We start from the raw sequence: 72,089 nt of genomic DNA, 5'->3' as shown, positions 1-72,089 counted from the left end.
CACTGATAATGGCACTCAACTTACGTCCAACAAAATGCGTCTGTTTTTGTCTGGTAATGGTGTGACCCATCATCGCACTTCTCTTTATAATCCTCAAGGGAATGGTGCTTGTGAGAGAGCTAACAGAGTTGTCAAAGGGATCATACAAATGATGTGCACTTCTGGTGGTTTTGAAAATGAGGATTTTCAGGAGATGGTGTGGGCGTATCGAACCACTGCTCATAAACAAGGCGGAAAGTCTCCATTTGAGCTCATGCGTGGAAGATTGCCTGAAACTAAACTTGCACCCTCTTGGATAAAAGATTGTGTTGTCAATAGTGGTCATTCAGAGCCTTATGTTTGTTCTTCTTACTCAATTTCCCCTGGTGATCTTGTTAAAGTCAAACCAGGGAGAGTGACATAAGGGTTTTCTAAATTCAAAGGTCCCTATTTAGTTAAACGTGTTTTTCCTCATTATGTTGTCTTGGATAATGGTGAAAAGTGGAACTTTCGTAGAGTAGCGGTATATTGCAAGTCATCTTGTTCTAGTGATCACATTACCGAGATTAGTGATTCTAATCTCGCTAACTGTGGGTACATGTTGTCTACCTCAGAGGAGGTCACTTCAGCTCCAGTTGTAAGGAGTCGAAGGGAGGAAGATGGTGGTGATGCTTGTGAGAATACAGATGTAGAGGATCAAGATCATTCACTTCCACCTAATCTCTTTTCTGTTTAAGGTGAAGTTTCTGTTAATATGCCAGTATCAGGTGAAGCCAGAAGCTTGAGATCTCGCAGACCTCCTATCTACTTGAATGACTATTTATGTTAATGTTTCACAATGTTATTATCAATTGTTGTTTTTTGTTCTTCATTCCAAGGGGAGAAGATATGTTGTAAACTTGTTCTTCTTCAATATGATCCTCATGTACAGCCCTTCCTTTGTGTCCTTTCCTTCATGCCTTCTAGAATACTAGAAGAGTTCTGTATGTTTACCTCTGAAGCTAGCAGATTCCAGGCTGGTCAGTTGGTGTCTGGTCAGCTGGTGAGGAGCATGTCTCATCTACGCTCTGTCAATAAATCTTTACCTGATCGTGAAGAGGCTCCAGCATTGTTCTTACAAAGATCTACTTCATATAACATGCGGGAAGGGTCATCATTTTCCAAATATATTTGTAACTGCTCATTTGAAATTACAGTGCAAGGTGGACATTGAAGCATTTAAGCATTATTTACTGTGTCATGTTGTATCTGAGTTGTTAACTCCCTACTACATCCTTATATAAGCCTTGTGATTGCCCAACTTTGCTATCCCAGCTTCAAAAGCCGAAGCGTATGTGGGGCCCTATATAATGTTTTGTAATCAAAGTATTCTATCACAAATGTGATGGAGTACACTGCCTGCCATACTCTCCGTCTGCCCGCGCTATTCAGAGTCAAGTGGGCCATCATCTCTCCATCTGTGGTGACCCCTTTGGCTCTGTCGATCGAAACCTTATTCTGATACCTGCCGGTGTGCTGGTCACCAGATTAAAGGTGTCACACCACCTGCCCTGGGACTGATGACCTGATGTCTTTTTTTCTGTCCATCACTGCCAGAAAATCTAACTTTAATGAACAGAAACATTAAAATAATGACCACCACACCCAGGAAAAATCTCTCTGGGTGTTGGGGTCATTAGATATTTTTTTTTCAAAAGCAAACTTCCACTCTAGGAGTTGTTCATTTAAAAAAAAAAAGTTTAGTGCCATCAAAACCGACAGTGGCCATCCATTAACCGTTTGATACCTTCAGAAGAACCGCCATGATGGTGGTTCCTTTGATGGAACCGAGATCACTGCTGGGCTGGAAATGACCTCTAACTTTGATGGGCTGCAGTCCATCAGGATGGTAGACGTAATGTCCTGGAGCTTCTTGACAGATGGCAGGCCACACACCAAACCCTAAATCAAGCCCTTTGTTATCCAATTGTAATGCAATAGTATTGGTGTCTATGGAACACCGTGCAAAACAAAAGTAACCACACAGCACACTGCCCACTATCCTCTCACTCCAGGGGATCCCAATAAAACAACTCACACTCTTGACTGCTCAAAGACCAAAACTATGGGCTTGGTCAATGCTTGTTTTGGTTTTATAACTAGTATTCCGCACTATTCGTATTTAATTGCCAGAAGAGAATTGCTCACAGCGAGACTTCCCCAGATCACCAGGATATTTCATCATCTCGATGATGTCTTTTGTTTTCATCAGTAGAAGCCTAGAATGCTGCACTGACAAACGGGGTAGAATAACGAGAGAAGCAGCAGCGATGGGAAGGCTTCATAGCAACCATGACTCCGTTTCCTAAGTAGCAGGGCACGGGGGACTGCCAGGCTCTAATTAACGCCATTCATTAGTAATTTGTTGCACAGTAAATACCAAAGCACATCTGGGATTCTTGTCACTCTGGCCCACAAGGCTCTGTGCCTAGTCAGCAAACTTCTAGCTCAGACCAGTCATTTTTTCTCGTTATCGTGCAGAGGTATTTTGATTTTCTTTTTTAGAGAAAATGATCCTAAAAAGCAAAATAGCAAAACTTTCAGTAAGGAATGCATTTTATAATAAATCAGCAATAATATCTGACAGTGACTTCTTTTAGTAAACCCATTTAGCCCTAGACTCGAGGTAGGCAACCCAGCAGGGAGAACCGAGCCACAGTCGAGCCAAGGCCCACAGCATGGCCATCATTTGACATGTACCTCGTGCAACAAATGCCCTGTGAAGACGCGATAAAGTTTCCCTTTAGTACGACTCCCGCCCTGAGAAGGATGTTGTTAGTGAACCAAGAGGCAAGTCATTTGTTGTGTGCCCACTCTAGTCCGGCTATATTAAGCCATATAAAAGAGATATGTTTCTACAGCGCACGTCCTGCCTGTTCCAAGGTGATCCCACATGTGTCGATCAAGCCGCAGTGGCCTTCGCAGATAAGTGCGGTGGGAATCAGTCAAATTAAATAAATAAATAACTCCTATTCCATCGTCTGTCAACATCCCCCTGCCCCGCCCCACCACACTTACCTTCACTGGCTGTTGCTGAGATCAAGGACGATCAAGTAAGCCAGGTTTACGGGATAAGCTTTGTGTAATTCAGCCACTGCAATGGGATCTTTCCCTCCGTGGGTTGATCTTACTTGAACCAGCCATGTCAGTGCCAGCTCCCAAGAAAGCGCTGTAGAAGCCGCCCAAGAAGGACGGGAAGAAGCACAAGAGGAGCAGGAAGAAGAGCGTTGCCATCTACATTTACAAAGTGATGAAGCAAGCGCACCACATTAACCCTTATACTATTTTATGAGTTAAAACTGTGACTGGACAAAACAAATAAATCTCCTGGAGCTGCATTAACCACCAGAGTTATCTGAATCTGAAAATGACTGGGCACACAAATATCCCTGCAGCAACTGTGCTCTAAATGGGCATACACCATCAGTTACTCAGTACCCGCGATTCTGTATTTTAGAAGGGATAGTACCAGCACTTCCAAGTACTGTTACAATGCTTTTAATGGGAGAGTACCAGCACTTCTCAGCAGCAAACAGGTACTCTGGGATATGCAAGTACCTCCACGTCTATATTTCCATTTCATGCTCTGTCCAGTGGGTGTCTGAACCCTGTAAGATATTTGAAATGTATTCACTTTGTGACCAGTAAGCATCTTAAAACAGATTTACTTTCACATTTGTCCTAGTTGCTAATTTTTTTGTGGCAGATTAAAAAACCCAAAAAGAAAACATGTAGAAGTCAGACTCTGCTTTTCATGATTCAACCCCTTGTCACCCCACCCCCTTTCCAACTATCACACCTTGACCCCCAATTTATGGGTTCCCGGAGTAGATTTTTTCCAATTCCAGCACTGATGATGCTGTGAAAGTAGTCGGAGACGTAATGGTAGGGATTTTTCAAATCGTACAGTCAGTCACACAACGTACTGTTTGAAAACTCACTATATAATGTTCTATCTGAGAACTTTCACAGCATTGCACTGCGCTTTCACTCTCAGCCTGTCTAAAACCTCTCCAACCACAGGGGTTATCAAAAATGCAAAAACACCATGTCACATGGCTGATCGCAGCCTCCTTTGCTCACGTGGGGATAGGCAAGGTGGGGTCTTGGCATTGGTTCATGAAGTCGAGATTTGGGGGACGATACAATCCTGATGTAAACAGTCTAAAAGCACAAGTATATTTCACCTACAGACTGTTTATTCAGGTTATCAGCACACTAAATTTAGAGCAACCTCACCCTAAATACCAGAGCTATCCTCAACTTACTGCGTCGCTTTTGAACCCACTCCCATTGTTATGTTTAGGCATGGGTGTGAAAAAAAAACAGAGGGTTTCCCGAAACAGGCCCTTTAAGCTAAAATGCCTTTCATTGTCACAGAGAAAGGTATAGGTACAATTAGTTGGTTTCGCAGCATTTTCCATGTGTCTCCATGGGTGCAACTCGTCCTCATCATTAAGACCTCAGAACCATCAAAAATCTATCAAGGAGATGGGACAACTCTCCTCAGAGCAGTCGGTTCACCTGAGACCCCGCTGTTATTTGCAATAGCTGGAGTACATAACCATGAGGAACACCCATCTTCCCTGACTAACTCCATAGCTCCAAATAGGTACAGCGGAAGACACCAGCATGATCCGCAGTGTTATGTAGGAAAGCCAAAGCATGTCAAAAATATAAAAAATAAACAAGGTACAAATGAAGAGCCTTAAAAAATTGTCAACCAAGAGGCGCAAATCTCGTTTAACATTTTCATCGTGAATTGACTAATAAAAATAAAGTGTCAAACATTATGCATTACTCCTAGCTACCCCTGAATGTACTGCTGTACAACGAAGTTATATTAAGACTGTGGTGTGAGTCAATGTGGTTCAGGAACACAGCTGTAGCGCCTCTGTACAACGTCCTACCCCAAAGGCCCAGTCGTTTGCTTGTTTACATTTTCCATTTTGTTTCACCAAACACCCCAGGTATTGTGAATATGATTGTGCTGCTTGTTGTGTAATGCGCGAGGGTGGAGCAGGTGAGTATTTTAATGGCAGCTGTTGCTGTGAACGCCATAGGTATCTCGAGGGACTCATCCCGGCTGTAAGAAGGAGGTTTCACCCAGTCTCTCGCCTCTGTCTAACATCTGATGATTGGAGAAACCAGGCCGCCAGTAAACAAATTCCCTATGGAGGCTTGCATCATGTCTTCCATTCTATTTTTAAACTCGCCAACAGGCCAGACAAATGTTACATTTTTCCCTCTTTTGCTGGAACATAAACTGCAAAAAGAAATACTCGGAATGTTGACTGTAAAAAACAAAGACCATATAAAAATGTCTCTGGCCTGAAAAAAATGTTGACCGCCATCAATCACTTTCTCCCAGATCTTCAAGAATAGAATTAGAATAGTACAGTTACGCAGTGCAACCTGGTGCGATTGTTTAAATGTGGATATTTCTAACAGTTGACATTTTATTAGAAGATATTTTTGAATGACATTTATTTTTTCAATATACATTTCTAATGTTTTTTTTATTATAGCACGTGATACATGCTTTCTGGGGTCAAATGTTAGCAAGAGGTTACTGAGGTCCTATTGTAACAACTGTATACATTTAACTTTGGTGCCCTGTACTATTGGAGCCCAAAAAGGCTCCTCTCTTCAGCACTTAACTCTCAAGTTTAACCAGGCAGAGGAGACCAAAGCTTACTTAAGAAAGTGATGTGGGTCAGACACACAGAACACCGTTAACACAGTAATATCAATGAGGTGGTTGTTTTATCACTTTGGGAACGGTCCATTTGATCTCATTCTCATTGTGCCCTGCTTCAGAGAAATTTTCAAAATGTTCAACGAGAGGGGCATTAGCAGTTTTACATCGGACTCTGCTCCTGTGTTGTCCGATCCGCAGTTTCACTGTCTGTCATCTGTCCAATATATATCTTGGAGCAAGGGCATTCAATCAAATAAATAACATTACAGGTGTTGCAATTTGAAAAGGAGTTCAGTTTGATAGATACATTATTAAATGTGAACTCTTTGCCTTGCATGGTTGTCTCACACAGTGCAATTTCCGCATTTTGCATGTCCGATTAATGGTTCCAGATCCCAAAGTGCATCTATGGTAGTGGCAGGTTTGCTAGGTGGTAATGCTGCCCGTACCAAGTGGTTCTTAAGGTTGCAGCTTTTGCGGAATGCAAAAAGTGGCCGCTCTATCTTGAGATTGCCAGCATTCATGACAGGCCAGTGTTTCAAGATGGATTTGCGAATGGAATTTGAAACAGGTGATAAGGTTGTGACACACACTATGCGATTTGTGTTAGTTTTTTCTTTGGGGGAGAGCAAGACCTTCCTTGAGCAATACCAAGTGCGTTTCTGTGCATTGCCCACCAATCTTTTGGTATATCCGCGTGCCCTGAGCTTGCCAGATAGGGTAGATGCCTCGCAAAAATAGTCCTCCTTTGAGAAACAATTCCGCCTGATGCACAAAAATTGTAAGGCAATGAGTACCTGAGTGCCCGGGGGTGGTTACTCTCATACCTCAGTAAAGTGTTGCGCTCAGTTGTTTTTCTATACAGTCTAGTCAACAATTGGCCATTAGAATGGTAGATAGTGACGTCAAGGAATGGGATCTGTGATCTGTTATGTGTGATGGTGAAGCTGAGACCTGAGCAATTATTGTTAAGCCAATGTAGGAATTGAGAGAGTGCTTCCTCATTGTGATGCCATAGCAGAAAAATATCATCTATATAACATTGCCACATAGTGATACCACTGAGGAATGGGTTGGTGGTTGAGAGAATGAAGGACATCTCTAGTGGTCCATGAACAATATTGCTAAGTTGGGGCAAAAACAACCCCCATTGATGTACCCTTCACTTGCTGGTAATACTCATTATCAAACTGGAAAAAATTCCTAGTGAGACACAGTTCCAGAAGTTGGATTGTGAACCATGTTGGGACAGGGTGTGGGCTTGGCATGTGTCAAAGATCCCTTGGAGTACATTTAGTGCTGAGACATGTGGAATATTTGTGTAAAGGGATTCCACATCCATTGTGCATAGTATATCATTGGCGGGGTCAAAAGGGTAATGTTCTACCAAATTTATCATGGCCATGCTGTCCCTGACATAGCAATGTGTCATGATTACAAAGTTCTTGATGAAGTGGTCAATGTATTGGCCAAGTGGTTCTAAGATTGAACCACAGCCGAAGACTATTGGCATACCCGAGGATTAGTCAGATCTTTATGGACTTTGGGCAGTGTGTAAATAACTGGCATCCTGGGTGATTTGACATTCAGAAAGAGAAATTCTTTCTGGCTAAGTAACCCATCAGATTTAGCATCTGTTGTGAGCTGTAGAATTATTGTCTGCAGTTCTCTGGTGGGATTCGTTGGTAGTCTGCAATAGTGATCTGTATTCGCCAGCTGGCGTAAGATTTCAGCCTTATATGAGTCCTTCTCTTGCAAGACAATGCCTCTGCCTTTACCAGCAGATTTTATTACAAGTGATTCATTGTCTTTAAGTGTGTCAATCGCCTTCTTTTCTAAAAACGAGATGTTGTAAGGAATTGACTGTTTTCAAGATTCAAAGGTGAATAGGTCGTTCAATATACATTTTTCAAAGGTGGCAATTTCACCTGGAATCATATTGGTGGTAGGAGAGAAGGAGGATGGTGGCCTGAAGGGAGTGTTGGAGATAATGTCTGGTGAGGGGTTCAGTAAAAAATATACATGGAGACGCAATCGTCTGAAGAACCTCAATAATTCTGTGTGTAATTCAAGGAAATTGGGTTGAGAGGTGGGGACTGAGGAAAGGCCAGGGATAATTCCGCGTCTGTGAGAGTATGCTGTAATAAACTAAAAATGGGCATTTGTTCTTGGATGCTGTGGCTGGGAGCTACCACTGTTTATGTTTAAAAAATGATACCCAAGGTCATTAATTACCTTGTGGGTTCCCTTGTTATTTTTGACATTGTTACTGTATTAATGGGCAAACTGCAGCAGCCTGTGTTTGACCACATGGTCACAAGTTCAAATTCTGGTGGGTCTACTAAGCCTTTCATCCTTCTGAGGTCGATAAAAATGAGTACCATTGAGTTGGGTAACAAAAAAAATCTGTTATTCAGTGCCAAGATGCCCGTCAAGGTGAATGTCTGTTTTACAAATGCACGTTATGTTATAGACCTCGCACTCAGACACCAAAATACAGAAATCATTCACACATGCTCCACATGGTATGGAAGTAAAGGACCCTGTTTAAAGGGGAGGCCAGTACGTTTTTACCCCAGAAGAGTGCAGGTAAAAAAGACATGTTCCTTCTCTGTCGGTGGTGCTGCCACATCCACCAGTGTCGTAACGTCATACCGGAGAGGGCAATAGCCACTCTGTGAAAGAGGGGTGCATTTAGGGTGTCCCATTGTCACAGAACGCAGTTCTGGGGTCTCAAGTCAGTAAAGAGGGATAACCCTCAGTGAGCTTGTATGATTCTCGGCATACGGGCGAGGGGCATGGAGTGAGAAACTCCAGGGAAGCAACATGGGGCAGTGCAACACGACGCTTGGGATCCATGCAGGGGACGATATGTAACAAATAATGCAGGAAGATGAAAAAATAGAATTTGATGGCAGGTAGGTAAGCTCGTCCTGGTTCTATTCAATCAATACTTTGCCCGTCCCTGGCCTTTAAATTAATGTAATATTCTTACCTCTTTCTTGGTAGTATGTTCAACGTTTCTGCAGTCCCAGACATTCACGCTAGCCTGCCAGTCTTTTAAGTTATGAAATTCTAGGATTACCCTGCTTGAATGAAATCCTTTATGTGTCTTTCTGAAAATAATGTTACAGGATGAATCTAGGTGTTTTGTGATCTCGAAGAGGAACACGGTCATGATAAATGAATCTAGCAATGTCGATTTGAAAAATGTGCATGTCAGTACCGCTGTACCTTTGCACTAAGGGAGTTTTCGCTACCAGCTGCAACATTTCGATTTAAAAATACACATGCTCCTAATCTTTTGCTTGGTCAGATTGGATTATCACATAGGATCCGAAGTGTAAAAGTATTCTGCAGTTACAAAAGCTACAAACTGCAATAACTCAGGAGTTGTCACAGCAAAATATCTTTGTGCAATATCATTTTGTGACCCTTTCTTTCGCACCCATCCAAATAGGATGGGTGTGAAAGAGTCACCCCGTCCAATTTGTGACTGGCAATGGTATGTGTCACTGGTTTGTAACTGCAATCACAGTCGCAAACCAGTGATCAGTTACAAACCTTCGATCCGTCACCATTCAGCTGCGGTTCAGAGTGCAAATGTGTGTCAACAATGCCACAAAGAGAACTAACACGACAATTAGCGAGGTCCCCACGGAGTAGGAGCCAAAGTATTCCGGATGGCAGCGGAGCTTCCTGCTGGAGCCCGTGCACCCGTTCTCCGCCCTTGATGGTCCACCAAGGATTCAATTCACCGGTAACAAGCGCGGATTGAAGAATTTATTTGTTACTGGTAGAGGTTGTGGAATCCTTGTTTGGTTCGCTGAACATTGGTTCGAGACACATTCTGTGCTCTGTCTTTCATTTTGTCCCGAAGAGGCCTAAAAGCCAAAGGCCGAAACCGGTCGACACCTCCTTCATGAAGTCTCCTGAAGTCTTGGATTATAAAATGTATTAAATACACTGTATGTTGTCCTAATACCAACGATTCTTATTCTGTATATACATACTATCAGTCAGAGTGATTGTGCAGGAATTTTATGCACAGCCCTCAATAATTATATATTTGGAAGATAGAAGTGTTTTTATGGGGATTTTTTGAATGACTCCATTTGTAATATTTGTACTGCTTTGCAATGTTTTTGTATATAGGATTTAAATGTTTTGATGCAGCACACCATACAGTAGTACGCTTCCGGTATGGATAAAATGTGAATATATGGATGTACTCAATAAAAGAAGGACCTCTGAATGTTCGAGTTGTATCAATGATTAATTTATGTAATCATTAGGGGCCAGAAGTAGGAGTCCTAATACCAGTCGGTAACGGCCGAATTCGGCCGTTACCGACCGGTATTAGGGTTTTCAGTTGTAGGGGGCCTATATTTTACCGATTCTGTAAATTTACCGAATCAGTAAATTTATAGAATCGGTAAAATACCGAATCGGTATATTTACCGATTTGGTAAATCCACATGTAGGTGGCACTCCTAAGAGTGCCACAGGCCCTTAAGAATCTGTATTTTACCACCCAATCCTATTGGGTGGTAAAATACCGAATTCAGGTGTGCATGCGCATCTGTGCATGCACACCTGTGCAATGTGACACCCAGACATGCCCTTAGGGCATGTCTGTGTGCCTCATGGCACACAAGTTCGGAATTGGGGTGCTAGAGGGTGTCAAAGTGACACCCCCTGCACCTTTGCAGGATTCGGTATTTACCGATTCGGTATTGCCCATTGATTCCTATGGGCTTCATGGTCCATAGGAATCAATGGGCAATACCGATTCGGTATTTACCGATTCGGTAAATACCGAATCCTACCGATTCGGTAATTCTTAAATTCAAATTACATACATCTCTCCCCTTCCTATTTACCGACTCTTAAATACAGAATCGGTAAAATTCGGTATTTAAGAATCGGTAAATATGAATTACCTACATCTAGCCCTAGATTTATTATTGATTGTATCTTTTCCTGCTTCTCGGTAAAATGTTTTCAGTAACACAACAATTAACGCAGGTGTCACCAAACTCAGCCACAGCTCAATATGGACAGTCACGTCAGTAAAAATAACCCTGCTAGAGCAAACATAAGCACACTCAGCTACAGGTCAGTACATTGAGGTTTTTTCGTAAGAACCTCTAACTAGTATCCAGACATTCGTTCACAGGCCAGGGGCTGGGGAGAGCCAGTAGCTAGGGAAAGAGCGTCAGCCCTAGAACTAAACAGCACTGCAAGAGTCATTGCACCTAGGTGTAACAGGAGCGAACCACAACATTTGGCTATTAACCTACTGCATTTCCTCTTTATTATCTCTACGTAACTTTGTTGTTACGTTTGACTTTAGTCTCACTGTCTCCTCTCATACTTTTGCAGTTTCTTGACCCTGGACTGGGATGAGGAGGATTCGGGGTAATGAATATTACCAGTAAGCAATAGTATATTCCCTCTTGTTTTCCTGCTTTCCGCTTTAGCTTCTTATTCACCTATTTTTAATGCTACTCTTCAAGTAGAGGCCTGTGAAGCGTGAATTAGGGACCGGAGCATTAAAACTTCTGAGAGGCTGGCTGGCCCTGGTGGAACAAAGAAGGGAGTGCCCAACCACCGACCAGGGTGGAGGACAGGAGAGAGCCTTTGAAAAGAGGAACACCAAAAGTAACCGCCAATAGCTGAGTGCGGCGACATTCAAAGGATCCTATTAGTGCATAGTGGGTGAATTTAATCAAAAGAGTCTGACTGCAAGAACAACCAAGATGGGGAGGTTGTCCCTTAACTGTGGGCCTTGGGATGCCCAATGGTAAGGCCATCGAGGGTGGACAAAAAGTTGGAGTAGGGGGTGGCCGCAGTGCAGACATGGCACTTGCAGTCCATGATGGAAGCCAGAAGAAGGATAGTTAAAAGGTTGACAGGTTAAGCAGACACTGCAAACAGTCACTCCTCAATGCGTGGTAACTGAGTAACTGCAAACTTTAAGGATCATGAAACATTTTCTGATACCGTTTATTGTTAAAGATTACTTTTATTTTACTGATACTCCATTGTGAGTAGGGGATTTTAATGGAAGTTAATGAACTGCGGCATGCTAACTACAGTATCCAACCCAACTCCAATAAGTGTATTAATTATGTTGTAAGTATGTCGGGGCTGTTGTGGTTTGTGTGCCTGGATGACTCTCTTTTTCCAGCTGCCACATACTACTTACACCTCGCCCTCTCTTGACACATTATGTTGATGGCATTCCAGTTTCAGACTTCAGTGCCACTCCTCTCTTAATGAACTCCGAACACTCTAGATTCTGCTGATCACACCCAGTGGTGCTGGAACAATTTTCAGAGTGGGGTGCTGCATTCAATGTTACACATCTGAAGTCACAGGGAGTAAATCAAAGCATCACACAAAGAGCTAGTGTAGTAAATGATCCTGGTCAGTTCAGCAGGAAAGTGGTAATGAAAGGAAATGAAATGAAATGAAAAGGAATTTATAAAGCGCATGGATGCCCTCGAGCGTCCCAGCGCTAAAACGAAACACAGGACCGCCACCAAATGTAACTGAAGAGAAAGCCTACAGGGGGAAAAGGTGAGTCTTCAATGCTTTGCGGAATCTCGCTAGGTTAGGTTCTTTCCGCAGGGCCAGCGGTAGAGCATTCCATAATTGGCCTGCATTAATGGAGAACCGGCGGCCGCCGGACCTCACCTTTTTTGCTCTGGGTATCACCACATCCGAGCGAAGGGCTCGCGTTGGTTTATAAGGGCGAACCAGGAGGAATTGGAGGGCCCGATCCTTGCAAAGCTTTAAACACAATGCAGAGGGTTTTGAATTTTATGCGAGCTCGGATTGGAAGCCAATGCAAGGCCTTAAGTGCAGGCTTGGCTGAGGTTCTTTTGGAAGTACCAGTGAGCATTTGTGCTGCCGCATTCTGAGCTCTTTGGAGCACATTCAAAGTGGATTCTGGTGAAGCAAGGAATAGGGCATTGCTATAATCCAGCCTTGATAAAACTAATCCTTGCACCAGTAGTTTCCGGGAATTTTCAGGGAGTAGCGGGAGGATCTTCCGCACCGACCGGAGCAGTCCGGTAAGGATGTTGTAGCATTGTGTGGTTGCACACTGTCATTTACAGCCAGCTCTTTTCCATTGAAATGGTCACTAAACGTGCTAAAATGCAGGATCAATGATAAAACAAACAAAAAATAGCACACAAACGATAATGCGTGGAAAGCAGGTTTCAGCTAATATTTGTCATTTGGGCATCACCTAGTAAAGTGTCTTGATTTGGTTTGTTTCTATTAAAGTCGTTGTTTACATTACACCATAGGATTACAAAAAAAACCCACATTATTTGGGTTTTTGTAACTGCTAATATATTTTGAAATATTTTTACAGTTCATTTTATAGTATTTAAATTTCAAAGTGTTGTGAAAAATGACATTCTACGATATTTACTTCCACTCTGCCTGTATCTCGGCAAGATTGTCATGTGCTTCACAAAATCCTCTCAACTTTCAGTCAGAAAAAGAAAAGTAAATAGCGATCTCCTTGTTAAAAGAATACAAAGCAATTTATCAGAAGACTAGCCTGACATTTGTACCTCTGTCTTGAACGCATAACATATGTGACAAGATAACAACAAACTTTAAAACCATCTTTATTGCTCAACCTTCTTCAAAACGCCAGCATGGTAATTTTGGGGATGCTGCAGCACCCCCTTTTTCTCCACAAACCTTCCTTGTGCCCTACACTAAAAAAACTGTCCCCTCTCTGCTGCTCTCCACTCAGCTCCATGGATACTAATTATTTTTCTTTCTGGGTTTGCAGTTTTGGAATTTCACTAAACTTTTTACAACAAAAACCCCATGTAAGTGCACACAGAGGTGCAGTCAGCGCCACAGAGATGCTAAGGAACATTCTGCTGCACGCCAGTATACCCACTTGTGCCATTACACCATATAGTACATCACCATATTCAACTGCAGGACAGTAATGCTCTGGATGGGCATTGGCGCACGTAGGCACGTGCCAGTGCACTGAGTTGTGTCAATAGTACAATTCATTAACAATACAACGCACAATTAAATCAGAGCAGTATTCTCTGTTTGCAAAGATAAGAGCACTGTGCTATATGAATAAAAAGTTGAATAAGCACTGCAGCACCCAGTTACAGGTCAGTGCATTGATGCAGCAGAATCAACCTGGAGAATCATCACAGTGTACAGTTGAAGGTCCATGCACTGAGGGGTGTTGCATAAAAACATCATTTCTTCTCTTATAGTCATTTCTATCAGTTGTATTTAAATAGCTTTTGAAGTTACCCCTGGAATTTTACAGTATATAAAAACATCAGAACATTCAGGTACCCGTCAATGCACTGTGGCGTTTCAGTAAAGCCCTGGATAAAACCCATCTCAGGGCTACAGGCCAATGTACTGGTCTATCAGTGTGCAGTGATTGTAATTATAATTAAATTGTATTTGTATAGTGCTTCCTAACCCTTACGAGGTGCTGAAGTGCTTTCGGAGAGTAGCATGCTACTCTGGAACCCAAGGTGGATGAGTAGAGGGAAATATACATTGTTATTGTGAGTGGTGGACATGTGCGCCTGTTAGTTGGATAAATAGAATCTAGGAGGGATAAACGAAGGAAGAGTTTGGAAAGGGCTATTTGAGGGTCCATAGTAGTATGGGAGGTTTGGAATGAGTCAGAGAGTGGAGGTAGGGGAAGAGTTTGAAGGAGGTTTAGGATGACTCGTAGTGGTTTGGGGAGAGTTGTAAAGGTTTTTTTCCTCCACAGTAGGTGGAAAATATATAAATATATAGATACATTCCCACACCTTAAATGTATACATACTTAGAGATCTTAACATCTTACGCATCTGCAAACTAATCTAGAAGTACAGGTACATGCATGGATAAATATTTACAAACTCGAATTCTATTTTTTTGCTGTCGATGAATAATGTTTACATGTTTTTGGTTTTCCCCCAATATTTCAATAGTGAAGCACTGATAGATACATTTCCTATAATCATATTTACACATAGTGACATGTCTGAGTTGCCATACAAAAATAAACCCATAAGTGTACACTCATCACCTTATATTTTATTGATATATTAAGCTACTCATATATGTATATAAAGATGGTACATATCTATATATATATATAGATATCATTTTATTTGATTATTTAATAATTTTTCGTTACTCCAGTATGTATAAAAAAATATATGTTTAGATACATACCAACATTATCATATATTAGCAAAATGTATACATAGTTAGCCACCTTCACACAAACATTATACTTATGCAATGTCATGTACTATTGAAGATAGTTGACATTATACATACCCATATGTGCATGTGTATATTGTTATTTACAAACTGAGGATTTCCAATTTTAATTGAAATGTAAGAAAAAAAGAAATATATATGTAAAGTTTAAGTACTTTCATATGTTCACTATCGAAGGAAATGTAATTTAGAAAACACATCTTTAAGCATCTGTGGGCGTATTCATACATACATAAAAAACCCATCCACATGATGTTCCTTTAATATCATGAGATGTGTCGGGTCCGCTACAAGGAAGCGCCCAGCTGCACGGCCCTGGGCTGCCTCAGGCATCACCGCGCTCAGCTACGGCAGTAACCACATGATGAAGTACAGTGGTGGTACCACAGGGGCCTGCTACCCCTGCAGGCTTCATAAATCACAGCACAGAGTGCGCTGAATTTAGAACCCTCTGCATTTCACGGCGTTTGATGCAAATGAGATGTTTTACTCACTTTTCAGTTTCTTGTGAAGTCGAGTAACAGGCAAGGACGACGACCCCCATGAATGTCACAATCTGCAGCGCTGTGTGGGGCACAGGCATCTTCTGCTGTCAAAACCTGATGAGGAGGGAAACAGGGCGTCTTTTAAACTGGAGGGCAGTTTCAACGCGGATGAGGGTTAAGGTGCATTTGATTTTCAGTTATTCAAAATAAATAAAATAAACAGGTGAAGCGGTGTGGTCGCCTCATTTACAGGTGCTGTGTTCATTTTGTTTTGCATGCTTGTCAATTCTGCTCACCAGCCGGCTTAAAACTGGGCAGTTGTCTATGGATTCATGCAGAGAGATGAGCACTATAGGAAACCTTTTCCCAAACATTACAATGAGATGGGAACAGTACATCAGTGCACAATGAAATAGACAAACAAATACACAGTTAGAGTTGAAGTTACAAGTACATAGACACAAATACATTTTAAAATGCATTTAATAAAAAGGGCAACAAAAATAGGCAGAAAAGTATCAAATACTCACCGATGAACCTAGAGGAACTGACAACAGAGTAGTCCGTCCCCGGGGGATGCTGCGCGCTGAGATCTCTGATGAAGCCTCAGCATCTTTTATACCTGCCAAGAAATCAGAAGACAATGACACGAGCCTTTCACTGCTATGACTAAGACACTTAGTGGCCAGCCAGGGCCAGCGTATTCTATAGGATTCCTGTGTCTGATGACAAACCTGGCAGCAAGGAGGCTCTTAAAATAGGATTGGTACTGTGTATAAAAAGCTTTAAACCTACTGTAGATCAGACTTCTATTAAAAGTCAATTGGCAGCAATTAAAAAGGAAATGACTGGGCTAGTTGCTAATTGGGATTTACATCGCTGCTACTGTGAATATTAGCAAGCACTCTTTTTATACTGCCGCAAATGCTAATACTATTGATCACATGCATAATGCTCAATTAAGTGGGTTGGCGATACATAATAAGTGCTCTTGCTAATCATCTCTCTCATAGGTGAAACTCAAGTTGTACCTTGCTTTTAATCAGATCATCTCTCAAGCAGCACAGTGCTGCAGTCTTGTTAAATATATGCATACCTCTGATGTATATATTGAAGGCCTCCCATTCTGAGGCTTTGAAATCCATCGTCATGCTTAAAGGTGACTGGGATCTCACCCTGAAGGTAGAAGAATGCTATGCCCATAATCGCACTCTTCTTTTGAATCTGCTTCACAAGTTTAATTTGAAACTCACCATCCATTTAAAGTTGAGCAATATGGGCGACTGGTCTGTAGGAATATGTGGGGTAGCATGCATTCCCAAAAACGCCATGCCCAGTGTTGAGAGGCAAGATTATAGTCAATCCTGAAAGTGCTGTGATGTGCAGTCAGGTTGCATAACTATTCATTTGCCGAGGATTGTTATGTCCTCAGATATTGAGCATTTCGAACTGTTCTAGTTTAGACGTCATCTTAGCTGTGGCAGTTGATGGCTGATTAGTAATAGGGGGGGCGATCTGTTGCACAAGACAGAGTCGAAGAAAACCTGTTTTCCAGATCATCAGCACCATGAGTGCCGAAAGGAGGTTATAACGACAGGTTAGTAGGAAAGCTTGAAGACTGGTGTCACAGTGCCTCTTCATAGTGAAACCAAGGGAAAGAGAGGTGGGAAGACATGGGAAGATATAATATGAGAATACACCAGCTCACAGGCGACTATGCGACTACGTGTAATGACAACTAGAATATGCCAGAACATTGATACAAGGGAAAATTCACATTTTATAGATGGGTTATATAATGTTCTTGAATTGCATGTTTGTTGTTCCTAACAAGTAAAACGAGATAATGTGACAATTGTTCAGTCTATTAAGTAGCGCATTGTATGTTAATATTTGTTTAATTAATTTCGCAGTTACCCCTGACGAAGGGCCCCTGGAGGCCCGAAATGCATTGGGTTTTTAATAAACTGCTTATGATGAAACACACCTTCAGTACGTATTTTTGAATGAAGAGGCTCGGATGGCCCATCAAGGATATGAGAAACTTAAGAAAATTGGCATTTCCTTGCCCGTGGATGAATTATGACTACTGTTGGTAGAAGAATTGAATTAATGGTATATAAAGGATTTAAATGGAAGATAAAAAGTAAAAAGGTTGCATTAGAACTAGCGACAGTGCCATGGTTTGGGGCACCGACACAGTGCCCCTTCACAGTGACGAAAGGAGGTTATGACCACATCTAGGAAACCAGAATTGTGATACTTAGTGTAATAATTATTGATTGAAGATAGCTGTCCAAAATGTACTTCTTGCAGTTACATATCTGCTAAGATTATCATTAATCTCCTGGAGGTTATGAGGTCTACTAGTCTACTAGGGTCCCAATGTCTGCTCAGAACTGAGTGTTGCATGTAAGTCAAACCAATGTATGTGCTGCACGTGTGCTTGCTGCATCATGTTGTCCTCTTCCATTCGATGACTCATTGCTAAGACCTGCCTGAATTTCTGAGTATTATGCAATCTGCACAAAGAGCTATAAAAGACAAACAATTATAGTCCCAGCCAGCACTGAGTTGGACAGGCGGAGCCTATCTTTAAATACTCTTCACGAAGTCCATGCTAGGTTGTTCAGTGTTTCATTTAGTCATATTTAATAACTAAACAAAACACTGAAACCATCCGTTTTCAAGAAATGTTTTGTTTTCGCAACTAAAACATGGCAACTTTAAATCTTTTTTTATTGTTGTACAACACCCAATGCATTTCAGACAAACTGTCCATTGTCAGGGTACACTTTTCTTTTAATTCTGTAATGCAAAACATAACTCATCTGTTGTGAGGAACCCCCTGATATATGTTAACCATGAGAATATATGCCCCTTTACCGAGTAGTGTGAATAAAAGAATAATGACAATGTGTTGACTGTACCTCTGTTCCTTTATCTAAGTGGGTTCACAATATTATGTTGGTTCACCAACAAATAAATGCCTTTTTCGACTACGTTCATGTGTTGGGTGATCCAATATCCTTTACAAGTGCAGACCAAGTCCATGAAATATGTGAAGGAAACTAAAAAAAAACATAGAAACTGTGTAAATATTATGTTAACGATAAGTAACCACAATATCATGCAGATCTCAGAACCAGTTATATGTGCGTATAATATGATAGATATAAGCTCACCATGTGTGGTATCACCACACGCAGATCTAGTAATGCTGTATTGTCCACCTATTCCATTTGTGAATTGTATTTTTAAAAGAAATATAAAAGTGCCCGCCTTCATTTTCTTGTGTTCGTATAGCAGATGCACCTTCTCGCAAATTGAAAACCCAAGTTATATTGTCACTGATGGCGTTATACGGGATGTATGTAAAATAACTGTGTCGAAGCGAACCCAAGATATGAACATGGCACCCATGTTTGAGAGAAACTCTGATATGCTGTGTGTAAAGTCATCAAGTGATCGTCATAGGGACCACAGTCAATGTGTTTCTGACCCAAGTGATGATAAACAAATTACCACATAGAAAGTAGTATGTCCAACCTTGTAGTTTTAGACAAAAACAATAATCGGAACTAAGTAAACACAACATATGTATGGAGAATAAAAACGTAATGACTAATGAATGTCAGCCATCTTTAAGCTGAAGAATCAGGCCACAGAAATCTGCAGAAACTTGCATAAGTTACTCTTAGTGAGTAATTTTCAGGACTTAATTAAAATCAATCAAACTGATCTATGGTGGTATTAATACTTCCATCATGTGTTGCATCAAGAAACCAAAGTTACACTGTAAAATGTATGCAACTCCATAGTGATTTTACTCACCCATTGTGTTGAAATTGTTAACCATCTGAAAAAAGATGCCATTTCTGTACAGTCATTGAGTCCTTTCGGTTGAATCGTATCCAATTTCCTTACACAATAGAGGTTTTTTTGGGAGCAATCTTCTTCTTGTGTCCCATTCTGGATTGTTGTCAAATTGTTCAATGAACTGGAATTTGGGTTGTGAAATATGCTTGCACTTATTGAAGTGTAAAGCTATTGTGGACTTCTCTGGTGACAAATATTACCTTTTATAATAGAACCTGTATGTTCTGTGACCTGCTGTTTAATCTTTCTCTCAGTCATCTCGATGTGCAATATTCCACATGCGCACTTCAATGAATATATGCAACTATTTGTGTTGCAATCACTGTATTATTTGAGTTTGATGTTAATGCCTTTGTGTGGGTGAACTAGCACTGGACTGCACAGCGTATGAAATTGTAACAGGGAAATGTGACAGGTTTTTTTGTTGGATCTTCATACTGTTGTTTTTGTGGGTGACTAGTTCTTTGAGATGCCTGTTTATATGCAAACAATGGTGATTCCTTGTACAAAGGGCCAAAGTAAGGTTCAACTTGTAGAACTTTCCATGTGTTTCTTATGATGTGCCTGATTGTTGCACTGCTCATGAGTGAGATGAAATGAAATTCATTCTAGTGTGTGGAAATTTATTATGTTTCTGCAACAATTTCTCTTTAGAAAGATGTTGTTTCCTCTCAATTGAAGGGTTTTAGTGTAACTTCTATGTTAATCTGTTTATCTGATCCTGTACTGCAACTCACAATTCATGAGGATTGGATATTATTATTTAAATGTCGGTGGGTTGTGAATAGGATAAATGTTGTTAGAGAAGTTCTAAATGAAAATTTGAGTACTGAAAAAAAAATCTGTAGATTTTCTGTGAATATTTGTCAACATTTTCCAATCTTGTAAAATTTCCAGTACATCAAGGTATGAAACTTGATCTTGGCTGATACAATGATAAAGGTGATATCGTCACACTTTTGAGATTCAATGTTTGCTCCAAAATGAGGAAATGTCATCAATGTTCCTTGTGTACATTAGGAGACCTTCTTTCCACTTTTCATCTTTTGTTCATCTTCGAACAGAGCCACGAAAGCATTTGCATTGGCTTATTTATATAGGATTGCATGTGAATAAAAGTGATAATCATTTGTTCCTTTTACCATTTGTTATGAGAACAGAAGAAGAAAACATTTGTTCCTTTAACCATTTGTTATGAGAACAGAAGAAGAAAGCATTCATTATTTTGGGGTTGCCCCCTGCACTGTGAAAACATGGAGCAGCTGAAAAGTAGCCGTTCCGTTTTTCACCTGAAGGCACTGCCCCCAGGGCAGCAAGTTTGTGGCTGCCCTGGGGTCAGTGCGGTCATCATAATAGGGTGCATTTTCATTGTTTATGCCAGGCGCAGCTTTTTAATGGTGTACCCAGCACAAACAATGAAATTGAGCTTAATGTGTAATGTGGCCCCAGATGGGAAAAAGTTCAAGCTCTTACCTCTGATATACAATATGAGCAATCATGTGTGCTCCACGATTGATACAAGCCTAGAATAGAGTCTATTAATCTTATGCACCAACAAATTAACACATTGATTGATGTTTGGCATGTTGACATTTAATAACACCAGCCGTGGACTTCTGAGCAGAGCTTTGGGTACCGGCATTTATTCTTTTGCAGATTATGCACAGTGAGCAGCTGTTTTACACTTTCCTATTTTGCTATCTCTGGTGCAGGACAAAAAATGATCGGGCCACATAGCGACACTGCAAAAAGAGGATCCAATCCTTCAGACATTGTTTTAGAGTTTCTCGTTTCTAAGGCTTAGATTAGTTTTTTGCACAGCTATCACGGGGGAAGCCTATATGCCAATAATACAATTTATAAGATGCTGTAATGGTCCAGTGTGCATTCATCAACTGCAGGTATGATCCTGTGTGTTTGGAAGAGGTGGACTATTTTTTAAAGTTTATATAATTAGCAGAAAGAGTTGCGACTATTGCTCTAATTTGAGAAACCATTGCTCTCACTTGGAAAACCACCAACTATTCACTACGCCGGGAAAGTTTCTTCAAAAAGAGGGGTGGTGAGTTCAAATCACAGTATATATTTAGCGCCAAAGAAGAGAAGGCTCAGTATTAGTGGCATTAACATCGAAATTAATCGCTAATATTAATTTCATCGGGGAGTGAGTGGCTCAGATACAGTCAACTGCTAATCCGGACCAACAGTTGCCATTCACTTAGGCCATTTATGTTACAAACCATTGGCAGACGGAAATTATTTGCCAGACAGTCCAAGGTGAAAGATGTCTGTAGTCAGGAAGGCTCTGAATGAGAATTTAGGAAGGCCCAATTTTCCATGGCATGAAAATGAGCAGAGAGATGGGGAACTACTCTAAACGATTTTTGACCATATGAATGACATAATCGTCTCCCCAGGGAGGGACATACAAAGTGCTTGTCGACATTTTTGTGCTTAAAACTCAGCGACAGGGAATGTGCAGCTAACTCGATTCAATTGAACTACAAATCAAGACCGAAATATAATTTAGGAATATTAACATAAAGGAATGCAATAAATAAGAGGTAGACAAAAATGCGAAACTTCAAAAAGAACGGGGTACATTTAGAACTGTTTTGCCCAATTCAAAAAGATAAGAGTCATAATGTATCATCATAGTTCAACAACTGAAAAACAAGCACCCCGAGGCACAGTATTTACAAAGCTGGTCTCCCATATTGGTATTTCTCTTTTGGAAACAAGAAGCTCACAAGGCATAGGAGGTCATTGATGCTCAATGGCAGCCTTGCATCTGGAGGATAATGCATGGGCCTGTTCTGTATATACAGACGAACCATGGTGTGTTACAGAACTATGATGTGTTCATGGGAACCTTACAGACCACACTATGAAATACATTAGGCTAAATAATCTCATTTAATTCAATGTGTTTATATTACATATGGATCCAAAGATGTACAGACAAATATTATATAATTCAAAGATGCAGTTACCCTTTTTAGATGGACAGAGAAAATTCAGTTCACTGTATTGTAAGAAGGCTTTTGTGAGGATCTTACAGATGTCTTAATGCAGGAACTGAGGCTTCCAGATACTATTGCCAAACTGAAAACATGAGTGTTACAGGTTATTGAGTGACAGGGAGTCTGACTGCACAACCAATAACTGAGAATTTCATGTGTGGTCATGGCAAGAGTGATAGATGGATGCAATCACGCAAAAACAGCAAATTCGCCCCAGGATTCACACCACTTACTGTGGATGTAAAAAGAAATTCCTCAACTATAATTGTGATTATTCAGAGATGCTTTCTTAAAGGATATTCAGATTATTATTAAGTGTAATGCATACCAATAAAACTGAGCATACAAACAATTAAACACACTCAATAAAGTGGATACAATGTAAATAATTTTAAGCATTAATGTAATCACCATCTACAAAACTTTAAATAATACTCATGTGTATTATGTATGTTAAAAACTAAAAATGTTAGATTGTCACGGTTTCCCACAGAGTTCCTAGCCTTCTTAACATGCATTTTTCTGAAAGTTGATAACAATAATTGGTGTTGCATCTTTTCCAGAGGTTTGCAGAATAACAGCGCATGATTTAGCATTTGAAATCCCTGTTGAAACAGGGGAGGCCCTTTCTGAGTAGGGCATCTTGGACCTAGCACCTGTTACTACCAATATTGAGAGCTGCACAATCCTCATAAGTAACATCCATCACCTAATTTCACAGGATTGCACATCTAGTACAGGGGTCTACAATCCTTACTGTAAGAAGAGCTACTCGAGTTCGATGAAAAGCATCCAAAGCTACTATTATTTGTGTTTTAATAGTGACCACTCCAGGCCAAATTTATGGTACAGGCCACTCCGTGCAAGATTACCAGCAGTGATCTCCTCAGTTCATCAGTCAGGGTTGCTAGCAGAGAATGTCTCTACATAGGTAATGCATAGCAGCCATAGCTAAAACGCCCCTTGCACCAAGGCACTATTAGTAATGCTGAATGATTATCACTCAAATATCAGCTTTAAATATATTTTGGAAATCCGATTTTCTTCAAGCCTCAACTTCGGAAAACATACACATTTTCATCTCTAATGCACACTTTTCAATTTTGGGATACATATGTTAATTCCAAATAAAATCTTTTAATTTAGTGCACACAGGAGAGCTACTGGTAGCTCCGGTGCCTCGTTGGAGAAACCTGATCTAGTAAATACTGTTGAGGAGTCCCTTGAGAAACCTATGGTATTTTAAAATGATATATTTCCGATTTTGCATACTAATCACAATCCACCATATAGCCACCCTTCTTTATTATATTTTTTGCCAGCTTTCTATTCTTCGTGTGTCCCTAAGTGAATCTCCACCTTCCTCCCCAACTCCAACTGTCCTACAATGAATTCCCTGTTGTTGTTTCAGGATCCCCATTGGTCTTCCATCAGGTTACCCTTCTAGTATACTGCAGCATGCCTTGAGTCACTATATGATCAGATGCCATTCATCAAACCTAATCTTAGTGCATTTGTTTTCAAATAGCTGACATTGCCAGTTCAATAATTCAAATTCCTCCATGGCTATATCTCACAGCCATATAACGAGATGCTTAATATCGTTATTCATAGGTATGATACACCTTTTCAATTGACTTCCTTCTCATTTTCACTTTATACAAAGCTCTAGCAACCCTGTTTGCTCAAGCCATAATACCATTCACATGAGACAAACTACTAACTCCCAAGTGACAACTAATTACCGACCACTTCTAGCTTACAACCATGTAGACTCCATATATAATTTTGGTGCATTTCTTTCTCTTAAATATCATTCCTTTTGCTTCACATTATTCATTTTCAACTTATTTTCACCATGGTATGAGTGCAATCTGTTCAGCGATCTCTGAAATCGTATTGAAGTCAAATCAAATAACAGTGTTATCACCTTAAAAATATTTTCCGATCTCCTGTTCTAATCAAGAAAGAACACTTCTTATGTCAGTGATGATGTTTGGGGTATCGGCTATAAAAAGGCAGCGATTACTCATCCTTGTCTCAATCTCTACTACGTTAGTATTTTATTAGACAACACACCATTCTCTCTCCCACTTTGATTTTAGTTCAGGAATCTTGGCAGAGACCAATGAATAATGTTTGTAAGTTAAATTGAAGTTTTTTACATTTGACATATTTTTCAGCCAATAAATGAAGCATACAAATGCCAGTGACTGAATAATGCTTTCTGAAAACCAATCTGCTCTTTTAGAAGAATGTGAAATTCCCCAACCAAAGCTTCTGTGAAGGACAATAAATATTTCACAAAGATTTTATCTGAAATATTCATCAAACTAGACCCTATAATTGCTGGAATAATCCCTATTACCCTATTTATAAATTGTTAGAATATTAATGCAATTAAATGTACATTAATATTCAAAGACTGAAAAATATGAATGGAGATGTATACAACTTTGGCTTAATTAACCTATTCTAGCCAATAAGCCTTGAGAAAGCAGAATAATTCTGCAAAACATGTGTTGGCTGCTAGTAGGTACTATTGATCGAGTATAAGCGACCAATATTGATACAAAATATAAGAGATCAATGTTTATAAGCATGCACAAGTGACCTGATAATATAGGATAATGATGTTGGATATGCAACTTGGATAGATAGAGTGGAAGACTCTACAAACAATCTTCTTGATCTAAAATTAAGGATTTGGGATGCACAGGGGTCTGTAAAAAAAGTATTTATGTATATCTGATGCAAAAAAGGAGAAATACTTTTATTCAATCAGTGACTTTTTAAACAATGAAACTATATATAGACGACAATTAACAAGAGTTGAGAAACAGAGTCAAGATAAAATTCAATTGGAGCCCCTTAGTGAAGTCAGCTCAGAGGCAGATACGGATGTGGAAGAGGGAGCAGTAGGAGGCTCATTAGGCGATGTCCCATCCGTAATCGACAAGCTTGTTTTTTTATGCCAAGACAGGCGGTTCAATGTGTGCCCATGGGACCACTAAATCCTTCAAAAACCATCAAGAGGTTGAGTAAGAGGAGAAAAAGTCAACATAGCTTCGGAGAGAAAAAAATCATCAATAGAGAAACAAACGAAGTGGAGGGGCAAGTAGAGAGGAGAACCAACACTAACATAAATATAACAGAAATACAGCTACCGGAACAAAAAGAAAATAATCTTTTCCTTGGACTGTCTTTCTGCCAAGAACAGTACATGATCTATGCCCAAACAAGAATCGATTTGTTTAAGATCATAAAATCCATGAAACGTAAAACGTTTTTTCTAGCACAACCCAAACAAAGGAAAGAAAAGAACATCAATATAAAACAGCACAACGTATTTCAAGTGGTTGATGTACAATTTAAGAAGGTACAGCAAGAACTAGAAAATGAGAACATTGGTATACAGGAACCAGTAACATAATTGGATATTGTAACACATCATGGACTGGATGTAAACAGTAGTGCCCTGAATGAATTAAAAGCAAATTATAAATTTACACAGATTAATCCAAAGGACTCCATTGATATTTTTAATGATCTAGTTATCCAAGAAGTGAAAGATCTATACATCAACACTGAAAAGAAGATGAAGCATAGCAATATGATGCATTAATGAAAAAACTAGGCAATGAAACAAATTGTGTTATCAAGAACTCTGATAAAGCAGGGAATTTAGTCATGTGGCCTATGAATAAATATATGAATGAAGCATACTTACAGCTGAATAATGATATTTGTTATTTAAGGGTTACACACAACACTTTGAGATTGGCTAAAATACAATTCAATGACGAATTGATGATTTGGAGGGCTCAAGGCTTATTAAGTCATGATGAGTACCCGTTTTTACCTATAGACAAGCCTAAAATTCCTGTGTTTTATCTAATACCCAAAGTACACAAAAATAGAATGAAACCTTCTGGGTGCCCTATAATTTCAGCTTTAGGGAGCGTATTTGAAAATATGTCCAGATATGTGGATCATTTTCTAAGAGATGTTGTTACCATCTTACCCTCGAATTTAAAAGATACATGAGATGTTTTAAAGAAAGTGTTTGACATCCCATGTGAGGAAGATTATGTGCTTATAACTATAAATGTTATTGTAATAAACAATTGGTCCTCGACGAAAATTCACCATGTAAAACAATTACTATATTTGGTTGAATACATTTTCAGTCAGCTCTAGAATAAATCTGTACAGTTGGTTAGATAGGTATACTAGCCCACATTGTCAAAATATTACACAAAAAGCACCAACAACCTTGAGATTTCAAAAGAATCCAATCGGATTATCTTATTTATTATACAATTCAAAAGAAGAAAGAATTTAGCAAATCTTTATACAAATATTTACATTAACAGTAAACAAAAGTTATTTCTAAGGTAAAAGAGAGGCCTGCACAGAGAAAGGTCAAAGTGTGTGCTCAAGTGATTGATCAAAGAGATCAGAGAAACAAAGTGCAGATTACTTATGTACAAAAATGAGCCTGCCCTGGAGAACGCTTGCAAAAAAATTAATTCTTTTTTACTAGCTTGTACTTTTTTGGACACAACCTCCGTTATCCTTAGTTTGCACAGTTGGCAATGGGATTTGGGAGGGAGGGAGACGGGGGAGAGGGGGCAGAGACTGGTAGGTGCAGGCTCCCACAGGAAAATGTCGACGTTTCGACCCAACCATAAACCGGGTGTTAATGTAAATATTTGTATAAAGATTTGCTAAATTCTTTCTTCTTTTGAATTGTATATTAAATAAGATAATCCGATTGGATTCTTTTGAAATCTCAAGGTTGTTGGTGCTTTTTATGTAATATTTTGACAATGTGGGCTAGTATACCCATCTAACCAACTGTACAGATTTATTCTAGAGCTGACTGAAAATGTATTCAACCAAATACAGTAATTGTTTTACATGGTGAATTTTCGTCGAGGACCAATTGTTTATTATAATATCAGATACCCAGGTCCTTTGACTACATTGGGTCAACCCCTTTTTTATAACAATATAACTATAGATGTGTCATTATTATACACGAGCATACAAAATGAAGATAGCTTAAAGGCAGAAGAGCACTTTATGAGATCTAGACCTCTCAATTTGTGGAAACATATGAAAATGATACTTACTATGATTAAGAGATATTTAGAAAACCACTTGCAGTTATACCAACAAATGCACGAGGAGGACTGCTTTGGTATAAATGTTGCAGCTCAGCCCTACACGGAATTTACTCCATGAGGGAATAAGAGGGCTTTGTTTTATCATATATAGAAACATGGCATTGATGCATTGTGTACCACAAGGGAGGACTGTTTTACAGTTGAAAAGCATTAAGGAAATTGAAGTCCTTCAAATGTTTCATGGACAATGTACCTTTAAAAACATTTGCATGTGAGTCCTTCTTCACTGTTTGAAGCTGTTTGAAGCTGCAAGATATTTTAAAACCAAGCGTAACTGCTCTTCTCCTTTTGCATATGATTAAGACCCGGCTGGGTCGAAACGCGTCATGCAAGGCTGTTGGGTTACCTGCCGTATTTAAAATCTACTTTCAACCACTCTCGATTGGAGGGATTGTTTCTCGCACTGTGGAAAGTGTGTGAGTTTTCTGGTGCTCTATCAAGCGGTGATGTCGCTATCAAGCCCAGGCCTGCTTGGCTGGACGTCCTTGTCAAGGTTCAGCTGGAACACACACACATATATCAAGGTACACCTAGTACCGAAACGCGTAATGGCCGACGGAACAGCAGCTGCTGAATAAACAACTATTTTTTGCACCAACTTGGGTCTGTGCTCTACGTTTCTGTCTGTTTTGGAGGGAGCAAGCAACCTGCTCGTGGAAGTGGAGTGGCAAGAATATATATATATATATATATATATATATATATATATATATATATATATATATATATATATATATATATATATATATATATATATATATATATATATATATATATATATATGATAAAAAGGCATATTCCCAACTCAATGACAGAAATTGCTATGAACGCATTAACATCCAGGAATTAAATACCATCAAAAAAGAATACCACCAACAATTGTCAAGATGGAAATCATCTAAATTGCTCAGTGAGCCAGAATACAAATATCTAAAGAATGACAACCCAGTAACTCCGATAATGTACTTTATCCCCAAAGTACACAAGAACCTGACACATCCACCTGGCAGACCTATCATCTCTGCCAGGAACAGCTTATTGGAGCACACATCAGTATATATTGATTACTTTCTCCAAGGATATGTACAACACCTTGATTATTATGTACAGGACACAGGGGATTTTTTACAAAAAATTAAACACACTGACTGGGTAGAAGGAGACTGGCTCATGGCACTGGATGTCACGTCTCTTTATACCAGCATTGCACACACGGATGGGCTAACGGCGGTAAATTATTACCTATCCAGATGTGGGCCATAATGCTATGCTGTTGTGGATGCAGAAATTTTGTTTGAGCAATAACATTTTCATGTACAACAAACAACTGTATCGCCAATTACAAGGGGTGGCAGGCTGAACTTCAAAGCCGGATGGCGGATCGTCTGTTGTGTGATCTCAGAAAGCTTCAGGGCAATTGGTGGATTTTATTGGTACACTGCAGCCTGGCCGTGCTGAGAGGCACCATCTCCTGCTGGGAGCAAAACACGATTTCCAGCGGGGTGAGGCCGGATTTTCCAACTCTGTGAGGGTCTTTGGCACAGCGTTCCTTTCTAAATTGCCTGTTCGAGCACAAAACAACCTACTTAAGGTATTAATGAATGAAGCATGATTCAACAAATGAAGAATGGAGCTTACTTAAAGTTAACAGTGAATGCGCATTAAGGACTTCAAGTCCCATAAGCATCAGATGGACTGTGCACTAAGCAAACGCCCACTGAGGGGCTTGAATTAAATAAAAGGAACCGGATATGCAAATAATGCGTGTATTCGTTTTTCATTGGTGCAGCCCAAGATGAAGGGGCATGGAAGCCCTGAAACGCGTCGGCACAACTAAAGATTTGTGGAGTGTGAAAGCAGGCTGAACTTCAAAGCCGGATGGCGAATCGTCTGTTGTGTGATCTCAGAAAGCTTCAGGGCAATTGGTGGATTTTATATATATATATATATATATATATATATATATATATATATATATATATATATTGCCGCTCCAAGGATACCAGGTAGCGAGTCACTCTATAGTCTATAGACGGGTTCCGTCACGCGTTGGTGCGTCGCGTAATATTAAAGCTTCAACGTTTCTCCCATTTGCCAGGAAAAAGAGACAGCACTCGCGGGATGTTTGACAAAGCAGTGTTCTTTATTTCACTGACAGACATGTTTCGGTAATTCCCTTCTTCTGTGTCTACGTGTAACGTGCAGCGCGGCGCCATTTGTAACTCTTAGATTATGGAAACCAACATAGGACTTTGAGCGACCCACAAAATTGAGAGCGCCATCTTGGAACGTTATCCGATTCATTCTTTGTATATTACTTTTGTTTACACAGATATATGGCTTACATTCAACAACATATATATGAGTGCCATTTACATTTACCAAGTGTATTCAAACCGTCAGTTTGACAGATGTGATCTTGCAGTGGATCGGCAATGGCAACCATCATGGTTGCCTACATGTCCTGTTGTTTTCCTCTTACAAACGAGTTACATTTATTGTGCACTATACCAAACATTATGACTACCTGTATCTCAATTGTCTTAATTAAATGACATGTGTGTCCCATCTCAGACAAAAAGGAAATTCAAACACTTAGGAAACCAACATACACAATATGAAATTCTATCACTCTTCAAAGTGGAAGAGTACTTGTCTTACAATACAAGAAAATCCTAACCATCATTGTTTCTAAAGTTCATGTTTTTCTATACGCCCAGGTGTACTGCCAATTCTTCCCCACCGTTGAGGCCCTCCGGGCTTTTTGTTTGCAAATCCACAATATATCTGGACTCTAGTCTGCGCAACCTTTGCAGTCTGTCCCCACCCCTAGCATTTTCAGGTACATATTCTAGACAGAAATATTGTAACATGTTCCTGTCACTCTTGTGCTTGATGAAAAAATGGCGAGCCACCGGATAAGTAAAATCCTTTTTTGTGATGGCACGCATGTGCTCCAAAATTCTCAGCTTTACACAATTGATGGTGCTACCCACGTATCTCATCCCACATGGGCATTTTAAACAATAAACTGCGAATGTGGTCTGGCAAGACATGAATTTGTTGATCTTTCTACCATCCTTTAGGCCCTTAACTTCATAGGACAAAGTGCTTTTACTGGCCGAACACGCTTTGCACTCTCCACAGGGAAAGAACCCTTTTGCATCATTCAATGTTTAGGTCTCGCCTGTCGATGCGCATGCGCATCGAGCAAGCGAGACTATTGCGAGTTATCCACTCTTTATCTACACTGCAAGGAATCGTGGCGATTCCTTGCAGTGCCCGTGACTTTTAAGGTCAATGCGCATGCGCATTGAGCTTATGCGCATGCGCATTGACCTTAAAAGCGCGTGCACGTCCGTCTTTGTTTACCCGCTCCGCCCCCTCCCGCCGTGTCGCATTTCTCCTCCCCCTCCCCTCTCTTCCTTCCGTCTAACGCCCTTCCGCGTAACACCGCCGCAACGGTCACATCCTGCCGTGTCGCACCTCTCCCCTCTCCGCCCCCTCCCCGCTCTGCCCCCTCCCCTTCCCTCCGTGTCGCATTTCTCCTCCCCCCTCCCCTCTCTTCCGTCCGTCCGTCTTGTTATTCAACGCTCCATGTCTCCAGGCACCAGTCGGGACCTCCTGCTTCCCTGGGCCTCTCACCGGGGCTACAAGCGCGCCCCGGGTCTCAACGCACCACCACAGAGGTGCTCAGGCCGCAGAGCCAGTCCACCGCAGGCTCGTCTTCAAATCCGGTTCGGAGCGGGATCCTCGGCATTCAATCGCAGTCAAGACAGGTCTGCCCCGTATCCCGCGGCCCGGCAGACAACCCCCAGTATGGCAGGCATGTTCAGGCTTTCATCGGCCGGCTATCTGAATTCTGCATAACAAATGTGTGGGATACTGAGTTGGGCCCTGGTCTCCGGAATCAATATTATATCAAATGTGCTTTCTATTCTTGTGGGAACTTCTTAGTTTAGTTATGAGTCCCAGCAACGCTCGATCTTCATTACTCAGCTATCCATACCTCCCCTCCGCTCACTGCCCGACCCCTCTTGCTCTGCTCCCCCCCCCCTGCTTCCCTCACATTGTGACCTGCTTCCCAGAGTCGCTCTTGCAATGCCTGCAAAAAGATAATAGCTTCCAAGGTATACAATGGGCTGGCTTTCTAGGGCGTCTTTCGCCACTTCCACTTCACCCCCTTCGTGTGTATGCCTTTCTCACCTTTAGAAAACATTCTGCACATGTGCGTCTCTTTGTATGTACGCATTTATTGCATTCTGTATGTGAGCACGTGTATTATTGCTTTCAGTCAGTGTGTATTTTTGTGTTATGTGAGTGTGCCTTTGTGTGTGTGTGCCCGTCTGTGTGTGCCGGATTGCTCCTTCTCTCTCACCTTACCTAATCACTTCTGTCTTCATCTCTCTCCCCCTTGCTCTCTTGCTCTCTCTCTTTACCCATCCACTCATGTTGCCCCATCTCGCTCTGTGTCCTTAAAATCTCTTGTTTCTTCAAATCTGGACGCTTTAAACCTCCCATTGCAAAGCAGTGAACGGCAGGGGTCTTCTGAACCTTCACAGCTGTGGTTCAGGAAATAGGAAACCCCTCTAGAGGGTCCTGTAACACTCGCAGCCTTCTAAAAATCCTGGTCACTGCACTCTACCCTCAGCCCAGCCACCATCTTCGCCATCCTCACCCCGACCATACTTTAACCAACCGCACAATGGTGTAGCGCCCGCTGTTACGTGAGTTTAGTGCTCATACAAAATATGTGACGCAATGGAAAAAATGGACATGTTGCTTCACTGCAGGCTCATTAAGTAATTGACATTTTTTATTGTTGTCATGCTCCATTAAAGTGCATGTTCTACAAGGGCATCTTCTGCCCTCCCTGTCCTTACTTGCACCCGCCTCCCACAGCACTTCTACATCAAAATTGCTTCCACCCGCCCGAGCACTTCAAATGCTTGCATTTTTCAAAGGTGTAACATTAATATTTCATTGAAGCCACCTCACAGGGGTGAGACAAGAGATACAAGAGTGTGTGCGTGTATAAGTGCGCGTGCATGTGTGTCTGAGTGTACACATTTGCATAGGTATGTAGGAGTCCCTGTGTTTGTGTGTGTGCTTATATATCTGCATGCGTGTGTGTAAATGTATCTGCTCTTGGTAGTGCTGCATATGTATATGCATGCTTGCTATATGCATTTCTATGTGCATGTGTGTGTCTGTGTTTGTATGTGCTCCTGCTTGCAAGCGTATGTGTGCCTGAGAGTGTATATGTATGCTTGTGTGGTTGCATCTATCAATGTATGTGGCTGCAGGTGACTGTGTTTCCAGATGTGTGCATGTCTGTCTGTGCATGCATGTTTCTATATTTCTGTGCTTGCACGTTAGTGTTTCTATCTGTGCATCTATATTGATATTTAAGAGTTTTTTAGGTCGAGCTATTCGATTCGCATGCGCATCGAGCTTGCGAGCATATAGGGCTTTCAACAAACTTTAACTTACCCTCAACCCCTCACCCTCAACCCCTCACTCACCCTCACCCTCACTCACCCTCAACCCCTCACCCTCACTCTCACTCACCCTCACTCACCCTCAACCCCTCACTCACCCTCACTCTCACTCATCCTCACTCACCCTCAACCCCTCACCCACCCTCAACCCCTCACCCTAACTCACCCTCACCCTCACTCACCCTCAACCCCTCACTCACCCTCAACCCCTCAACATCAACCCCTCACCCTCACTCACCCTCACTCACCCTCACCCTCACTCACCCTCACTCACCCTCACCCTCACTCACTCTCACCCTCACTCACCCTCACTCTCACTCACCCTCACTCACCCTCACTCTCACTCACCCTCAACCCCTCACCCTCACTCACCCTCAACCCCTCACTCACCCTCACCCACCCTCACCCTCACTCACCCTCAACCCCTCACCCTCACACAGTGCAATAGGTCTCGGAGCATTTGAGTTAGAGCTTTTAGAAATGTTTATGGCTTTTTTTTTTAAATTCTTTAGCATTGGCTACAGGAAACAAAAATGCTAAAGATTTACAAAAAAACCCATAAACAATTCTAAAAGCACTAACTCTAATGCTGCGAGACCTATTGCATTTCCAATGCTTGTTTTCTTTGCAATTGGTTCTAGGCGACTATGGACCAGGACATCCCTCAAGGAGCGTGCTTTTCTGAATGTGATCAGAGTATTCACTGGCACATCATTTCCAATAATATGATCCGTTTTCAAGATATGCCAGTGTTTTCTTATGGTCCCTCTGAGCCAGTCAGCATCTTGTGAGAATGTGGTTATCATGTGAAATCTTCCATCATCAACCTTCTTATCTTTCTTCTTAAAAAGATCCTCTCTCGGTATCTCAGATACTCTCTGGAGAGTGGTTGTGAGCAATTTCGCATTGTAGCCTCTTGCTAAAAATCTATTGAGGCTGTCCTTGGCTGCTGAATCAAAATCAGAACTCACTGAGCAGTTACGTTTGAGCTGGAGAAACTCTCCGTATGGTATACTGTTGATCAATCTGCGGGGGTGGCTACTTAACGCCTGTAATGTACTGTTACCCGCCGTTGGTTTTCTATAAAGACAACAGTTTATCTTGTTCCCTTGGATCTTAACCCCTTGTATGCTGGTGACGAACCCCAGCCGTCACGCTCCGCGGTGCTCGTGTGCTGATGACGGCTGGGGTTCGTCACGGCCCCGCCCTGTTCGTTTGTTTACCGCACAGCGGCGGAAACGGGCCAGCAGCGAAGGGGTTAATTTGGAGATCTAGGTAGTTTGCTGCCAACAAACTAACCTGACCAGTTTATCTTAGATTGTTCTCATTTAGATTTAGAAATCTGATATATTCTTCTCCCTCATGTACTGAACCATTCCACACCAAAATTAAATTGTCGATATACCGGTAATCAGACATAATATCGAAATTTAAATATCGATATGACACATTATCGAAGATTAAATATCGAAGGTAAAATATATCGAATATTTAAATATCGAATACAAAAATATTGTTTGTAGTATGTGTATTATAATATCGTAAGTAAATATATCGGAAGACAAAATATTGATATAAAAAAATTATCGTATAATAGTAAATAATATCGAAAAAAATATAATTTTAGATAATATTTTAGTATAATTTGTATATATTATGTTAAAAATTAAAAATAAAAAAAATATTTAAAAATACATATATATTTTTAGGAGCGGGTTTATAGGGGATAAGGGTAGGGAGTGTTTTAAAATATGTAAAAAAAAAAATTAAAATAAAATCAAATATTTGTAGTTTTAAAAAACTAAATAATATTTATTCTATTAAAAATGTGTTAAAAAATTATTAAATATTGTAATATAATTTTTAAATAATATGTATAAATATTTTGTTAAAATGTATAATATGTGTAAAAAATTCTAAAATATATATATTATATTATAATTTTTTTAAAAACATATATATTTTTCAGGATCGGGTTATTTGGTTTATAGGAGATAAGGGTGGGGAGTGTTATAAAAAAAATATATATTTTTTTTTAATAAAATAAAATATTTTTTTTAAAAACTCAAATTTTTTGGGTGTATTTTTAGAAAAGATTTTTTTTACAAAAAATTGTGTATAATATAAAACTAATATGTATAAAACATTATAATAAAATTAATAATATGTAAAAAAAAAAAATGTATTAATAATTTAAAAATAAAAAAATACATATATATTTTTTGGAGCAGGTTATTGGGTTTAAAGGGGATTAGGGTGGGGAGTGTTTAGAAAATATGTAAAAAAACAATAATAGTAATCAAAATTAAAATTGTAAATATCAAATAAAAAAAAAAATTAATTTAGAAATTTGTAAAAATTATTATTCGAAATTTGAATTTATTTTTTTGAAAATATATAATATTTTCTTTGTATTAGTGGCAAATTGTGTTTTAGTGGATTAGGGTGGGGAGTGTTTAGAATAATAAATATAAAAAAATGTACATAAATTTTAAAATTAAATATTTAAATTACAAGAATTAAAAAAATTATTTCTAAATTTAAAAAATGATTAAAATTTATTTTTGCCATTTAAATTTAGTAGGTCAATTTTTGCTTTATAGGGGATAATTGTGGGGAGTATATTTAAATGTTAAAATTTTCATAAAATATTAGTGATTATTAATTCAAATATAATACAAATTTATATTAAAAGTTTGTAATTAATAATTTTTATTTTGGTTTTGAACGAATTTAATTTTTAGGTAAACAATTATAAAATATAAACTTTGGGGTGGATTATTAAGTCCAACACCTACCCCAATATAATGTAGACTGGAGTGGGAATAGTACATTTACAATAGTTAGTGTTCAGCACCTATTTCAATTTTATGTAGACTGGAGTGGGAATAGTAAATTATATTTAATTAGTGTCCAGCACCTTCAATAATTTTATGTAGACTGGAGTGGGAATAGTAAATTATATTTCATTAGTGTCCAGCACTAACCTCAATGTTATGTAGACTGGAGTGGGAATAGTAAATTATATTTAATTAGTGTCCAGCACCTACAATAATTTTATGTAGATTGGAGTGGGAATAGTAAATTATATTTAATAAGTGTCCAGCACCTACAATAAGTTTATGTAGATTGGAGTGGGAATAGTAAATTATATTTAATTAGTGTCCAGCACCTACCGCAATGTTATGTAGACTGGAGTGGGAATAGTAAATTATATTTATTTATTGTCCAGCACCCACCTCAATATAATGTAACATGGAGTGGGAATAATAAATTAACAATTGTTAGTGTCCAGCACCTACTTCAATTTTATGTACACTGGAGTGGGAATAGTAAATTATATTTAATTTGTGTCCAGCACCTACAATAATTTTATGTAGATTGGAGTGGGAATAGTAAATTATATTTAATTAGTGCCCAGCATCTACCTCAATGTTATGTACACTGGAGTGGGAATAGTAAATTATATTTATTTATTGTCCAGCACCTACCTTAATATAATGTAGACTGGAATGGGTATATTAAATTAACAATTGTTAATGTCCAGCACCTACTTCAATTTTATGTAGACTGGAGTGGGAATAGTAAATTATATTTAATTAGTGTCCAGCTTCTACAATAATTTTATGTAGATTGGAGTAGGAATAGTAAATAATATTTAATAAGTGTCCAGCACCTACAATAATTTTATGTAGATTGGAGTGGGAATAGTAAATTATATTTAATTAGTGTCCAGCACCTACCTCAATGTTATGTAGACTGGAGTGGGAATAGTAAATTATATTTATTTATTGTCCAGCACCTACCCCAATATAATGTAGACTGGAGTGGGAATATTAAATTAACAATAGTTAGGGGTCCATTAGGATGACGGGCGGACTTTGCCCGCCCGTCATCCTATCGTAAATCGGGACCGCCCGCCATAAGGGCGGGGGTCCCGGGGGTGCCATTAGGATGTGCCCGCCACAGTGGCATGCACATCCTGTATTTTCAGCATTGTGGCGGGCGGTGCTCTCTGCCTGCCCGCCACAATGCTGAAAATGCACTTTCACATTTTCATTTGCAAAGCGGCAGGCACCGCGCGGTGCCTGCCGCTTTGCAAATGAAAATGAAGGGGGGTACCACAGGTACCCCCCATGTGCACCCCCCCACCTGTACTTCACTCTGGGGGCCCGCAGGGGGCCCCCAGAGTGAAGACCGCATGCCTTTCCGTGGCGGCAGCGCCGCCACGGAAAGGCATCTGACAATGCCCATGGTAATATTGCGGGCGGTGTCTGACAGACACCGCCTGCATGTTACTCATTTTCCGCCCCGGCCGCAAGGCGACCGGGGCGGAAAAGTGGCGGGCGGTGTTTGCCACCGCTGCGGTCCCCCCCGCCATTGTAATGTGGCGGGGGGGAAAAGGGTGGCGGGCGGACATTTCTGTCGGGCGGATCGCCACCGCCACCATGGCGGAGGCGATCCGCCCGACATCATAATAGGCCCCTAAGTGTCCAGCACCTACTTCAATTTTATGTAGACTGGAGTGGGAATAGTAAATTATATTTATTTATTGTCCAGCAACTACCCCAATATAATGTAGACTGGAGTGGGAATAGTAAAGTAACAATAGATAGGGGCCCATTAGGATAGCAGGCGGAAAACCACCCGACCGCCATGGAAGCGGAAAACAACCGCCCGACAGGACAGCGGAAATACCGTCCGCCAAATTAGGATGAACCGCCACAAAAGACCGACCGCGGCGGTAGCGGGCCAAGCAAATCCGCCCGACGCGGGCGGAGACGGCAAAAAATGGACTGCGGCGGACGGATAAGCAGCGGAAAAGGCACAACCCACCGCATGGAAAGCGGACACACCGCACGGTAAATTACGATATCCCCGAGGGTGTCGCTGTCGGAAACGCCGACAACGACCGGCGCGGTCGCACCCAGGAGTGAATGGGAGAAATGGCGCACAAGCAGCAGCAAAGCCACCGCAGCGGACAAACATGAAAAATATGGCAGTCGATGTGAATACACCTCAGTTATGCCAAAATCCCATGAACAAAGTAGCACTGTCCCCAAAATATACAACACACATACACATAAATATGAATTAGTAAAATCAAAGACAAAACCACAGAACCACTCCCACAACACACCTGACAACCTAAATCCAATTGGACACACCCACACAGCTGAGTACAAAGCCACCCCCTTCACTGACCACAATCCTTAGCATCACTCCAGATTAGAAGGCCATACACCACACCTGACAGGAGAGACTATAGAGCTAAGCATACACACCCACCCACCACCACCATCAACACTACCATCACACCATTACAAACAAACCCCCATCACACAAGCCACCTCACACATCCCTACCACAACCCTGCACCCACAAACACCTCAACCCCCACACACCATGACAGCACCAAAAATGCCCAAATTCACTGAGAGTGAGTTGAAAGTCATGGTCAACGAGATTGTGAGAGTAGAGCCACAACTATTTGGTAGCCTGGTCCAACAGACACCATTAGCCACCAGGACACAAATGTGGGAAAGGATAGTCCAAAGGGTGAATGCAGTAGGGGCCACCCCAAGATCCAAGAAGGAGATCCAGAAGCGGCGGCATGACCTGAAGAGGGTTGTCAAGGAGAGGAGGAGCAAGAACTGGACGCTGGCTAACCAGACTGGCAGTGGCCCTCCCATCCCACCGAAGACCTTCACACCATGGGAGGAGAAGGTGCTTGCCATACTGCTACCTGAGAGTCTCACAGGAGTAGCCGGGGGAGCGGAGGCTGGTAAGTACATACAAATGACAACCACCACAATGCAATTACTACCTTGCAATACACAAACTTCATTACACTGTCCATCCCCACCCAACATGTAGCCAGCCATCCTGCTGAGGAGGCCTGTATGGGGGAGGGAGGTCTGTACAACAACTCACACCATAGTCCCTGTCCCACACCCCAGCAGCATGGAGGCCTCCCCCACCCAGGAGCATGTGTCAGCTATTGCACAGTTTAACAAACAGACTTACAGGTTGGTAGCCATCTTCACTGAGAGGGTGTGGGAGGGAGGGAGGGAGGCCTGCACTACAACTCCCACCATTCCCCCTGGCCCCCACCCGAGCAGCATGGAGGCCTTCCCCACCCAGGAGCATGTCTCAGCCATTGCGCAGTTTACCATACAGACGTACAGGTTGGTAGCCATCTTCACTGAGAGGGTGTGGGAGGGAGGCCTGCACTACAACTCCCACCATTCCCCCTGGCCCCCACCCCAGCAGCATGGAGGCCTCCCCCACCCAGGAGCATGTCTCAGCCATTGCACAGTTTAACAAATAGACTTACAGGTTGGTAGCCATCTTCACTGAGAGGGTGTGGGAGGGAGGCCTGCACTACAACTCCCACCATTCCCCCTGGCCCCCACCCCAGCAGCATGGAGGCCTCCCCCACCCAGGAGCATGTCTCAGCCATTGCACAGTTTAACAAACAGACTTACAGGTTGGTAGCCATCTTCACTGAGAGGGTGTGGGAGGGAGGGAGGGAGGGAGGCCTGCACTACAACTCCCACCATTCCCCCTGGCCCCCACCCCAGCAGCATGGAGGCCTTCCCCACCCAGGAGCATGTCTCAGCCATTGCACAGTTTACCATACAGACGTACAGGTTGGTAGCCATCTTCACTGAGAGGGTGTGGGAGGGAGGCCTGCACTACAACTCCCACCATTAACCCCGGCCCCCACCCCAGCAGCATGGAGGCCTACCCCACCCAGGAGCATGTCTCAGCCATTGCACAGTTTAACAAATAGACTTACAGGTTGGTAGCCATCTTCACTGAGAGGGTGTGGGAGGGAGGCCTGCACTAAAACTCCCACCATTTCCCCTGGCCCCCACCCCAGCAGCATGGAGGCCTCCCCCACCCAGGAGCATGTCTCAGCCATTGCACAGTTTAACAAACAGACTTACAGGTTGGTAGCCATCTTCACTGAGAGGGTGTGGGAGGGAGGGAGGGAGGGAGGGAGGCCTGCACTACAACTCCCACCATTCCCCCTGGCCCCCACCCCAGCAGCATGGAGGCGTCCCCCACCCAGGAGCATGTCTCGGCCATTGCACAGTTTAACAAACAGACTTACAGGTTGGTAGCCATCTTCACTGAGAGGGTGTAGGAGGGAGGGAGGGAGTGAGGCCTGCAATACAACTCCCACCATTCCCCCTGGCCCCCACCCAAGCAGCATGGAGGCCTCCCCCACCCAGGAGCATGTCTCAGCCATTGCACAGTTTAACAAACAGATTTACAGGTTGGTAGCCATCTTCACTGAGAGGGTGTGGGAGGGAGGGAGGCCTGCACTACAACTCCCATTCCCACTGTCCCACACCCCAGCCGCATGGAGGCCTCCCCCACCCAAGAGCATGTCTCAGCCATTGTATCCTGCACAGTCACCTAACAGGCACTTATCTACAGTAAATCCGCATGGTGTGTGTGTGTGTGACATGCATCCAGAAAACCTACAACAATAGAACGCAAAGCATTGACAATCAACATGTATGACTCCATGATGTGACTCAGCACTATGAAATGTTACACGGTGTTGTCATGATTAGTACTACTGATGAATGCATATGTAAGTAGTGTACAGACAGATGATGATACACAGATGACACAAACACTGACCACTCCCCATCTACTCCACAGGTGACGAAGAACTCACTGCTGAGGACAACACCAATGACCAGTAGAGCCAGTCTCCACCCCCGGCACATGGACTCTCAGATGTGGACTCCCAGGACAGTATGGATGATGAGCTTCAGCCCGTCACATCTGGTGTGCCACAGACCCAGAGGTCCCCGGCCCCCATCCTCACCACCACCACCTCTGCTGCCACTACAATGCAGCAGACCCCTGCAGGCACTGCCTCTACCACCGCCACAACCACCGCCACTACCGCTACTGCCACCAACACCACCAGGACCACCAGTACCATCAGCAGCACCCACCCTGTCCCTAGGGATGACCATCCCACACCAACAGCTGTGGAGGGCAGGGATAGAGTGCGTGGCCCCCCAGTGGCGAGTGAAGAGGTCCGTGGCAGCAGAGCATGTGGGAGGGCCAGGGTCACCACCAGACCTCGGGAGGAGTGGACACCATCCCTGGACCACTTCACCAGAGTTGTGGAGGCCTACCAAGAGGTCCAGGGACAAAGTGGCCGGTCGGATGAACTTTTGAGGGAGCTCATCCTGCTGATGAGGTCCATCGATAACCGCCTGGGACAGATGGTGGACCTCATGGGCCAGCAAGTGGCGTTGCAGAGGGATAGGTCTGTGTCCCAGCCACCACCTCCGTCCCCTTCTGTTGCACCGCAGGATGACAGTGTTCCATCCTCCCCTGCGCCAACAGAGAGGGATGAGTCCCCTGACGCCGCTGGCCATTCAGCAGGCCCCTCACCACCCAAAAGATCTAGGGGGCGTCCGAAGAAAAGCCTGGAAGTCTCTGGAGGCAAAGCACCTACGACACGCCAGTCACGGAGCCAGCCGTGAAGACAACCCTCTTCCCAACTGCATTCACTGTTTGGACTATCTTTCCCCACATTGCCCTGGAAAAGGCACCTCTCTGTTGGACTGGGTCACCACATCCATGTGGTGTCTACTCTAGCATCTCATTGAACAGGACTGTCAACTCACTGCTCATTCCACACCTTTATGTAAATATTACCGCACCAATCACATGTCCACTCACAAAATAAAATACCTGAAGCACAAGATTTTGTGTAGTGATTTATGTAGTCCACTATTTACATTGTTGATAATGTCCATGATGTGTAGAAATTATGTACAGTATGCAGGGCAGGAACCCTCTGTAGCACCTAGGGAGACACAACAGAACAACAGTCACTGGTCTCATTGTGGCAACACACAGATCACAGCACTACAAATATCCAAGACATCACAGGCATATTACACAATGTCTAGCAGGTGTGCACAAATACAGTCCAATGAACATCTCGGCACTGAACGTCATTTTCACAAATAACACACATGGGTGACAGAACATGTGCCAATCGGTTACATCCGCGCATAGCCATTCATAACAAGAGCAACAACACCAGACAATGTACACGTTGTACCTCGTCAGCCACCTTCAAGTTTAGTAGCGTACAATGAGCTGTTGGCGCAGGTCAACTCCTTCCTCCTCTCCACTGTCCCCATCACTGGATTGAGGTCCCTGAGCAGGTGGTGGCCCTGGTTCATCACCATCGTCCAGGAGCAGGGGGACACCCCTGTGGATGGCCAGGTTGTGCAGCATACAGCATGCTACAAAGATCTTGCACACCTTCCCAGGCGAGTATGCCAGTGTGCCTCCGGTCCTGTCAAGGCACCTGAACCTTGACTTCAGCAGGCCGAAAGTCCGCTCGATCACCCGTCGTGTCCTGCCATGTGCCTCATTGTAGCGGATGTCAGCTGGTGTGTGGGGATTCCGGGGTGAGCTCAACAGCCATGGGCGACTGAGATATGCTGGGTCACCTGTGAATGACAATCACACATTGCAATGTTGTACAGCCAGAGTGCAGCAAGTGACACACAGCACGCCATAGCAGTAGTGATACTCACCCACAATCCAGGCACGTTCGGGATGCAGATTCTCCATCATCCGTGGCACCATGCTGTTCCTCATGATGTACGAATCATGTGCCGAACCTGGATACTTTGCACACACATGTGATATGGTCATGTCCGCAAGGCACACCACCTGCATATTCATGGAGTGGTAGTGTTTGCGGTTCCGATAAATGTGCTCCGTCGCCATCGGAGGCAACAGACCCACATGGGTGCAATTGATTGCACCAACTACATGTGGGATGCGCCCTAGGGGATAGAAGTCACCCTTCACAGCAGCCAATTCACGTCCCCTGGGGAAATGTATGTAGCGATTGCGATATGGCATCATGGCCGCAAGTACATCCCGCAGCACCATGCTGAACATGGGCTGCGACATCCCCCCAGCGTTAGCCACGGTCTCCTGGAAGGAACCAGTTGCAAAAAAGTGGAGTGCTGCCATCACCTTGTAGGTGGGTGTGAATGCCATAGGATAGTGACGGCGAGGCCGCAGGTGGGGCTCCAATAGATCACACAAGATCTTCAATGTTGGTCTGTCCAGCCTGAATTTCCTGATGATTGCCTCATTCTCCATGTCCTCCAGCACTGTTAGTTGACGTAGGAGATCCGGCCTCTTCCTAGTTGAGAAGTGAAATGAAAATGTCAGTGACAAGCATCATGAGATGGGCATAGCACAAAACACCAATGATGTCATGGGAAAACAACCATTGCCCGAGAGATGCATGACACTTGAGGTTACATGGCTGGCTAATCGCTACACAGAGACGGCAAGCCTCTCCAGTGACAATACACAAGTGCCACACACACACATCTGGGACTGTGAATGCGGATATAATGGATGTCCAATTCACATGTGCAGACAAGGTGCAGCAAGACCCGCCAAGGTATTGTGACTTACAATGTCTATCATACACATCTGTTGTACCTGCCACACCTCAAGGCATCATGTAAAGTCAGTACACATTCATCAACACAATGATCACAGTAGCAGGAACACTTCCGGTTGTGTGCATGACCATTTGTGATAGCAGAAGTCTGGTCCCATACAATGCGGTGCCACCAGCCAGGTCAAGGTCTGCATTGACCATCAACTCATTCTACGTAATGACATGAATTACAACAGCTGAAGTCTGTCAATTTGAATTTGAATTTAAAACACTTATAAAGCCCGCTTTTACCAAGCGGTTTCTTGGCGCTGAGGACTTTTAGTACCCGGATGACAGCTGTGGGAGGACTAGGCTGGGAATGCTTGCAGAAAGAGATAGGTTTTTAAGGCCTTACAGAAGTCAGGGTAAAGTGGGATGGATCGGACATTGGGGGGGAGGGAGTTCCAGAAAGTGGGGCCGAGGACCGCAAACTTCACCCCCCCCCATCCTCATCTTCCTGAAGCGAGGGACGGAAAGAAGGGACTGAGAGGAGGAGCGGAGCTCTCTGACTGGTGTATAGCTGGAGATTGCCAAATTTATGAAGGCTGGGGCAGTTCCAGCTCGGGCCTGGACGCAGTACACCCCAGTTTGAAAAGGGCCCTCTCCCTAATGGGCAACCAATGCAAGTTCTTCAATACAGAGGTGGCATGTTGGAATTTAGGGAGACCATAAATGAGACGTGCCGCTTGGTTCTGAACCAGCTGTAGGCGTCGGAGAGCATAAACCGGAACGCCGTTGTACAGGATGTTACCGTAGTCCATCCGTGATACGACCATTGCCATCATGATGAGTTTGAGAGCGGGAAGAGAGAAGAATCTAGAGATTTTCCTGATAGTACGAAGAGTGAAGAAGCAGGAAGACACCACCATGCTGATCTGAGAGTGCAAAGTAAGGTTTTGGTTTAACGTGATCCCAAGTGTTTTGACAGAATGAGAAGGTGAAGGGGGGGAACCAAGTGAGGGGGGCCAAAACATAGAAGTCCAGAGACTGGATGCACCACCAGTCAAAACCAGCTCAGTTTTGTCTGGGTTGAGTTTGAGGTGGTTAAAATTCATCCAGTCCCTGATGAAAATCATGATTGATTGGAAATTAGAGATAGATTCAGGAGAGTGTGAGAGGTTAATGATCAACTGGAGGTCATCTGCATAATTGAAGACAGTGACCTCCAGTTGTTGTAGAGCAGAAATAAGAGGGAAAATGTAAAGATTGAACAGAAGAGGAGAGAGGGAAGAGCCTTGGGGGACACCACACTGCACCTTACGTGGGGGAGAAGAAAACCCTTCTAGATGGACGGCCTGGGTGCGGTCCCTCAGGAAGGAGGTTAGCCAAGCCAAGGGAGGCCCCCTGATGCCCTCTGCCCTGACATGGGTGAGAAGGATGGAATGATCAACCGTGTCGAAGGCAGCGGACAAGTCTAGGAGGACCAAAGCATGAGAACGGCCCCCATCCATTCCCTCCCTGAGGCTGTCCAGGACCGAGACCACGACCTTCTCGGTAGAGTGACGGGGGCGAAATCCAGCCTGACAGGAGGCCAGGTAGCCACTGTCCTCCACAAAAGAGCTGAGGACAGAGGCGACGTGGCATTCCAGGATTTTTCCCAAGTAAGGGAGAAGGGAAATAGGACGGTAGTTAGTCAGGGAAGCAGGGTCAGCACCGGGTTTTTTCAGAAGGGGGATGATTATGGCTGATTTGTGAAGCTTTGGGACTGTACCAATCTCGAGTGAATCGTTCAGGAATGCCAAGGGAGGAGAAGGGCAAGCCCGGAAGATTTCTCTCAGGATGGGCGCTGGGCAAACATCTGAAGGGGAGCCAGATTTGACTTTCACCGGGGATAACGTCTCTCTAGCCAGTTGAGGGATATGGTCTAGATGAAACCTATTGGCAGGGGGTTCAGGGGCCGGGGGAAGTGGGGGAGGTGGGGGTATGTTGGCCTTAATGGCTTCGATTTTCCCCACAAAGTAGTTATTTAGGGAGTCAATCATCATCAGCGATCAAATGTGTCACTAAAATGTCTGAAACACAGGCCAAAGTGACTCACACTGAACGTGCGTCCACCTGTGGATGACATGGCTGTGTGGCATTGTGTGTACAATGATGTCCCCTTCTCCATGTTGCTGCAGGGCGCTGATACAGTGTCCTTGATTGACATACACACCAATGGGTACGAAAATGGGAGTACCTACCGCAGGGCCCCGGCGGTGTGACCCCAGCACCACCATCTCCCCAGACAAGGTAGCCATTGGCATGAGGACATGTGTATATGGCGGTGGGTATGCTCCGCCGCATGAGTCGCGGTACCTACCGCCGGGCCCCGCCGGTGCATCACAGCCATGGGGCATTGCATGCAGCCAATGGCAGCGATGATGGTGGTGGCATGATGCATATTTGAAAATCGCGGAAGGTGTGCTCCGCAACCGCGGAGGCGGGCATTGGATGCTTTTGAATGATGCACCATCGCGGTAGCGCACCACGGGCACCCGCGGTGCGTCACAGCCCTGGAGCATTGCATGCGACCAATGGCAGCGATGATGGCGGTGGCATGATGCATATTTGAAAATCGCGGAAGGTGTGCTCTGCAACCGCGGAGGCGGGCATTGGATGCTTTTGAATGATGCACCATCGCGGTAGCGCACCACGGGCACCCGCGGTGCGTCACAGCCTTGGAGCATTGCATGCGGCCAATGGCAGTGATGATGGCGGTGGCATGATGCATATTTGAAAATCGCGGAAGGTGTGCTCCGCTACTGCGGAGGCGGTCATTGGTTGCTTTTGAGCAATGCAGACCCGGACAACCAATTGTTGCAGCTTTTGACCTTCCAAACAACCCCAAGGGGCTATAAATCTGTGGGTGTGAGCCTCACATTTCCACTGCTCACAGAGCTTGCTTCCTGGGACGCTGTCCTGCTGCTGCACCAAGAGCCTGCTGCCTGGGACCCTGTCCTGCTGCTGCACCAAGAGCCTGCTGCCTAGGACCCTGTCCTGCTGCTGCACCAAGAGCCTGCTGTCTGGGAGCCCTCACAACTCACTTCCGCCACAGGTCTGCCATATCCACAGGGATGTCAAGAACAGATAAGATCCATGCCAGTCCATTCACGAGTGAGGAGCTTGATGTCCTTGTGGACGAGGTGCTGGCACAGTACCCACGGCTGTTCGGTGGGCCCATTGTTGTGGTAAGTCACCATGAAGGGAGCTGTAGGGCAGGGTGGTGTGAGACGTTTATGGTGATGCTGCATTATATGATTAAAAAACGGTGTTGGATCTAGCCCTGATCTCTTGACTGGGTGAGAGCTTTCTGCTTAATTCAGAGACTCTGTCCCTCACCACCCCTTGTTGTAAATATTTTTGTCCACCCTAAGCGTGGAAGGGTATTCTCAGATGTGAGACCCTTGCTCATTGCACCATCAGGATTCAAGCAAACCGGGCCGAAGACGGCTGTAATGCCAGAAACCGGTCCCCGGGAGCTTGTTTCCTTCCCAGTGTAAGAATTGGCTTTTGTAGTTTGGTTTGCCCTGTTCCCATCATGCACTGGGACAGGAACAGACTAATTTGCATACAGCCAGGTTCTGAAACTGGGATGGTGCAGTGAGCTAAAAAACGGTGTTGGATCTAGCCCTGATCTCTTGACTGGGTGAGAGCTTTCTGCTTAATTCAGAGACTCTGTCCCTCACCACCCCTTGTTGTAAATATTTTTGTCCACCCTAAGCGTGGAAGGGTATTCTCAGATGTGAGACCCTTGCTCATTGCACCATCAGGATTCAAGCAAACCGGGCCGAAGACGGCTGTAATGCCAGAAACCGGTCCCCGGGAGCTTGTTTCCTTCCCAGTGTAAGAATTGGCTTTTGTAGTTTGGTTTGCCCTGTTCCCATCATGCACTGGGACAGGAACAGACTAATTTGCATACAGCCAGGTTCTGAAACTGGGATGGTGCAGTGAGCTAAAAAACGGTGTTGGATCTAGCCCTGATCTCTTGACTGGGTGAGAGCTTTCTGCTTAATTCAGAGACTCTGTCCCTCACCACCCCTTGTTGTAAATATGCATTATATGATTGGGGATGTGGGGTGATGACAGACACTGACAGACAAGCTGTATCCACCTTGAGGGAGTGTGTGTGTTGCTATGTAACTCTTTTCTAGCCCTGTACTTGTATGTGTGAGTGGGGTGTGTTACATTGTCGCACATACAGAACCAACGGTTGTTGTCCTTTTAGATGGAAGGACAGTGAATGCTTGTGAGGATATTTGTGGGTGCCCTATAGTCAGAGTCAGTGTGACCCACAGAGTAGGTTCAGTGGCAGCACTGCCAGACAATGTACATCAACAGACTCACCTGCTACAGTAGCTGCACACTGAATATTATATATGCCCCATCAGTGCCCTCTACAATTACTGATTTACACACTGCTGCCGATGCATTTGTGTTGAGGCATCATGCATTTGTGTGAATGTCATTGAGACTAGGAACCACAATGTGTGCATGCAATCACTAATGTTTATGTCAAGCTGAGTGCCCTTGTGAGGGTACCCCCAGTTATGGAGGGAGGGAGGTGAATGTGAGACCTGAGTCAGTGTGTGGCTGCTGTACTGATAGATGCTGATTTTTCACATGTCATAAATGTTCTTTTTCTCATACCTTCAGCTCAAGCCACACCAACGTAAGGCCGTGTGGAGGGCCATAGCAGCAAAGGTGCGAGCCCTGGGGGTATCAAACAGACGACACACACACTGTCACAAGAGGTGGGACGACATCAGCCGGCTGGCTAAGCAAGTGGCAGAGATGACCTTGGGGATGCTACCACGCACAGGGCGTTTGGCACGGCGAACCATGACTCCGCAGATGGGACGCATACTGGCAGTGACCAATCCAGACCTGGCTGCACGTCTGAAGGGGCATCAGCTGCAAGACAGAGATGGTGAGTATCTGGGGAGGGATAGTGTGTCTGGGAGTGGATGCATGCGTACAGGGCTTGTGGCATCGGTGACACATGTGATGTGCGTGTGTTGCCATGCTGTGATGTGTGATGTGAGTGGCGACTGCCATGTGTGCCTGTATGAGGCATTGGCCCACCATGGCCTTACTGCGCTGCTCCTGCCTGCAGTCCTCAATCCGTGACAGATTTATTGTGGCCACATGGTCACTCTTCATTGGGATGGTGTGGGGAGTCCATATTGTGCCGAACTGCAGTGTCCACTTCATGAGTGTGACTCCATGTCTGTCTACTTTGCATGCACCATTCTGTTTGAGGACCACACATCCGATGACAATGTGAACACAGATTGGCACATGGTGCTTGCTGTGGCCTGGTTGGCATTGTGGCATGTGAAGTGAGTACAGGTGTGTGTGGTACCCTCTGGTTCAATGTATGGCTGTCAGTGGTGATGAGTGTAGTGGCAACATCATGTCCATGGGGCAGGTGTAAGTGGGTGGGGCAACTCCATCCACTGGCAGGGTGTTGTGATGTTTGGCATCAACATGGCTCACTCCAGGCAGTTTGTGGGCATGACAGGCACTGTTGTGGAATATATGGTGTGTAGCTGAATAGTGATTGCAGGGTGTGATGATCAGCATATAGCCCAAGGCCTGCACAGTGCTGCATTGATCTGTAATCGTGTAACAAGATGATGACACTTACACTACCCTGTTTCTCTCACTAATGCAGAATCGCTAGACACCACGGCGGAACATGATTCGGAGACAAGTGGAGGCGAGACCAGCACGACAGCGGCAGCGGAGCCTAGTGAGACTGAGCCAAGTGACAGTGAGCTAAACAGCGCTTCTGAGGGTGACAGGAGTATGCAGGAGGAATCCGTGGCTGAGAGACAGAGTACCACTTCATCTGATGCCAGCGGTGATGCATCCATGTTAGCAGGCACAGGGGATGGGGAGTCTGCTGCTGCATCTGACAGCCAGCGGCCAGTGCCCAGCCTCCCATCCACTTCCTCTGGTGCTGGCGGTGTCCGTGTTACTAAGAGGGGAAGAGTGACATTCACACATGGCACTGCTGCCCCTGCACCTGTCCCCCCTGCTGCCCTCAGTGCAGAGTGCGTCGAGGTCCTGCGCCAAATATGCGTGGGCCAGACCGCCCTGCTCAATGCCTTCAGTGCACACGATAACAAATTAGGCCAGGTGATTGCATTCATGGAGGGCATACACTCTGACGTGGGTGGGTTACATCGTACAGTCCAGGCATTGTCAGCCACAGTCACGTCAGCCCTCCAACAGGCACATGCTCCCATTGAAGCTCATGTGCCTGCGACGACCAGCCATTCAGTGGCCACATCAGATCACAGTCCCCACTTGGCAACTACATCACCTACAAGATACAACACTAGGAGCACACGTCAGTCCCAAACAAAACAATCACGTCCACAGACTCCATCCCCGGAGAAGAGCAGGGCCCCCCCAATATGCACAGACAAGGAAAAGTCACAGAAGAGAAATGCCAGAAGATCATTGTGGCAGACATCAGGCTCATTTGATGCAGAGGCATCTCCAGTAATTGACTGTCCTATGCCCACAGAGGATGTGTGGCATGTTATGAGTATACCTGGGGGGAGCAGAGGGACACAACCACCCGCCACATCAACCCCAAAACACAGTACATCGAGGAAGGTGGAGGAGAGCCCTGTTGTGACCAGCCCAGTCCTTGAGGCAGAGGAGAGCCCTGTTGTGACCAGCCCAGTCATTGAGGCAGAGGAGAGCCCTGTTGTGACCAGCCCAGTCATTGAGGCAGAGGGGAGCCCTGTTGTGACCAGCCCAGTGATTAAGGGAAAGGAGGCCAGTGTTGGGTTCAGGCCAGTGATCAAGGGAAAGGAGGCCAGTGTTGTGTCCAGGCCAGTGATCAAGGGAAAGGAGGCCAGTGTTGGGTCCAGGCCAGTGATCAAGGGAAAGGAGGCCAGTGTTGGTTCCAGGCCAGTGATCAAGGGAAAGGAGGCCAGTGTTGGGTCCAGGCCAGTGATCAAGGGAAAGGAGGCCAGTGTTGGGTCCAGGCCAGTGATCAAGGGAAAGGAGGGCAGTGTTGTGACCAGCTCTGGCAAGAAGGGACAGGAGGGCACTGTAAACACCACCCCTGGAGGAAGTGGAAAGGTGGGCACTGTAGGGGGTACACCTTCCGGAGAGGGTATGGTGGTCCGGAGGCATAGCCAGCCAAAGTGTTCTGCAGGGTCAAGCACATCACCAGAGGGAGTGGCAGTGTCTGCCCCTGATGTGGGACAGTTGGTGTGTGTGCCTATTGTGCCATCACCACTTCCCATCAACCCCAAGACAGGGAAGCCTTTTCATGTACCAAAAAAGTGGAAGGACACCCCTCCAACCTCTTCCACCCACACTGTGTCAGGGGTGTGCATGACTCCACCTCCACGTGCCACTGTGCCACCTGGTCCACACAGCCCCCCACCTTGCAGGCCCTCTGTTATTACCACATCACATGGGCCTCTTTCAGCCCAGTCAAGTGGGCCTGCTGTCCACAAAACACAGCCAGGTCCCAGTCCGCATGACAGCCAGGAGTGAGTTGTCAACACACTCATGCGCCTGTGCCCCACACAAGTGTGCTAGTGAAGACCATTGTTTGCGACCTGTGTGTGTTGCTGGCCCTGTTGCTCTGATGTGCTGTACTCTCCCCTGTGCAGCCTCTCATGTACTTGCTGTCTCACCTGCTATCGACTCTGGGCCTGTTGCTCTGATGTGCTGTAGTCTCCCCTGCCATGGACTCTGGGCCTGTTGCTCTGATGTGCTGTACTCTCCCCTGCCATGGACTCTGGGCCTGTTGCTCTGATGTGCTGTACTCTCCCCTGCCATGGACTCTGTGCCTGTTGCTCTGATGTGCTGTACTCTCCCCTGTGCAGCCTCTCATGTACTTGCTGTTTCCCCTGCCATGGACTCTGGCCTTCTTGTTTGTGTTTCACTTGTCCTTAGTCTCTGCCATTTGTACATGATTTTGTGGCTTGCTGTTGTCTACTGATGTTGTATTGCTACATCTGTGCAATTTGTGAATAAATACAGTTACTTCTGATGTGTGTTTTATCAGTCTCCTTGCTGATTACAGACATTTTCTTGTTTGCATTAGCTTGACGGTGTAACATGCTCTATTAATCATTTCAACCGTGCAAGGCTCTTTGTAGCCATCTGATTTGTAAACAGGGGTTATCAGGGTCTTCAGTCCATTCTGCCACTACTGATGTTGTACTCTGTGATGGCTATTTTACAGGACTGCAGTTCTCGTGTTGGTGATTTGCTAATGTTGCATACACTGTTCACAGGTCATGTTGGGGGACACTGGCAGCACAGGGTGGGCTGCGGTTCAGTGGGCTTGTTGCTGGCTGTGATGTCATGAGGTAAGTGTGTGTTTTCCTTTCTTTATGCCCAGGAGTGTATGTGTATAGTCATCTTGTGTTGGACATTAGTCCTGGTGGCATGGCTTACATGTCATGTGTGGTGTTGGGTGTAGCAGAGGTGTGCAGTGTGAAGGGTGTAAGTTTGTAGTGTATGCATGTGTGCCCCTGTATAGTGTGAGACACACATGTGTCAGCCAGGAGTTGTATGCCTGTTGTTTGTTTTGTCTTTCCCTGTGTGGATGGTTGTATGCAATTGTGTGGGCTGTGGGAGTGCACTGGTGTTGTGTGTTGCTTGTCAGCCAATCCTGCAGTGCCTGGGTCCCTGGCTGTGTGTTGTGTGTTGCTGTATGTGTGTATTGTGCTTGTTGTTACAGTGCTTGTTGGTGTGCATGGGGGTGCACGGGATGAGCACATGGCCTGTGAGTAGCTCCGGTGGGGTGCAGTGTGGTTGTAGGTGGTCTGTCCCTGTGGTGTTTGTGCCCTGCCCATGCCTTGGTGTGGCCCTGCCTTCTGCATGGTGCGCATGTGTTGACCACGGCGGTGACGTAACCGTGACGTCGCTGCTGGTTGGCGGACGTTGTGTGTTCCGGATGCTGTGGGGTGCCTTGTTGTGCGGTGGGTGATGTGTGGGTGGCCATGCGGATGTGTTATGCCCCCCAGCAGGCTGCCTGTGTGCTGCTTGGGCCCTGTGTCGGCATGTGTGTTGTGTGGTGCATATGTGTGGTGACGTACCTGCGGCGGCGTCCGCGGCGGCCCATATGGCGATAGTGTTGCAGCAGGTACATTACCGGATGCATATGGAGGGCTGGGTCCATGGGATTCATGTCGGGTCTCGGCGTTCGTGCTCCACTGTCGACTTTCCGCCTGCTTCAGCTGTGCGTGCGTCTGCTGAGGTGCATCTGCTTGTTTGCGCCATCCTGATTTGTCGGGCGGGGCGGACGTCATCGGGCGCGGCGGAGGGTCTTGATTGGCTCCCTCCACCGCTGTGGCGGGCGCACTTTGATGGCGGTGCGCGGCGCTCAGCGGCGGACGGGAAATGACCTGTGTTTACCTATCCTAATGTTGCGGACGTGAGTTCCGCTGCTCGTGGGCGGTAACTGCTGATTTTCCGCCCCGCCATCACCGCGGTGGTGCCACCGCCCGTCATCCTAATGGAGCCCTTAGTGTCCAGCACCTACTTCAATTTTATGTAGACTGGAGTGGGAATAGTACATTATATTTAATTAATGTCCAGCACCTACAATAATTGTATGTAGATTGGAGTGGGAATAGTAAATTATATTTAATTAGTGTCCAGCACCTACCTCAATGTTATGTAGACTGGAGTGGGAATAGTAAATTATATTTATTTATTGTCCAGCACCTACCCCAATATAATGTAGACTGGAGTGGGAATAGTAAATTAACAATAGTTAGTGTCCAGCACCTACTTCAATTTATTTTATGTAGACTGGAGTGGGAATAGTGAATTATATTTAATTAATGTCCAGCACCTACAATAATTTTATGTAGATTGGAATGGGAATAGTAAATTATATTTAATAAGTGTCCAGCACCTACAGTAATTTTATGTAGACTGGAGTGGGAATAGTAAATTATATTTAATTAGTGTCCAGCACCTACCTCAATGTTATGTAGATTGGAGTGGGAATAGTAAATTATATTTAATTAGGGTTCAGCACCTATATTAAATTTATGTGGATTGGTGTGGGAATAGTAGTTTCTTTATGTATATTAATACATGTATATAATTTTTGTGTATGGGAAATAATATTTTTTTAGTATAATAATAAAAACAAATTAAAGTAATAATATATTTTTATTCAAAACTATTTTAGTAGGTTACATATATTTAGTACAGATATAAATTGACAAATTACATTTTTAAATTTTTTGATAAATGTATATTTTATTAAAAAAACAAATTATATAGATGTAAGTATTGTTTTAAATAATAATAACAAAATATAATATTGTCAAATGTAATATAACATTTTTATATTGTTAGACATGTTGGTTGTACATACAATTTTTATATTAATATTAATATTTTAAATATTAATATTAATTTTTACAACAACAATTTTGTATACAAAATAATTTTAATACAGGTTTATTTCAATACAAATAGAAAATTGCCATCACAAAATTATGTACAATTTTATACCATTTCAAAAATTATAATAATAAATATTATTTTTTTTATAATATTTATTTTTACAGTTTTACAACATATTTCACAATTATTTAATACAAGGAAAAAAACATTTTTTTTCATATAGTAGTAATTATAACATTTTTAAAGGCGAATTTTGGCATACAAAATGATATGCTTGTTATATTGGACTATTTTCTTAGTTTTGGGTCTTTCATTTTGTAACCGGCTTTGGTCGTTTTGTGTCATTTGGATGAAGAGCAGCTCGCGTTTGGGAGACACTTCACGTCGCTTAAGGTAAGGTTTGTTTTATTTGTTTTATGTGTGTTTTAATGTATTTTTGAGAGTAGTATGGTGCTATTTAGTGCTGTTAGATGTAAGTGAGTTGTATTAAACTGTTTGAGATGGTTTATTTACGTGTGGTAGCTGTTCGTGTATTTAGCTTGTTTTAGGCTTGTTTGTAGAGTTACTATATCTATGTTTAAAGTATATGTAGTAGAAATATAATGTTAATACTAATGTTAGTAGCTGTTTATGTGTTGTTTTATGTGGGTGGGAATGTATGTTTTATGTTTTTTTTTGCAGGTGTTCGTCGTATCGGAAGGAGCGTTTTTTTTTTTTAAGAAAGTGTTTGTTAGTTTTATTAACTAATGGATTTCAAACACTTCTTTAAATTTTTCGGTTTTCCTGGAGCGTTTGTTCTATTTTTTTTACAATTTTCGGGATTTTTATGGTTCTTCGAAGGATATTCGTTGGATGTATTATCAATTTTTGGGACAGTTGTATTTTTTCATTTTTTTGGGGGCAAACTTTTCACTAACTGGATTGTTTTGGTGGAGAAGGATTATACTGGACTTGCGAAATGCTTGGTAAGTTTTTTACTTTTTAATAATTGTGGGTGGGTAATGTAATTATTATTATTGTTCTGTTTTTTTGCTGTTAATTGTAAGTAATGGGTGCATATATATGTTATTAAATATAATATATATTGCATACATTAAATAATGTTGAAAAAAAGATATTAATGTTATTTAGACAGTTTAGGTTCTATTTTTAGGTACTGGTTTGTTGTTCAGAGTTATTTAGAGTAGTGTTTTGGCAATTATGTTTAGGTATTCAATGCCTTTTGTGCTAGGATATAACTTTACTTGTTGTTCTAGGTATTTGTGCATTTGCTTGTTTTGTTTAGATGTTTTGGGAACTAGTTCGGTAATGGATTGTTCCATTCGGAACTCTTGGTAGCTTGGTTCTTTTTGTAGGCACTTTATAAACTTTTCTAAACTTGGTTTAGTTCTTCCAGTTGATTGTAGAAAGGCATTGTGCCAACCTTCGACTGCGTTGTTTGTTTTTGATTCACCATTTAAGGTGCTTCTGTAAACATTCCACCAGGGTATTCCACCTGGGAGCGAGAAGGCTGTTGTCTGTCCCTGAGACCTCGGGACTGTTTGCTGTGCTGGGCTCTGTTATCGCCGCCGCCTCTCGCCGCACCCGCTCCGCGGGTGCCGCTTCGCGGCTAGGGGAAGGTGTGCAAGCGCTGTGCTGTGGGAGGCGCTGAGAAGAACACCACGTCGGCGCTCTGCAGGGACTCAGAAGTCCAGGAGTCCCTGCTTTCCCCAGGTGCAAGCGGACGCGCCCACAAACAGACACGCCCACCGCTTGCAACGTGTGTACTTTACGGCCAGCTCATCGCTCAGCGGGACGCGAGCGGGACGCCGAGCGAAGCCCGGGCAAAGGGCGGGCCGTCTGTGGCCGTCCGGGGCAGGAGGAGGCAGGGCAGGGCCACCCCATTTCCATCTAACGTACTGGTTCCAACTTGTGGTGCCGCATCTCAGCATGTCAACACGCTCCGGTAAGGCCTTGAGGGGTTGCGGGGAGAGTGCCCCCGGGGGTGCTATGTTTGGCTCTATGGACAAATTCCTGACAAGGGTGGCGGCTGTCATAGACAATGAACTTGCCATATCTGAACGGCGCCTTTCACTTGACTTCCCTCCTGCCAAAAGTCCATCGCCAGGAATAGTGTTGTCCCCTCTAAATCCTACTCCCCCTGCACCTTTGCTTGGGGATTTACCTGGGGATTCCCTTATTGCACCTCCAACGGGTGGTCTAGAGGGGGTAGAAAGCTCATTGCCTGGTGTCCACGGTACCAGTTCATGTGCCGTGCTTATAGATCCATGCAACGAGCTCTCTCTAGTAGGTGCTCCTGGCATTCAGTCCCTACACTGCCCTGAGGTTCCTGCTCCCGTCCCACAAGCGCCGACCAAAAAGCAACCCATCCAGGAGCCCATCAAAAGGAAGGGGAAAAGGGCACATCACACTAGAAAGGGTTGCCCATTTAAGACCACTAACCATCCCAGGTACCTGCCTCTGAGGGGTCCCTCCCCCGAGAGCACCGCAGGACCGGTATCCACAGGGACAGCCATTTGCGCCCCGGCTGTCATCGATACAGTACCACCCTTCTTGTCGGCCCCACTAACGCCTGTTCAGGACAACGTGGGTCACTCTATGGAGGCGTTTGAAAAGATGGTCAAGTCTCTTGTGTTGCCACTTATAGACCAGGTCAAGAGGTTGGGGGAAAGGCTTGACTGCTTTGAGCAGGCGACTAGGGATAATTTCTTTGCCCTAAAGACCCTTCTCAAGCACCAGCCAAAGCCCAGTAAGGATAGGACTGATAGGTCAGATGAGTCCAATAGGATAGAGGTCCCAGAGATACCCCCCCTGGGAGACCAACTGATACAGCCGCCCAAGCTCCCTGCACCTGGGAATACGATCTTGGCTGCTCCTAAGGTTGGTCCTAGACAGATAAAGCCGAAGGCTCCCACTTATGTTGCCCACGTGCATGCTACCCTTCCCCCAGCAGCAATATCCCCGGTGGCTACCCAGGCCCCAAGTCAACACAAGAAGGGAGGGACGGGCCCTGCTTCGCAGCCTGGGGTTGCTATATCTGATGCAACTGGTGGTGTTGCATCAACCCCTAAGGTTGCATTTATTCCCGTCCCACCTACAAATCGGCTCCCTTTGGGTCCTCCCCAGAACAGTAGACGCAAGTGCCCCCCAGTTAACCTCCCCCCTGAGTGCCACCCGTATGCTGTCATCCTCACGAAAGTCCCCCCTATTGGGAGTACCCAGCGGGAAAACCATCAGGCACTAAAGAATAAGGTCATCCACTGGCTGAAAGCCAACAGGCCCTTGCCTGCGGGAGTGGATGGAATTATTCTTGGTGTACGCAGGGTGGGTTGGATTGGACACGGGAAAAAATCGCTCGAAGGGGATTGTGTGGTTGTAAATTTCCAAGATGCTAGGGTTGCCCAATTTATATGCTCTCAAGGTCAATCCACGGCTGGTTCGGGTATCGACATAGTCGATTTGACATTTTTTTACCCACGGTCTATTATGACCACCCCCTCCATCCACCTTGGACAGCCCTCCTTTATTGGCAGCACAGGGGGCCAACTTCTGGTGGAAAACACTGCCCATGGCCTTCTGACCCCGGGGGTTCTTTCCCAGCAGCTATCCCCAGCTCCAGTGATACCAAACTGGGGACCTGGGAGTTGTTGACTCAGTCATGATCCGGGGGAGGTCGTTGTGGCCCCGGGTTTTGTCGCTGAGTCAACACCATACCCCAAATCCAATGGCTCCTCCTACCAACCGCAGACTCTGGCTACGGCCGGGTCTGTGGAGGGGAAGGGGGAGACTGGGGCTTCCCATAATTCTACGCCTGGTCCCCCTGATGTGGGTCCTGTGGACTTGTCACCCCCTGTCGAGGATTGTAGCATTGCAGCTGTAACGGACCCCCAGATTAGGGTTTTCAGCTGGAATGTTGCGGGCCTCGAAAGGAAGCTGGCGTTGCCGGATTGGAGCGAGCATGTGGAGCAATACTCCATATGCCTGTTCCAGGAAACCTGGAGTCGGGTGCCCCTTCACAAGGCGGGTTATTCCACCCACTTTTTGCCGGCGGCAGAAAGTGTAACTGGCAGGGGCCGCCCCTCTGGCGGTCTGTTAATCTGGGTAGCCACCGCACTTAACTGTAGGGTGGAGGAGAAGGACACTAACTGCCCCGACCTCCTAAACATTTTGCTTAGAAATTCCCAGGGCAGAGTCATTCTAAATATTTTTAACATTTATGCCCGTGGTACTAAGGGGGGAAGAGAATCCCCAGTTATAGCTTGCTTGGAAGCGCAGCTCCGCTCATCTCCATACAGGTCTTGTACACTGTTGGCAGGTGATCTGAACTGCACTTTCGAGCCTCTGGATCTGGACATTCTAGCAGATCAAGAGGAATTTGATAATGGGTGGGGGATTCCTCCCCTCGAGCTTGGCCCTGTTAAAAAATGGACAGAAGTGGCCCTCCAGATTAACTCCCTAGTTATGGAGTTTGGGCTTAGAGCTGCCAATGGCAGAACCAGGTCCGACAAAGTAGGGGCGCACACCTACAATAGGCCAGGACACACGTCACGGATTGATTATTTCCTCCTTGACATACACCTGTGGGGCATGGTGGAGGACATGGTAGTTTTACCTTCTGTGGAGAGCGACCACAATCTCCTGTCCCTCACCCTGTCCCACAGGTGCATCAACAGCACCGTGAGTGGTTCTCCTTGTAACCCCGCGCCAGACCTGTCAGTGGTCACGAACTGTGGGCGAAGGCTTAAGTGGGCGAAGCTGGCTCTTTCGGAGGAGAAAACCTCTGCGATTAGGCAGCTTCTGGTTTCAGCCCTGGCCAATCTTGACTGCCAAGAGGAAGGGCTGATGGAGGTGGCACCTAGGTTTTGTGTCATAATTCAGACCATTGGCGACCTCTTTGTAGTCCCAGCCCACCCGAGCGGAAGGAAACCCAGCCTACGACCGGGTCAGGGCTGGTACAACCAAAAGTGTAGGGAGGCGAAATCATTTCTTATTGAGGCAGTCAAGTCCAAATTGCCGCTTAGGACTAGGGAGGCCAGGAGACACTACACACTCTGCCAGAAAAATGCAAGGATGGAATGGGAGGATAGCTTCTGGCAGGACCTTCTGGCTGCCAGCCGAGGGAAAGATGCTAAAGGTTTTTGGGACATGGTGGGCAAAAGGAATCGTCCCGCCGATTCCCGGAGGACTTGTGCGATTAATGCCCAGACTTGGTTTTCCCATTTCCAAAATCTGTACTCTGCTGTTGAAGGCCCCCTTAATGATCCCTTTAACATCCCAGCCTTTACTCTAGACCGTGACCTGGATCTGTTTTCCCCCCTTGATGTAACAAAGCAGATCAAAACCTTGGTCCCCTTGAAAGCAGCTGGCCCGGATGGCCTACCAGGGGACATCCTCCGTGCTTACCCGGAAGAATGGGGGGCTCTAATCTCTGCACTCCTCAATGCAATCATGGGGGGAGGGCTTGTGCCTGACTCCTGGAGAGGTGCAGAGGTGGTCCCCATTTTTAAAAAGGGCAGTCGGGATTTACCCGGGAACTATAGGCCTATAAGCCTAATAGACTCCAGCCAGAAATTGGCCGGGAAAACCATCTTGGGGAGAATTACTCAATGGGTGGACGACAATCACATTCTGTCCGACATGCAGGCTGGGTTCCGTTCGGGTACAGGAACTATTGAACAGGCCTTTAGGCTTTTGTTGTTACACTGGAAGGTGGTGGTGCTGGGCAAAGGCAGTCTCTATCTGGCCTTTATTGACCTTAAGACTGCCTTTGACCTGGTACCAAGGGAGGAACTTTGGAGGGTGCTTCATGGTCTAGGGATGCCCCCATACCTACTGAACCTCCTCATTAACCTGCACACCAACACCTATGCCCAGGTTAGATGGGGGTTGAATGGGGAAAAGACCGATAAAATCAGGGTCGAGAGGGGAGTAAGACAGGGCTGTGTTTTGGCCCCCACCTTATTCTCCCTCTATATTAACGGGGTGGTAGATCATCTATTGGGCGAACCATCAGATGCCCCCAGCCTGGGTGGAGTAAAAATTCCAACTCTGTTGTTCGCCGACGACACCCTCCTCATCTCCAAAACCCCCCAAGGTCTACAGTTTTTGCTGAACCGCTTCCAGGATTTCTGTACCACTAAAGGCCTCGTCATTAACATAGACAAGACCAAGTACCTAGTCATGCACCCACCCCGCAAACTTGGTCGCCCTCCAATCCTGAACTCCATACCCCTAGAAAGAGTGGCGGAATTTGATTATCTGGGGATCCGTCTGAATGATGCAATGAGCTGGACTGCCCACATTGATAAAATGACTCTGGCCCACAAAAGGGTGGGGGGCGCCCTTCTTAAGGAATACAATAACTCCTCAAAACATTGTGTTGCACCCATACTGGAGATTTATAAAGCTCGTGCAGTCCCTGCTTCTCTCTATGGATCGGAACTGTGGGGCTTGGGCAAAGTCGACTCATTGAGTAAGGCCGAAAATAAATTTATCAAGGATCTTCTTGCTATTCCATCGAGCAGCCCGACCATCCCAATGCTCTTGGACACTGGCTGTAAAGCCATAAGGGACCAGGCTCGGCTTCGTCCCCTTCTGCTCTGGGCACGTTTGTGGAGGGTCCCGGAGCTACAATCGTATGCCAATGGTCTAGCAGAAGTGATGCATGCTGACGGTTGGAGCAGCATCAAATGGCTGAAGGACATAAAACATCTTTTAGGGGAACTGGGTTTGGCTTCTTGCTGGCATAGTCACTCCGCTCCACCTAAGAAGACTCTAAAAAAACTTTTCTGGGAGTGGGTTGACGTGAAGCGTTCTAGCAGCCAGCAGCATTGCAAAACCACCGCAGCTTTCCTGTTGTTCAAAGACGTTGTCTTGTATGAGCCATATATGGATATTATAACAGTGGCTATGGATAGGTCCTTGTACATTAAATTTCGGCTAGGAACCTTGCCCTTGGCGGATCTCTGTTCAAGGTGGAATAAAGCCCAGCCCACATCACGCTTTTGTGCCTCTTGTCCGGACAAACCAGAGACGGTGCCACACTTCCTTTTCGAATGCCAGGACTATGGTCGCCCCAGATCGCGTTGGCTTGCCCCCATTTGCAGAGAACTGGGGACTCGTCAGCACTCTGTTGCCCTACGGATTCTTTTAACTAATACAGCCCCTCCTATTGTTTGTGCTGTTGCAAAATTTTTAAAATGGGCTTGGTTGTTAAGACTTAGAAGACTGTCCATAACAATTTAATTCTTTTTTATCTAATTTATGCTGACATACCGTGTTTTAATTATCATTCCACTTGTACAGTCTTATTTATTTCGACATGCTGTTTTTATCTTTTTGTACTGCTTTTATGATATGTGCATATCGAAATAAAGCATCAATCAATCATTAAGAATTTAGGGTTTCTTCTGTGGCCAGATCTATGGAGTCTGCCAACCCAGGTATCTTCAAAGTAGTCTAAAAATGGACTTAGTTTAGCTTCATTTTGTTTATAAAAGGTGCTATCAATTAGAATGTTGTAGTGTTCTGCTACGTCTGTTTCTGGAACATAAGCCAGTGCTATGAGTTTTTTGATTTGATATGCAAAAGATGAGTTTTGTTGCATATTCTATGCTTAAAGTAGTCTTTTGTAGATATCTCCATAGACATTGGTTTAAATGATAATAGCAACCTTGAATACAGGTATGGGGGTGTATTTTTAAGATACTTGAAAGCATTGCTTGCTCAAAATCTAGTATAATTTGTCAGGGAAATAGTCATTAGTTTTTTGTTTGATTGTATTTAATAATTCCATATATGTGGAATTAGTCTTATTTGGTAGTAGTGCATAAGGTAGAGGTATGTTGCAGTTTTGATATAGGCCATGTATAGTGTATAATTGGAAAAAGGGTTTGGGACAGATGTTAAAAGTCCCATCCATCATCCAATATTGGCTTTGCTGAAGTTTCATTAGGTTTATATTTGTGCCAAAAATTAAAAGTCTTTTATCATTGCTTTCATTGTCATAAATGATAAATGGTTGTTTGTTTAAAGTTATAATTTGATTGGCATTTAAATTAATTTCGCTATATGTTCTTGGAGGTGGTGTGGTAGTAGCAGTTGTTCTTTTTGTTCGTGCTATTGTTCTTTTTAGTGCAAGAATATTTGGCATCTGTGTACTTGCAGTACTTGGAATTTGGGGAATTTGTTCTTTTAATATGACGCTGCTTGGTTTTTGGGAACCTGTGCTTGCCTCTTTTATGTTTTCCAATGCTGTTCTAACTTCTATTTCCATTACGTTTCGCGGGTGGTTGTGTTCCCTTGTATAAAGTACAGTTGCTTCTCTAGTTGTTGCCCTTCCATAACACTTATTGGAATAATATTTGCAACCTTTCCAATTAACTTTTCTCCCAAATTGTTTCTCTTGGGTATAAGTGTAACCCATGTAGCAGAGTAATAGTTTTCCTTTCTGGCTGGTAACAAATTCAGCTCCTTCAGTCATTTTGTTGTTTGTTAATCTACAAGAGATATATCTTATAGTTATTGAAAAGCTAATGTATGTTTTTAGCCTACATTTCATAAACAATTGCATGGTATATACTTACATTTTTAGTAAATCTGTTTTATATTTTGATATTTTTTATTCTTTAGTTGTGGCCTGTGTTTTCTGATTTTCTTTGATCTGTTAGGAAAAAAAACATGTATTTTTATTACTTGATCTTGTGTATTGTTTGGGTTTCAGTGCCAATTTTTGCTATAAAATTGGATGCAAATAAGTGTAGGATGTTATAAAAAACTTTGAAAATACTTACTTTGTTAGTTTAGTCTTGGGTTTTGGAGTTTTGTTGTCTGTTCTTTCTTAGTCAAGTATTCTGTAGTGCTAGCAGAAAATAAATAGTAGATATGTGTTACAAATGTAAACATGTGTTTTTATTTTTAACATTTTACCAGTTACTTTAGTGTTAGAATATACTTACTTAGTTGTATCTTTAGTTTTCGGATATTTGTTCTCTGTTTTTTGTCTGTAGAGTTTTCTGTAGTTGTAGGAGAAAATAAAAAGTAGATATGTATCATTAATTTGAACATGTGTTTATTTTTTTAACCTTTTACCCATTACTTTAGTGTTTGGCTATACTTACTTTGTTAGTTGTATTTTTGATTTTGAGTTCTGTTTTCTTGTATTTGTCAGTAGAGTATTCTGTAGTTTTAGGAGAAAATAAAAATTGCATAAGCATTACTAATTATAACTTGAATTTAAAAAAAAAACATTTTACCACTTTGTTAATATTTAGATTATAATTACTTTTTTAGTTCTTTCTTTGTTTTCAGAATTCTGTTGTCTGTTATTTGTTAGTAGAGTATTCTGTAGTTGTTGGAGAAAAGAAAAAGTGGCTATTTATTAATAAATAAATGAGGTTTCTAATGTTTTACATTTTAGCAGTTACTTTTATTTAATATAAATATTACTTGTAATCCATACATTTTTAGAGTTAATCTTGATATTCTTGTAGGTGTAGTTCAAATCATCCATAGATTTATCTCCAGTCGTTTGTTTCAGCATGTGGTTTGTGTTTAGTTGGTAATTGTTTATATAGAGGATTGTAATTAGCAATTAGGTTGCTATTGGTTATTTTAAATTTTCTGTGTGTTGATTGGTCAGTTTGTATTTTTGAATTTGTGTAAGAGTTTAATGTAGCCAGATAAGGCAAATGTAAAATATTTAAATATAAAATCAATAAAAATAAATATATATAAATAATTTAATTACATATTTAATATTTATTACATGTTTTATCAATTAAAAAATAGTTTATAAATATATATTTAAATGAGAGGTGTGTATTTTGGTGGCAATAAAAAAAATGTCAGTAGAAAATTATTTGTATATATATGTATATATATTAAAATTCGATATATTTAAGTAAACGATATAATTGTTGACGATATTTGTGATTTCGATATTTTTGTCCATGTGCATGAATTTAGATGTGGTCGATATTTATTTGTTTCGATATGTATGTAGTCGATATTATTGATATCGATGTTTATGTATGTCGATATTGTGTACCCAATATTTTTGTATGTTTCTAGTTAAGTATAGGATGTCGATAATAATGCTTTCGATATTTTTGTGCCGATAATTTTGTATCACGATATTGTGTCTTTCGATATTATGTCAGTGATTCGATATACCTATACCACGATACGATTTTCTCTGTCCATGTTTGATTCTCTGGCGCCCAGGCTACCTGCTCCTCCCACCAGCCCACGAATAAGTTTGCGTAGCTGGAGGCGAAGCAGGAGCCCATGGCAGTTCCAGAGATTTGTCTGAATAATTTCCCCTGAAAAAGAAAGATATTATTATAAAGACAGTATTGAATTAATTCCAGCAGCATTTTGTTATGTGTTGCGAATTTTAACTGTCTTTTTCTTAGGAAATATTCCACTGCAGACAAGCCTTGTACATGGTCAATACAGGTGTAGAGGCTGGTTATATCCAGAGTAATCAACCAGTAAGGAGATTGCCAGTCCAGTTTCTCTATGTGCTCAATGAAATCTGTTGTATCTCTAATGAAAGATTTTAGTTTCAGGACTGCTTCAAATAGAAAATGATCCAGATACCTGGAAAGGTTCTCAGTTAAGCTACCAATTGAAGAGACGATTGGTCGTCCGGGGGGGCTGTTTCATGTCTTTGTGCACCTTGGGTAGGTGGTAGAATGTTGGTAACACAGGGTTGGTTACTCTCAGAAACAGATATTCGTCTAAGTCCAGCATTGATTTGCCATGCCATTTGGTCAGGAGTTCATGTAGTTCGGTAATACTGTCATTGTATTGAGTCTTAGTGGTCAATTCATAGCAACTCCGATCACCCAGTTGTCGCATAGCCTCTGCCACATATTGTTCTCTTGTGAGGACAACAACGTTGCCTCCCTTGTCAGAGGGTTTACAGATAATTGTTGTGTCCTCCTCTAAACCTTTGACAGCTTCTCTCTGTAGTTTCGTCAGATTATCATGACCTTTTTTCATTTGTTTATTCTCCCTGAACTTCATCAAATCCTTGATGATTAAGTCGGAGAAAGTGTCTATGAAGTCCATGGGCATTTGTGGTACGAACTTTGATGGTAACTTTAGACCACTAGATGGGACTTCTTGTGCCACTTCTGTTCTTCTTAATCGTTGCGTTAATGTGGCCACTGATGGAGTAATTTCCATAATACTTTCTTTTCGCAGATCCTCAAGTACTTCTAAGGATGTTAAGTCATTGACACTTAGAAGATCTGTGTCCTTACAATTGGACTTTAAAATTTTAGCTTCTTTCGTTGTGGGTTTGATTTTATAGAACTCATACAGTTTTAGTTTGTGTATGAACTTGAACAAGTCCATTTTTGTCTGTGTGTACTATAGCGGTGGTTGGGGCAGAAAGTCAAACCCAGTTTTAGGACCGACTCCTCAGCGGGGGCAAGATGGCCGCTGAGGAGTTGGGCTGAGAAGTCGCACTACATCCCTCTCCTGCTTATGCTCGATATGGTATGCCTAAAGACGCTGTGGACCCTAGATGGCTGGTGAACACTGGTGGCAGCAAGGACTAAAAGAATATATACGGCTTATAGAGCAGTTTCCCAGGGTTAGACTAAGCTGGGACTGGTTGAGAAAGAAGCTTGTACGGTGGGCTGGCGTTGTAGACTGCGAAAAGAATCAAGGGTTGGTCTACAAGATGCCCCCTCAGCCTGCTAAGCAGGACAAACTGAAAGAAATGTCGGATTTATCCGCGTCAAAGAAGGCAGTGACGGTGGCTACACCAAGCACCGATGCAGGCATTGGAAAGGCTGGGAAGGCTCTGGGGGGCGATACGTAAGGTCCCAGCTATCCCGGCTCCCCTGGCAAAAAGAAAGACAGAGCTTCGCTGTAAGATAGCGGAGACGGCGGGAAGCGCTCTGGCTAATACTGCAGAATATCGGAACCAAAAAGCGGTCAAAGCAGATAAAACAGCGAAAGGAGCAGATGCCCCGAAAACTAAAGACTTAGGGATGCGACAACCTACCCTCAATGAAGTGTTCTCCGCGAAGGTCCCCAGGCAGTCCAAAGGAGTAAAGGAGCAGCTGGAGGCTGGTGGAAGCGTCGTCGAGGACGCTACGGAAGCAGCAGTGAACGCGAGGCATCAGGTTGCTAGGCAACGCTTGGATCCCGTGCGAGGTTCAGAAGCGGCGCAGACACCCGGGCAACAGGTTGGTAATGGTAATGGCTCGCGGATACAGACCAGGGGAATGCGGATATGCTGGGGGCTTTGCTGTTAATGGAAGCTGAGATGATTTCCCAGAAGCAGACAAACAGTACATGGGGCAGCAGGGATAGTTTGACTGGCAAAAGCAATCAGGGGAGAACCAGGATTAAGAATCTAACAGGACCGACTCCTCAGCAACTGTTAATTTCTTACGCAAGAGATTTATAATCGTTAGATGGTGATCATTGGTTACTACCATCTCGCCCCTCTTTTGCTTCTTGTTACTCTGGATGTCTGATTCGTTTTTGCTCTTCCTCTTCCACCCGCCGTGTCTGGTTTGCCTCCTTCCTCTGGGGGTTTGTTCTTCCCGCCCCTTAACCAGCTTTGACGGATGATGTTGAACTCCTGATGAAAAGGAATTTTAGGCAGTCTTCTCGCGGGGCCTGCCGCATCTTCTCCACTCAATTCTTCTTCCGTCACCTCAGATTCTGAGGTTATCTGGGATTCGTTTCTTGTTGTTTTGCCAGGACCACTCATCTCTTTACATTTTTTGTCATATTTTTTGGCAAAGGTTAGGACTCTTCCCATCGCATAATCCCTCTCGTCACGATCAAATTTCTCTTGTTTTCGTGTTTTAATTTTGTTTTCATATTTTTCAAGGGTTTTTTTCATTGCAGCTCTTAACTGCTCTTGTTGATCTTTGTCAGTATTTTGCTTTAGTTCTTCCTCAAGAGCTTCAATTTCTTTGAGAGTTTTATCTCGGTCACTCCAGGCAAACTGGACAAGAATCTCCAGCATGCCTTTGCATGATAGAGCCGTATGTTTCGCCCAAGCTTCTAGTAAAAGAGGGTCTGGATTCTCGTATGTGGGAATGGTATAAATCCTTAAGCCTCGCGGCACTCTTTGTACTTCAATATTACTTTGGAGTGAGGTGCCCTCCCACCATTTTCTTGTTTCCCGCTCATATGGTCTCTCTAGCTTCGTGTATTGGTTAGCCAGGGTGCCCGGTATCTCCTTAGTTGTTTTCGAGGGTGGTAGCGTGATATCTGTATTTTTATTCTTAAACATTCCAGCCGCCGCTTACCTGCGCTCTGTTACGCTGAACATAATTCTGTCATAAGAGGAGTGGTGCTCCGGTCCCGTGCTCCACCTCCTTCGAACACTGCTACTGTAACTGAATCCCTCGTCTTGCCTCTAACCACTTTTCAAGACAAGTGCATGTAAATATTTTAATGGGCTTACCCGCTTGTGTTGGTTCAGCCCTAGCGCTTGGTGGGGTCTCCCTTCGTATCCCCCTTCCCGAAGTCCAGATATCAGACCACCGGTGATATTGGTTGAGGCGGTGCACTCGCTCAAAACATTGCCACTCCAAGGACACCAGGTAGGGAGTCACTCTATAGACGGGTGCCGTCACGCGTTGGTGCGTCGCATAATATTAAAGCTTCAAAGTTTCTCCCATTTGCCAGGAAAAAGAGACAGCACTCGCGGGATGCTTGACAAAGCAGAGTTCTTTATTTCACTGACAGACACGTTTCGGTAATTCCCTTCTTCTGTGTCTACGCGTAACGTAGACACATTTCATGATGAAAGGCTGCAGTGCTACTAAAGTTTCTTCTCGCTCTCAGCAGCTCCCCATACGGGATACTCCACTTGAGAGTATCTGGGTGGCTGCTGAGAGCATGAAGAAGCGTGTTTCCTGCCGTAGCCTTCCTGAAAAGGCTAGTTTTCAAGATATTATCTTCTGGTGTAACTAGAAGGTCTAGGAATTCAATTGATTGACTACTGATGTTACTTGTCAGTCTAACAACATGTATATATATATTAGTGTAAATGCCCTTGTGATGCCGTGTTCAGGCACTATGCCGTATATTAATGTATATATTATTATACATGTTATCAACTGCCTTTTTTCTCTACAAAATAGACACTATGTCGAAGGAATTTCTGAAACTATATGTGTGAATATAGATTTTGTTTTGTATTATACACAAAGTATTCCAAACTTATAACACTAGTAAACATAGAGTAATATGGAGGATTGTATTTATATTATGACTGTACCACTATGGTTGCGTATATAGTTTCATTTGAGCATCTAATGTATTACAAACTAACAGGCGCACTCCACAACGCATATCTGTACACTGTTTTAAGATGGCTGCCATGTTAGCAAGACACCACTTATACGAAAATAGTCCTTTATTGGTGTCTATACCTATGTATAGACTTCCTGTAACACTAGGCAAATGGTGTGATCAAGACAGCTTTGCTGTTGAAACGCGTAGCCTTTGTAAAATAAACTTGTGGCATATTCCGAGTGCAAGTATTTCTTTGAAGAAAGCTGCTGTGGGATATATATATATATATATATATATATATATATATATATATATATATATATATATATATATATATATATATATTTACATACATATACATAGTTCACCATCTCTGTCCCACTAATCCGACGAGGACACAAGGCACTGCAGACTCCGGTATATTTTCACTTCTTCTTTATTAATTTAGATTCAACACCATTGTGCAACCAAACAGACGGACGGTCAAGGCATTTCGGGATCCAGCCTTCTACTGAGGGCTGGATAGAGTCTTATTGTCTAGAACATAATTTAAAGTGCTCTTGTGCTCTAACCCTTCAATGCTGTTTAGAATACACAGTTAAATAGACTGTGAACCTTCATTTTGGCAATTCATAAGTGCCATTTTTCATCCCTGTGAGGTACAAAACATCACTTTATAAGCAAAATTACATTCTGACAAAATGTAATATAAAAATATTTTGTCAATATATTTAATTTACAAAGAAGGCAGAACCTCAATTAAGTATTAAAGTGTAAATGCTTCAAATAATATACAAAAAATATATATATTCCAATATATACATTCACACGTGATGCCAGGTATATCTTATTTCATATGGTAAATACATCTTAGCCTTCTGGTGTGATCTGTCCACATAAAAAGGGCTGTTGATGATAAAGATATGTCCCAACTATGCACATTCAATCAGTTCACATACCATATCAACATACATTTATAGAAAGTGCAATGTGCATATTACTCAGTCTATCAATCATAAAATACCTCCTCGGATTGTTGTTATTGTTTAAATTATATCTGAACTGTCTTTAGTGCCTATTACTACATGTAACTTTCTTAAAATAGCAAGTGCCTGACTATTAACACCTTGAATGCTAAGGCAATTCCCGCTGTGTGCTGAGAAATGCAGGATCCCATTATTCATGACGAGCTCACCTTGTCATGAGCACAGCTCGAGCTGAGCTCGTCATGAGCATGGAAGGGGTTAATCAGAAATGTCCTTATAAATTGTATCAAGTAATGTTCTTATTATCCCAAATATATATGTGTAACTCAGCATCAAGGTTATGTCCATGTGGGATTTCAGTTGCTAGTGCTATAAGTAGACTTGGTTCCAATGTCTTAAAGATAAAGTTATCTCACCACTTTTTCAGAGACGTGTTTCGCAATCGGGTAGGAAAAAATCACAATTCTTTATTGCACGTAAATGTTGTAGGATTCTCAACTATAATTTGTTGACCATACTTCCTACATACTGCTTCCCACAGGGACATTCTAACACATATACTACAAATTTTGATTCACAAGTAATGTGTTCCTTCATCTCTTCAAATTTTCCATTTTGGAGTTTAAAAGATGATCTTTTTCTTCCATGTTCACATGCTCGACATTTGGAATATTTCCAGAATCCTGGTGTAGTCAAAATGGATGGTTTCTTTACAAGCTTTCTCCACAGATAGATAACAATTCCTCTCTAGGCTGTTTCTTAGCTCTCTCCTTTGCAATTACTAATACCTCCATAAGTTAACCTCTTACCAAGAATCGACTGTTTATTGCCTCTAGTTGTTCTTCCATATCAGTTGTTTCTGAGCAATTCCTTTGAGCTCGTAACATTTTTCCATATGGAATACTCCATTTAAGGTTTTTGGTTTGCCACTGTTTGAATGGAGACTACTATTGTATGAAGTTAGTTTCAGACAAATCTTTGTGCAAAGTTTCCAGTTTTTTATAAAAACTTTTACATCTAGGAAGGTGACATATTCCTTGCTGATAGTAGATGTGAGGGATATATTGTGCTTGTTATTGTTAAGAGAATGTATACATTTCTCTAGCTTGGTAGTGTCTCCTTCCCATATCACAAAAAGGTAATCTATAAATCCTGTCCACAGTATAATATGTTCCTGTATATCTTGATTGTTTTCCTGCCATACAACTTCTGCCCCAGAGAGTCTCTTAAGGAGATTAACATATGAGAGGACAATAGAGATCCCCGTTGCAGTAATTTGCTTTTGTAGAAAGAATTCTCCATTAAAAAGAAAAACATTGTATAGTAAACAAAATGTTAACATATCAATTAGCATTTCTGAATGTTCTAAAAAAACAAATAGATCTTGTTTTCAAGAAATTCTTTAAGGCCAATAAGCCATCCTCATGTAAAATTGATGCATAAAATAATGTGACATCAACAGTTGCCATTACATAGTTTTTTTTTACATGGTATGTCAATGATTTTATTGAGAAAATCCATTGTGTTGCGTAAATAGGACGGTAGAGAGGTAACACAATGCATTAAAAAGATGTCAATGAATCTTGATGTTTTCTCCAGGAGTGAGCCAATTGATCTGACCATCAGTCTGCCTGGTGGTTTTATTAGTGACTTGTGTACTTTTGGAAGAATATATATGGTCAGGACAATAGGATGTTCAACTTTCAAAAACATATTCTTCAAAATCAATTAATTCCCAATGTTTCCATTTATGTAACTTAAATAACTTAACTTAAGATGGTATTGCTAGGTGATAATTTTCCATGGGATTGCCTTAACGTTTTTCATAATGTGAATCATTTCCTTGATGTCTTGTGGCTTCCATTAGATAGTCCACCTAATCGCGAACAACAATGTTGCCACCTTTGTCTGAGGCTTTTATAATGATGTTGGAGTCTTCTTTTAGTTCTCTCATAGCTATATGTTCTCCTTGATGTAAATTCATAGATGTCTTTTTTTTCAATTCTTTCCTTTGTGGAGTTTTTTGTATAGATTATTGATAGCTTCCATCGTGATTTCTTGGAAGAGGTCAATTTTATTGCCAGCGGGTAATTATGGACAAAAGGTTAGTCCACTTTCTCCTTCCTTCCATGTTATAAGAACCATATAATGACAAAATGGCTTATCTGATGATTCTGAAGATTGTCTCACATCTTTAGTGTCTGTTTCTGGTTCCTTCTCTACGTACGCAAGTGTTTTTAAAATTGGTAAGTCTTCTAGAGTTATTATTAATGTCTCTGCAGTAATTATTGATTTCCTCCAGTCATTTAGTGGATTACTGTCAAAGTGCTTTCTTGACTTAAGTTTATGGCAACATTTGTACAAATCTATGCGTAAATTTGGTAGGTTAATGTCATTATCTGGGCAGAAGGAAATTTCTTTATTTAGCAACTTTGTCTGATTCAAGCTGAGAGTTTTAGAGAAATGTAAATAACCAGATTTTCTGTTATTAGTTTCTTTTTTAACTTTGCTTTTTCTTTCCTCTTCCTTGCTTGGGTTTTCCTTCGTCTTTAGCTCGTTGTGTTTTTGACTTGCCTTGCCCCCTCCCTAGAGCGGTTCAACTTCCTCTCCCTCTTTGTCGTGTAGTCATTTGGACTAATCGCATCTCTCTGAAAAAATCCAGAACTGCAGAACTTATGTCTGAGCTAGCCACTGTTCCAGATGTTTCATAGTCGGTAAATTTATCCATTACACCACTATTTCTAAAGGCATCATACTAACTGGCAAACGTATAAATTCATCCACTTGCGTTTATCTATTCAATCCCTGTTGCA

This window comes from Lissotriton vulgaris, chromosome 5 (assembly GCF_964263255.1).
Source record: "Lissotriton vulgaris chromosome 5, aLisVul1.2, whole genome shotgun sequence".
Classification (NCBI taxonomy): domain Eukaryota; kingdom Metazoa; phylum Chordata; class Amphibia; order Caudata; family Salamandridae; genus Lissotriton; species Lissotriton vulgaris.
The sequence above is the reverse complement of the archived record's forward strand: the minus strand, read 5'-3'. Positions refer to the sequence as shown.